Source organism: Spermophilus citellus (genome assembly GCF_964194105.1).
Source record: "Spermophilus citellus genome assembly, chromosome: 8".
Taxonomy (NCBI): Eukaryota; Metazoa; Chordata; class Mammalia; order Rodentia; family Sciuridae; genus Spermophilus; species Spermophilus citellus.
Genome location: NC_138189.1, coordinates 57,878,406 through 57,939,353, shown reverse-complemented (window position 1 = coordinate 57,939,353; position 60,948 = coordinate 57,878,406). Strand labels below are relative to the sequence as shown.

The window sequence follows — 60,948 nt, the reverse complement described above, 5'->3', positions numbered from 1 at the left end:
GCCCTGGAAGCACCAAAGAGTGTTACAGAATTTCTCAAGTCACCAAGCTAACCTAGCCTTCAGTGTTGTAGGTCCTTCCGAGGTGGCTTTAATCTCCTACAGCAACCAGTCCTCAGTGATTGATTTATTTATCTATTTATTGGTTGTAGTTGGACAAAATACCTTAATTTTATTTATTTTTATGTGGTGCTGAAGATCGGCCTCACATGTGCTAGGCAAGCGCTCTATCTCTGAGCCACAACCCCAGCCCCCTCAGTGATTTTTTTTTAACAGAATATTTCAGACAATGATATATAAAACTAAAGAAATATCTGTAAATATTTACAAATAATCAGACTAGAAAAACAGAAATATCTGAGGATACTTTATTTGTTAGAGATATCTCACATAAAACTTTTCATCATTTTATAAATTTATAAGTTTTGTCAGTTGTAATTTTTAAAAAAAAAATCACACCAAACAATGACGACTCACGTTGTCTTCTTATCCTCCCTCTGAAACAACACAAAAATATATATTAAGTACTAATTAAATGAACAGGCGTAGAAGGCAATGGGCTCTATTACCTTATGTCAGGGAAACAGCACATGAGGAAGCCTTCAGATGGCATTCTCTGAAGGCTTCGAAGTAAACTAATTATTTTTTTTTAATTAGCTGAATCACTAATTTAACATTTTAGGCGTAAATTTGTCCCAGTGTATTTTTTTAAGTAAGCTTCTAAAATTAAATTACATTTATTTTTAAGGCACTTCCTAGCATCTCTCTCACTATGGGTAGATATTTGGGTAGAATCAACATTATATTTAGCCTCATTGTTACCTCATTGGATTCATTGTTACCTGAAGGAATTTAAACTCCCAAAGCAGCACGAGTTTTTGAAATCAGTTTTGGACCCTGTAAATTAATAACAAATAAAAACAATCAGAAAAAGGAATGGATGACCATGCCAGTCCTACAGGTCACTCTGTAGAATCTAGAGTGAATTCACAGGTTTGTATATTAGTCAATTGAGAAATTAAGGAATTAAAGAAATACAACTCTAAGGTCAACAAGCTGGGACAGTAGAAGCCAGAGAGGGAAAAAAATGTGAAGTCAACTACAAACCCAGCTAAAATTACTAAGCAATTGGTTTAAGACAATTCTTAGTGACTGCTGTTGATATAAAAAGGCATGCTCCTTAATGAGTTCAAAACTTTTTTTAAATTTCTCTCGATATCCTGTTTGCACAATTAATTTGTTAGATCTTTTAAATCCATTTAACAATATTGATAAATTTTAGGCCAAAAACCATTTAAATTATCATCAATTAGAGAGTCACTTACTAGTTTTTTCTACTAGGAAATAAATCAAAGTTGCCAATTTGTCATATAAAATTATAATTCTTCCTAATATTTTAGTGGGGAAAATGTGATTATTTTAAAAAACCCATGAAATTCTTCAGTCTATTTCTATATGAAATTTAAATTATTGTTTTCCCTTTTTCACTACAGAAAACTCCACACCAAGGTTTGCATGTGAAAATGAGCTGTGCTCACCTCTTGTGCAAAGCAGACTTCCTGCTCCTGGCCCTGGCAGCATGTCTCCAAAAGGCCAGAGAAATCTGCAATGACAGCCTCAAGCTGTTCCTCTGTTATTTGTGGCTTTTGCTTCACAAGGTTAATGAGAAACCTATGGTTTTAAACAACACAAAATAAGAGAGAAGTCTGTTATTCGCTAGTATTTTTCTACAGCTTCCTCCTAGAGAATTTTCAAAGCTCTAGTAACCCTCAGCCCAAACCACCAGTCCATCAAACCTTCTTCAGTCTTAGCGCACACACCTGTCTAAAGCGCTCTCATCAGAAAGACTGAGGCTGGTCCCATGCCAGCTTACCACTGGTCTGGACTTTTGTAGAATATAGATCAAACACTACTTTATGATTCTGTCATACTTTAATGTAGTGAAGTATAGTCTTTTTCTTACTTGCCTAGATTATTCTTTGCTGTTCTCTCCTCTAAAGTGTGTCTTATCCATACTCAAAGGCCCAGATTTCCAGACCCTGCCACCCACCATGATGACACCTTTACTTATAGCACTGGTAGAGCCAATTACCCCTGTACTACTCATTTAGCAATGCTTTCCCACTGGAATTAGTGTTGCCTGGGGCAACAGGGAGAGCAGGCCAGAGGAGGCAGCATTATTCTTCCTTGAAACATGCCTCAGACTGTGATAAAGAAAAAGAGGAAGAACAGGTTTTCCAAAGAAGGAAGACCATTTACAAAGCAAGTGAGTTTTAACATGCATGGGTGTTTGGAGAACATAAGCTCCACTGACTTGCATTACCATCACCATTGCAGAACGACTCCCACAATGAATTGCAATGTGTACTTCATTTCTGAACTCCCATGCCACAAGGTTGAATCAAATATGATTATTCTCTATAAAGCATACTGTAAAAACAGACTCAATTATGTGCCTCCTGTGCTTGTAATAGAAGTAACCACACTCGCCACAAAGATATACTTTAATCTCCCTAAATAGATTGTTCATTTTTCCTTAACCCCAAAATGCATTTAAATCAATAATTAAAAAGAGACAATTTTTGAAAACAGGAAATTGTGTGCTCTAGTGAATTTTTACAGAACTACTTTCCAATGAGTCTGTGAGAACAGAACTATTTTGAAAGACACCATAGGTGTTTGAGGGATAATATGTTTCACTAATCGGACCAGGAGTTGTAGATGTGCAAGAAAGAAGTCTCAACTGCTACTTGTTATTGCTGGTCTCCTCCATACTAGCAAAAGACAATTTCTTACTCTTGCTTCATGGTTTGCAGTGCTACCCCCTGGGGTTGGCACAGATCCTTATGGAAGATGAATTTATCAGCAGAGAATGGTGGAGGAACATAGGTCTCATCTATCACCAAGCTGCTGAAGCATGGCCTCCTGTTGGCATATGAAGAATTGCAGCAATGGCCAACACCAGGGTTCACAGGATTCACTTCATGCCTGATACACAAGTGTCCAATAATAAGGTCAGCCTGGTTAGAAGAAGGAGAAAGAAGAAAGCAAGGAGATGGGATATTAGTCACAAAGTTGGTTCAGGTTTTCAGAAAACTTTTGTGATCATTTTTAATGTCCAGCAAATTATAATTAATATTGAAGGAAAAAATTGCTATGTGTGTAGAATCATGTGTTGCCATTTTATAAATCCAGTGCTCACCAATTTGTTGGGGATGAATCTTTGGTTTTAGTGACAGATGTTACCTTATTGATATTGAAGACAGTCTTTGAGCTATTTGGTATCAGCTATTTGAAACACCTCTAAAGGGGGAAAACGTCTCATCCCTGATCCTTGAAACATACATGTTTGTTTCCTGTGTATGTCTAGTTGAGCCTTACTTTCGAGATACAGAGGATCACTTTCTGAAGATAAGAATGGTGCAAACTGAGCTCTCTGCCAACTATATCCACACATACATACAGCTAACACAAAAGAAACAGGGCCAATATCCATGTGCCATGAAAGTTTTTCTAATGTGGAACCTTGCTGCTTTCCACACTTCATAGACATCTTAAATGCCTAGGAAAAACTTTCAATAAATGTTAAACATGCTTTGTGTATACACTATCTTTCAGGTTAATGCGATAGGAGTTACTCAGATTACATAGTTTCAGAGAGCTATCCTATGAAGATGGTACAATTTCATTCTAAAATGTCAGATGAAAAAGCGGAATCTTAGTGACATGAGTATAGCTTCCAGAATGACACAACTAGGAAGTGGTAAAATGGGCTGGGGTGTAGGAAAGAAGCCCCAGAACCTCCACTCCTGGATTGTTACACCACCTGGCATCCCTGCAGCTTCTCAGGGAAGAATTTGGTCACTGAGTAAGGTAACAGTCACAGGAAACTCTCCTTTTGCTCCTAATCTTTGGGGACATGAAAACCAATTAATAAATAACTCCTCATGGTCAAAAAGAAGAACAAGGAAAACCTGATATATAATTTAATTCACTATTGTGACATTAAGGAAAAATAATTTTTAAAAATTCAGTCTGTAATCATATATGACATGAGTGACTAGAAAGTAAAGATTATTGCTGTTAATAACTGGAAAGTCATTTTTACCAGTCAGAATATGGGACTTTTTTACACTATTCTAAACCTTATATCCTGTCAAAGGGAACAAATTTCCCCTGGTATCATTATAATGATAAGATTGTTCTACAAAAAGGCAAAAATCTAAGTATGGCTCAAGTCACATGGCAAATTTTAGTCTATTGAGGGTACAGCTTTTTCTTTCTTTTGTAAATTAAAGTAAGCATTTGATGAGCAAAAAAGAGGAAATACGAGGTTAGTATTCCATCTTTCCTGCACAGAAAGCTTGCTCAGACATTGTGCCATCGCCTGGTTGCATTTCCACCATCCCTTCTAGAAGGACTGGAGTCCTGGCCACAGGCCTCCCATTTGGAGCTGGGTTCTCAGGTCGCCAATTGCACCTCACTGAAGGAGCTTGCTAAAACTGTCTCCATGCTGGGTTCTCCCATTTCCCCTACATGGGAATTAGAAGGCCACTTCAAGTCAGGCAGAAGAAACCAGATTAAAAACTTAAAGAAAACACTCACCGCTCCCTCACCACAGGCCAGTTGCTTATCCTCGCTGAGTTGGCAACACGTGGCTGCCGTGTTGGCCATTTTCTTGGTGAGGGCCATCAGCTCAGCGGAGGTCAGTTGAGGCACTTTCTTCACATAAGAAACGAGAAACCTGAAAGAAGCATTTTTCACCAAGTCCTGGTGAGTCCATCATGAGTTTTTGGATTCCTTGCTCCTCTCAATGACCTACTTCTGACATCAGAAGATTCAGTACTTGGACTGACTTATGGGCCAAGGACCTGAACAGACACTTCTCAGAGGAGGACATACAATCAATTAACAAGTACATGAAAAAATGCTCACCATCTCTAGCAGTCAGAGAAATGCAAATCAAAACCACCCTAAGATACCATCTCACTCCAGTAAGATTGGCAGCCACTATGAAGTCAAACAACAACAAGTGCTGGCGAGGATGTGGAGAAAAGGGTACACTTGTACATTGCTGGTGGGACTGCAAATTGGTGAGGCCAATTTGGAAAGCAGTATGGAGATTCCTGGGAAAGCTGGGAATGGAACCACCATTTGACCCAGCTATTGCCCTTCTCGGACTATTCCCTGAAGACCTTAAAAGAGCGTACTACAGGGATACTGCCACATTAATGTTCATAGCAGCACAATTCACAACAGCTAGACTGTGGAACCAACCCAGATGCCCTTCAATAGATGTATGGATTAAAAAAAAATGTGGCATTTATACACCATGGAGTATTACGCAGCACTAAGAAATGACAAAATCATGGAATTTGCAGGGAAATGGATGGCACTAGAGCAGATTATGCTAAGTGAAGCTAGCCAATCCCTAAAAAACAAATACCAAATGTCTTCTTTGATATAATGAGAGCAACTAAGAACAGAGCAGGGAGGAAGAGCAGGAAGAAAAGATTAACATTAAACAGAGACATGAGGTGAGAGGGAAAGGGAGAGAAAAGGGAAATTGCATGGAAATGGAGGGAGACCCTCATTGTTATACAAAATTACATATAAGAGGTTGTGAGGAAAATAAACAAGGAGAGAAATGAATTACAGTATATGGGGTAGAGAGAGAAGATGGGAGGGGAGAGGAGGGGGGATACTAGAGGATAGGAAAGGTAGCAGAATACAACAGTTACTAATGTAACTGTTACTAACAACAGTTACTAATAGGGCATTATGTAAAAATGTGGATGTGTAACCGATGTGATTCTGCAATCTGTATTTGGGGTAAAAATGGGAGTTCATAACCCACTTGAATCTAATGTATGAAATATGATATGTCAAGAGCTTTGTAATGTTTTGAACAACCAATAAAAAAAAATCTTGAAAAAAAAAAAAGAAGAAGATGCAGCTACTCTCAACATCACTCTCTCTGTACTATCCTCATCCAAACATGTCGCCATTAAAAGGTAAAATCTGGGCAGAAGGCTGACTTTTATTCCTAACCTCAGCATCCCACTGATTGTAACTGATTTTTGTGTGTGTGTGTGTGTGTGTGTGTGTGTGTGTGATTTTAACTGTGACAAACCATGGAAGAATGAATGTCTTTAAATATTTGCAAGGTTTGAGGAAGATAAAGCCAGTTTCACAGATCAGACTTCACAGAGTCCTAAAAGGGGAAATGGGGTCGGCTACGCTCTCTCGAGGGAAATGAGGTAAACAGATTATACTGACTTCCATTAGAAATAGGAACTGAAATGAGAGTAGTCTTTCATCATTAAGTAATTTTAAATCACTGAAAATACTATTTACAAAAACGTACGCATTTTGTAAGTAATATTGTCCTAATTTCTGGAAGAGGCCACAGCTTCGCTTTGCCAGTGCTTGGCTCTCCTGGGTGTATTTCTGTAATTCTTCTTCCTGAAAATACAAACATTATTGGATACATTTTTCTCTCTTCCTGGACTCTCTATATAACTGTATATAAAATTGATCAATATTTTATGCTATTATGAAACCAGTCTTAGAGGTTTTTTTAAATATTAAAGGTAATAAAGTATAAATTTTAAGAATTAAAGGAAATGGACTTGGAGAGATTTAGTTTAAAACTTTGTGAATCACAAAATTGATAGCAGAACTCCATCTCTGCATAAAAGTTAACAGTTCTTTCTGTACAAAATTTCTGTCTTTCTGGATCTATCCAGAAATGAATATTATCTTTATTCTGTGTACAAAGAATGTTTGGTTAACAATTTTATTCTTAAGTAAGGCACTATTTGCTGACTATTAGTTAATAACAACTTAATGTCTATATTAATCATTCATTGATATAACTAGCTAACTACTAGTCAATAACTAGAATATTTCAAAGAGTTTTTTCAGTGCTGGGATTTGAACCCAGGACCTGACTCAGGTACTCTACCACTAAACTTCATCCACAGCTTTTTTAAAATTTTATTTTCAGACAGGGTCTTGCTCAATTTCCCAGCCTGGCCTGTAATTTTCAATCCTCCTGCCTTAACCTCCCAAGTAGCTGGGATTACAGGTGTGCACCACCACATCCAGCAGATTTTTAATGGATACTCTCAATCCATTTATTTCAGGTTTTCTATGAAATTATCAATCAACTTACCCCTTTATCCTGGCATTCAAGAGGGTTTTCAGACTGAACACACTTCTCCAGTAGCTCCTGGTATCCTTTAACAACTCTTAGAATTACTGGAACAGCAAGCTCAGGATGTCTTCTTGAATATTCATGAACAAAACTAAAATATGTGGGGATAATATCATAAATCCTTGGAACTAAGACAAAATGAAATCATTGCTTTCCTAACCAATCCTGTGTAATAGTGTCGACGGAAGTTAAAAATCAGATAAATAAAGCTGGACATCAAATATGATCTGAACACAGTGAATGACAATACTATGAATATAAACCATGTCCCTCAAGTTGTCCAGTAAAATGGTATTTTATTTTCTTTTGCAGCTCATGTTGGCTTTTCGATTGTGGATTTTTACCTTCATTCGTTGTGCCTACTTTATGCTAACATTTCTTTAGGCAGTAAGGAGACAACACTGTGTAAGATAAAATGCCGGCCCTCTCCTGTGTTAGAGAGAGGCAGAATCAAGCAAACAGGGGGGAGGTCATCTATCTCAGGTAGTGATACATCGATAAAGGGAAAGAAAGATGGAAGAGAGGAAAGGAGGTAACTCCCATAAGTGGAGAGGACACTAATTTAGCAAGGGATCAAGAAAAGCATCTCTGGGCAGTAATATCAGACAGAGACCTGGGTGAGGGAAGCAATACAAGTGCCCGGCTGGGAGGACCATTTCTGCTAAGACCCTTTTCACCAGAAGAAATGCTTCTGTTAAGCAAACAATTAGCTTTAGAGGTGTGTGGATATGTAAACTTAAAGATAACTCTTGAGTTTACTGACTATACTCCCAGATTATAGGAATTGGTCATATTAAGTTCTTCCACCAATAAAATGTCAAGATGTGTCTCCCAATTCTGGTCTTAGTTCCAATTTTCATAATTTTATTTAGCAGGTCAAACAATGTGTAAATGTCTAATTTTAATGTAACAAAACTACAATATTTTCAGGGAATATTAGAAAGAAAATTGGGCCATTATTTTTATTATTGCATCAGAATCAGACTTTTAAATTTGGAAGAACCTTGAAGATCATTAACTATAATGTCCTAAGAGTTGCACAAATGCAATTCTTTAGTGTTTATAGACACATACAATAAGGGAAAATATATTTACCTGACTGCTTACTTCCCTAAAGGCAAATGTAATAAGAACACGGTCTGTGAATTCTATTACAACAAACTACCCTACTGCAGATGTATCTAAATGTGCCTTGATTTTCTAAAAATATACAACACATATTCAACAAATAACAAATAAACCTTCTATCTATGGAGTTGTATTTTTGGGAAAAGTTCTTTAAATATCCATGACAATAAAGAACATTTTTAACCATAAGTCATTCTCATTACAAAATATCTATACCTTATTCGACATTTCAATGGTGACCATTATATGAATAAACTATTATAATGACAATGATTCTTACTCCAAAGACATTGCTATTAAATAAAATGCACTTTGTACGTAAGCCAGTTAATAACAGATGGTGAAAGCCTCACCTTTGTAAGATAGATGCCTTTCCCTTTTCTCTAGTTATCTGCCTACATCTCTTTCAACTCAGAATATTCTAGCCAAACATCCTCACATATGAGTTTAAAAACCATCACTCTCCACTTCAACCACACAAAGCTGCCAGCCACATAATGATCTCAACTTGTTGAACACACATTTGCAGAGAGAGTGTGTTACCTTGCTAAGAAGATGTTTCTTTCAGCTGAAGAAAACTGGTTGAAATCTCTATCTCCTAAAAACCTGTTGAGGGTTGGAGACAGACCTTCAGGTTTGTCGTCATTTTCTGCGTGGATTATACAATGACCTAGTTCAAGTGTGGGCAATTTGCAGCATTCTGCTATTTTGCTTGACAGAGCATCTTGTTGAGAACAAATGTATGACATAATTTTTTCCTGTAGTTGGAAACACAAAACATAAGTCTTAAAGTTTTGTTCTGTAAGTAGGGACTCAGAGCCAGTTCTAGGGTGAAAAGGAGGAAGGAAGGAGAAGACAGGGAGGGAGACAGAGGGAGAAGGAAATTATGGAGAACAAATTTTCCACTCCATCTTTACTAAGAATGAATAAGTAATTATTTTTTAAAAAACCAGGATTGAGGAAAGAGGAAAGAATAGAGCAGAGGAAGGGAAGGAAGAAGAGAGGAAGGAAGAAGAAAGAAGACACTTTCCTTGTCTCCCATCCTAAAAAGTGCTTTTGTCACTCCTATCCAGGTACGCATTTGTTCAATTATTTTCCCCATAGTTGTCAGATAAACCCTATCATTTCAGTACGAAGGCCTCAAAAAAAGAGGGAAATCAAATAGCAACAAATAGTATTCAAGTTCACCTCTACACAACATTTGCTGCTGTTGTCAAGAAAAGCAAAACTTTCCATTCTGTATCAGAACAATCTGCAGTGACCCACTATTCCCACCAGAGGGCAGTGCACCCAAGTGGTCAAAAAGGTCAAGCTTTCAGATACACTCCCTGTCATGGGACTGAAAATTCCAGGCATTCTCAGCCGGGTCAATTAGAATCCATTCTTCAGCTTGTAAAATCTAACTTACGTATCATATGGAAATTAACTTTAAAGGAAAAGAGTCGTTATGAATTCCAATTTTTAAATAGGTTTTAAAAGTAACTATGAAAAGCAACAAAATTAGAGCTGTGGATGTAGCTCAGTGGTAGAACATTCAGCTGGTGCATGTGAGGCCCTGGATTTGATTCCTAGCACGAGGGAGGGGTGGGGGGGGAAACTAGTTAAGAAAATGAACAAAATTCCCACTTAAAAACTGAGAAAGCTGACCTCAAAAAAAAATAAAATGAAATAGTTCTTGTTGATGTTCCTAGTCTGTGTGTAAACTCCTCTAGATGAGAAATTCAGTGAGGTGGCAAAGTTTCCAGTTCATCCCCCTCAGCAACTCACTCCAGGACTCTGCTATGCTCAAGGGCTGTCACTCTGAGGCCTCTCCTGCACCTTGGCTACTTGCAGATTCTAAAACTAGCTGCCATGGGAATGGGCTGAAATGAGCATTAACTCTGCATGGTCAGCCCTCTAGAATCCAGGTTCCAGCCTGGTTTTCAGGTCATTTGAGCATCTGAGATAGTGATTTTAAGCTTCCTCTGAGAGGAGAGTGTGTCACAGGGGACCAGAGAGGAAGAACATTGGGAATAGGCAGGACTTTTGTACAATGTCTGAGGGGTCTAGAGTTGGTCCAAATAGCCACATTGCTTTGATCACCACTGACTATAGCATGCAAAAGGAATCTGTTGCTAGGGCTTTGGGTTTTGTTTAATTCTCCTAGAGCTCTTTATTCACACCTCTCTTAGGCCATGAATAGCTTTTGGCCTTTCAGAAAAATGTATTGTGTTCTTTTAGTTGTATTCAATCATTCAACAAATTGTAATAGAATGCTTTTCACATGCCAGGCATTGTCCTATAGAGAGTAAACAAAAAACAGTCCCTGACTTCAAGGAGGTCACTGTCTTATCTCTCCTATCAGACTAGAAATTCCTGGAGGTCAATTTATGCCTTCCTAACAAGTGTCCCTCACTGTGGCTAGCCCATAGAAAGTATGTAATATGTGTTGATCAAATGAAGAAATAAATGGAAGGAAAAAACAATACATTAAAAGTAAAGAGCTTGGGGTTGGGGCTATGGATCTGAGGTAGAGCACTCACTTAGCATGTGTGAGTCACTGTGTTCTATCCTTAGTACCACATAAAAATAAATAAATTAAATAAAGGTAATGTATCCATCTACAACTAAAAATATTTTTAAAAATAAATAAAAAGTAAAGAGCTTGCCCCTAAAAACCCTGTATGGAGGTCTCCTGGGAGATCATATCTTCTTTAGATGTAAGAAATGAATGGGTCCTTGTCTTACAAAAGGGGACATCCATCCCTGAAGTAAAAGCCAGGATCAGAAAAGATGGCTTAAGTTTTATTAGCAAGAAGTGGGTAACATCACGTGGTCGCCTAATTAGCCATATCCTGTGACCAACTGAAGCCAGACAGCCTCCTCTCTTTAAGAACCAGACCAAAAAAAAAAAAAAAAAAAAAAAAAAAGAAAGAAAGAAAAGGGAGCAGAAATACATATTTTTAGGGAACAAGGCTCCTCACCCCATCCTGCAGACACTCCAACACATTTCCTCTGCAACACTCCTCATGTATGTGGGCCACGTCCAAAACCAGCTTCTGAATTTCAGTAAAATTTGCTCTGGGAAACTTTTGACTCAGCTTAGCAACAGTTCTAGGAGAAGAAGAAAGGATTTAAAAATCAATTTGGGTTAGCTATCAAAATGATGTAGTATTCAGAGAGTATCAGCAATGTTAAAACTCAGAGGAAGAACAGAAACATGCTGTTTCAAAAGAAAAGGAAGCACTTCTCACGTCTTGTCAAGTCCTGCTCAGTCTTTCAAGGCAGTAGCTCTGTACATGGCAACCTGGCCCCCAAAATTATTTGGAAATTGAGATTTTTTTTTTTTTTTTTTTTTTTTTTTTGGAGATTGGTGTACCAGGGATTGAACTCAGGGCACTCAACCACTGAGCTACATCCCCAGCCCTATTTTGTACTTTCTTTAGAGACAAGATCTCACTGAGTTGCTTAGCACCTCACCATTGCTGAGGCTGGCTTTGAACTCACGATCCACCAGCCTCAGCCTCTTAAGCCACTAGGGTTACAGGCATGCGTCACCACACCTGGTATAAATTTTATGTTTTTACCCAATAGCAAGCATCTGGTATCATTTTAGGGAGTAGATAGAAATATTAAAAAGGCTAAACAATTAAGAAATGGAAAATTCTATAACAATGATAATCATTTTTCACTTTGGGTTTAAAAAAAAAACACTTCTGAGAATCCAGGGAGGTGTGCATATGTGCAAATCAAACAAATGGAAGAAGAAAGTGGAGCAGACTGAACATTACAGATATGTCATCATGCCAAGACGTAGCTTGGCTGGAATGGAAGTAAAAAATAAAAATTCCAGGTTCTTCTACTTGTTTCATTAAATTTTAAGAGATGAGTGTGTGAAGCCACTGCTTCTACTGATGAAGATGGATTTTCTTTATAAATTTGGAGCATTAAACTTTAATTACTTAGAGATAAATTATCGAGTCAATACAGTCATATCTTAATTTCTACTTTATTACTAAGATAAATTTAAATAAAGTAGTTCATAAATCTGTTTTTAAATTTCAAATAGAATTGGAAGGTAGTTAAAGGATAAATCTGACCTCTGCCAAGAAGAGATTTTAGTCAGTTTAGAACTAATGGGGTGAATATAAATTTGCATCTAGTTCTCCACTGTGTATAATATTCTCTAATATGTTATTTAATAAACAAACTCTGAATGAACATACCTATTACTCTTTACAGCAACAATTGATTTAAGAGACCTTATAGTATATTAGGAAGCATAATTAATGTAAAGAATATCTTGGTAAGCCACAAGCTTTAGATTATTCTCAGTGAAGGCTGTTGCAGAGGAGCTAGGAAGACATAATCTAATGAGGAGATACAATTTGATTGCAGGCAGTAACTTAAAGAGTATCTAGGAGAGACAATAATATAAACCTCCAGTTTTTTCTCCGAGGGTTATCTCAGCAAAGCTGAGAGAACCCAGTACTAAGATCCTAGGATTCTGATCACAGTAGCCCTCATCAAATGAGACTTCACTCTTTATAACAGCAACACTCAGAAAAATGAACCTTAATTGCAAGCTAATAATTCTAACAAATCTCACCTGCATCCCTAGATAGAGCTTAAACTTACATGGCTTGGAAAATGAGGGGTTCGAAAGTTCTCTTTACTGCACACACATGTTGATTTAACAAGCTGCTTTCTTTTAATTCTTTTGTAATCGATGCTGCCTAAGGCGGAAAAGTATAAATAAGGTTGTAAGAAAGTTTGTATTTTCTTTTGTAAGTTCTAAGAATTAGGAAAACAGCACATATAGGTAAAACACAAGACTCTACAAATTTTTTTTGCCATGAACTATAAACGCTATACAATTTTGTGAAACATTACTCCATCATTCTTTGAGATTATTCATTCTTTCTTTTAGATTAGTTGAGATGTTTATATACCAGATTGATTTATTAAAAATATCTCAAACAAAAAGATTATAATTGGGGGGATCATGAGTGAATACAGCTATAAGACTTATTTACATATAGCTTTAAGACAGATTGAAGCTTGATAATTTCTGCTCAGTTACAAAAAGTAAATTTGCATCATAACCTGACATCGAGAATAGTAATAATTCTTAGGAAATTTTTATAGAACTTTGGGTCTCGAGTAGCTAATTGTGGATATCATTCTAGCTTTGCAAACCTGGGAAAGCTATTTGCTTTTTAAACCTAAGTTTCCCTGTTCAATTAATAACAATAATACACCTTAAATTTATTCTAAGGACTAAAAGTAATGAATATAAAGTATCCCAGTTCTCTTTGATTTTTTCTCTCTTCTCCTACTCTTCCCTTTCTCCATTTTCTTCCACATATTTCACTTCTCTCTTTTACATTATCATCTCTTTCTCTGGCTTTCCTTCTAGATCCCACCAAACTTAATAATAATTGTTGGCTGAGTGAATGAATGAAAACAGAAAAATCCCATTTTTTTTCTCACAAAGAATATCAGAGTGCTGGAAGTGCTCTATTCTGAAAAATAAATAAGCTTTTCACTGAAAGCCTGTTTTCATTTTGAATGTTGGTTCCAATGAATCATAGCCAGACTACACATTGGCTCAGATGTCCATACAAATCAGATACCTTGGTCTGGAAGCAGTCAGCAGCATTTTCAGCTTTGCAACAAAGTGGAATCATTTTGTCATAGCCAGCAGCTAGAGAGAGAATGGTGGGCGCATACAGGAAGGGGTGCCTTCTTGATATCTCATAGATGCATCTATGAAAGGAGTAGAAGGTAAAAGTTTCAAAGAGGCATAAAAATAAGACTACTTCTGCTTGGAACTGGACTCTGAAATTTGTTTAAAGATTCAGGTAAATGGATAAAGTTGGAGAAGATAATGCTAAGTGAAGTTAGCCAATCCCCAAAAAAACAAATGTCAAATGTTTTCTCTGATATAAGGAGGCTGATTCATAGTGGGTAGGGAGAGGGAGCATGGGAGGAATAGAGGAACTCTAAATAGGGCAGAGGGGTGGGAGGGGAAGGAAGGGGGCAGGAGGTTAGTTAGCAAGGATGGTGGTGTGATGAGCATCGTTACCCAAAGTACATGTATGAAGACATGAATTGGTGTGAACATACTTCATATACAACCAGAGATATGAAAAATTGTGCTCTATATGTGTAATATGGACTGTAATGCATTCTGCTGTCATATATTTTTAAAAAATAAATAAATAAAAGATTTTTTAAAAGATTCAGGTAACAACAAACAACAGGAAAAACTTCAGAGGGCTTTATCTTTGCTCTGTTCTGAAAGGGAAACCAGTCATATTTTTTTCTAGATGCTGTCAGTAGAGAAACTTGGGTGGGAGTGGGGGATATATCTGATAGATAATACAAGATTCTATTATGAAAACCAATAGGCAGAAATGCTGACTATGATTCTTATTAAAGTGTCTTTTTCACTATGTCTACTCAGCCAGGTTTGAGGACTCATGGCCAGGCTGCTGCTGAGCAAAGCTGAAAATTGGACCCTTTTTTTTTTTTTCCTTGTCAGTGCAAAATGGAATCATCCACCTTGGCATCCTCCACAGCACAGGTAAGGGCAAGTTCTGCCTCTGGTTCAAGGAGTAATCAGGAAAATGGATATGACAAAGAAGTAGCTATGAACTTCCTAGACTTCCACCTGGGTTCAAATATCAGCCCTTTGCTTTCACCTCCTAAGCTTTAATTTCTTCATCGACAAACCAGGAAAAGGAAGAAGAATGAAGAGGAAGAGGAGAAAGCAGCATCAAAGGGTGTTTGTGAGCCATAAACCATCTTTTATGCCAAGCACATTTTGTCCTCAGCATGCTATGTGCTCAATAAACCTTAGCCCTGTTTATGTATCTTAACTATGCCTGGATCTCTGATTTTTTTTTTAATTTTCAGGCAATTTGATGAGCATAATATGCCAATATTTGGCACTGAAAGAAGTCATTTTGTGCAGTATTAATATATTCCTGAGCTAGGTAAATTTGAGATTAAAGGGAAAAAGGCAGATATATCTCCAGAGACTAATGCAACATCTTCTGCGTCCGTTTTGTGGTCCATACTGCATGTAGCATGCTGTGCTTTAAAAGTTGCACTTAAAATTGTTCTATCATTACCTGGTGTAGGCCTCAGCAGATACAACCCAAAGCATTATTCCTACTTCTCTGCACTTCGGAGTACACCAGTAAATTGCAGAAATACTAAATTGTTTGGTACTGCTCCTTTTGGGGGTTTTCCTTACTTGTTCATGAATGTCTCCCTGTCTTCTTCATATGCTTTACAACTTGTGGCAGGCTCTGGAACTTGGAAGGGTGGAAGGGCTGGAGCAGCCTTCTTGTGAGCAAGTAAGCAACTATGTCTTTCCTCTCCACTTCGGCTGCAACAGTCTGAAAGTCCATACTTTTCAAAAATTTCCTTCTCATGGCAAATTTCTTCCAGAAAGGCAGACATCTGTAAGAAAGCTTTTCTTTTAATAAAAGGCAACTATTTTACTTAAAAGTTCTCTAAAGCACATGAAATTTTTTTCTAATAACTAAAGCCATAACTATAGATTAAGAAAATTCCAGACACAAATTCCAACACTTTTAGTTTGGATCTGACAAGATAGCTTTCTTCATTGCCTTTGGGATTAGTAATTTCTGTCCTTGAGTTATACACATGACTATTAGAAAGAGTTATTTTATTTTAAAGGGAAAAGAACCATGAAATATTTTGTCTTTCCCCACTTAATTTTAAATTCTGTGTTATTTTCTCTTTTATGTTATCAATAATTTGGCCCCAGGATATATATATAAGCTTTCCACGTTTGTATATAAAACGTGTTTCGGAGACAATCATTTCTCACAGTCTTTTTATGACAAGACGTTGATCTAAAATCGGATTTTATTTCCAGTTAAAAATGAAAATGACTTCAAAACAAAATAAAAATTGAAGCATTTTTCATTGGTCAAAACTACAGATTTAGCTGAAAAGTTTAAAGCACTTATTTGGTGCTTTAATTTTACCCAATGTGGATGATGACACCAATATCTCAAAAGAAAGCTTCTAAGAAATACATGTGGTTAGTTCATCTCAGAAAACCTTTTATTTTGCTTTTAACTTGTTAATATTTAGATAATCCTGAAAATTTTAATTAAGACTTTTAATTTCTGATCCATATTAAATAAAAGAAACCTTTAACTTCACTATAATAAATTATCAAATGGTAACATTACCTTGAATCTCTAATTGGATATAAAGTTGAATAGGAAGTATATTTTACATAATTTATACATAAATTTATGTATACATAAATTTAAAAAGATTATCAGGACAAGTCGAAAACATAGATGGAAAAACCAAGATTTTATTAATGCCAAAGTTTCAGAGTTGGAAAACACTTTATTTCTTAAAAGGGCACCTACAGTGGTCCCAACAGATTGCCTTTAGGTCACTTCAACCCTACGATGCAGAGGATTTGGGGGGCCTTTTGTTGCACAATAGGATATCTCAAATCAATATTCATTTCTATATTGAGATAAAATAAAATGTAACTACTATTTATTGAGCATCTATACTGGGACAATTTTATACTAAAAATAAATACTCATTCCTTACTTAAGTTTAATTTAACAGGGTCCTATGTTTTGATGCTATTATTTGTTTGCTAATGTTGGCAACCTGTTTATATGTGCTGAGCACCTCACATTTACCAGAGTGTTGGGTATAGTTTAATGAAGTTACTAAAGATGCTAGTTCTGAACCCATGTGTCTGATTTGAATTCTGATTTTATGGTTCCGTTAAGAATTTGGCTTAACCTTTCCTGTGCTTCAGCTTCCTCAACTGGAAAATGAGACCAATCTCCTAGGATTATTATAAAGATTTGATAAATTAGTATTTGTAAGCAAAGCTGATATTCTGCCCACAGACTCTTAGCCAGAGTCTCTTGACTCACACACTGTACACACTGTACAACCATTCTGATTCATGAGTGTTATCTGTTACATCATATTTTGATTATCAGTGTGTTTGTAGCACTCCCTAGAATAATGACAAACACATAGTATATTTAATACAAATTAACAGCTATTACTATTATTGTATCAACCTCCATGATAACTCTGAATTAGACCTAATCTTGTCCCTTGTGTTATAGATAAGAAAACTAAAGCCCCCCAAAGGAGTTAGTTAAGTAATATGCCTACAGTCACAAAGAGAATCTCTATAATCTGAACTCCTAGTCACCATGCTTTTATTGTTTGCAATAGCTACTAATTTTTTCATCTGTGCCCTTTGGCAAATCACAATTTATCTAATCCTTCTTTCACACAACACTCTTTAAAAATTTAAATGCATGCCTTCCCTGTATCTTCTCTTCTGTATTCCAAATTTTGGTCCAATATCATGGTGATTTTTTTTATTATACACTCACCTGGTTTTCTAAACATTCTGCAGGATGCTCACCATCAGTGGGTTTCTTAATTACAGCCAATACATCATTGGTCATTTTCCTTATCTCTGTGTAAGTGGCTCCATGAACAAACTGGGCAAAAAATATGGTAGCTCTGAAACAAAAATGCATGTGAATGCTTAAGGAGCAGATTCATATCAAACACTTTTCTCAAGTATATTTGTTTGATTTTCTGTTTATTGTCTAACTTGTTTAGAGGGTGATATTTGCTTTAAAAAAGAATCTAGTCATCCGGAAGGAAGTGTCAGTCCTGTTTCTTTTTCCTTTTTTATATTTCTCCAGAAATATACATATGGCTTTTAAAAGTCAAAAATACTGGATTTCCCAAAAAAGTTGTTCCTACTTTTATAGTCACCCACTCACTGTAATGCACTCATAATTGAGGGTATCTATATTTAAAGTTTTCTGCTTTTAATTTAAGCAAAAACTTAGTCATTAGACCTCTACTTGTGTCTACTCGCCTCAAAACCTGATCCAAGACAATGGTGCTTCTGGACTGATTCAAAGCAATGTGTGTATTTTCTGTAATCAAGCAGTGCCAGCAACACATGCCTTTAAATACCTTATTAGAAATTTTAAAAATGTGGAAAGAAGAAGAGCATCCAAGGAACAATATGCTTTCCACAAATAACAAAAAGATGGAGTATACTACCTCCTACAATTTGCTACTAACATTTCAATAGAATGCAGAAAAGGGAACATTATATCTATTGGTATCTATGAGAAAAGTTCCTGAATTCATACATAGTTGTCATTGATCAGAAACTAATCTTCAGTTTCTAGAATCTGATTTGGTTGGCTCCATGGAATTCTAAGTCATCTAGAGGTTAATAGCTAAAACATTGGCCAAAGTTCTACCTTTTCAGTATCAATTTGATACTATAGATAACATTTCTTGAAATTGTTTAATTTGCTTTTTTAATTTAAAAATTCATAGGGCTATCTAATTTCATTTCATTACCTATCTAAAATTATCTGTGCTTTGCAGATCTAAAGGGCATTTTTACAAGAAAAACTTACAGGTCAACTAAATTCATCTCTGCAGAACATTGGGAAGAATCCAGTGTGGAAGCTGGAAAACAAAAGAAAGTCATGAAAAGTGGTGTTTTCAACTGCATCCAGGAAAGCAATCCTGTTACATAAATGTTTGGATTTAAATTGCAACTATTAATTTTAGAACTAAGAAATCATTAGACATCTCCTATCTAAACATCTTAATTTTATACTTGAGAAAACTAGGAAACTAAGGAGAGAAATTAACAAAAAAAAGTTTATAGTAGACCTAACACTAAAATCCGGACCTCATGTTTTCCTATCATTTGGTTTCCCCCTAAATTTTAATACTCTAATTGGCTTGATTTTTTTTTAACTTGGAATTGAACTCAGGGGTTCCCACCACTGAGCTACATCCCCATTTCTTCTTTTCTTTTTTTTAATTTTGAGACAGGGTCTTGCTAAGTTGCCAGGACTATCTTCCAACTGGTCAAAGCTTGTCTTGAACTTGTGATCCCCTTGACTCATTCTCCTGAAGTGCTGGGATTGCAGGTGTGTGCCACTGTATCTGGCCCTAATTGGCTTGAGAAGCAAATGGTTAAAAACATATTTCAGTCATCATTTTGAACACATGCCACAGTTTGTTCATTTGTATACTAGTCACAGTATTACCTTTTCAGAAAGTCAAATAATGATCCATTTTTCTAAATTAAGAATAACAATGTTACTTACTTTTAACAGTCTGAGGAAATGTTAGAGATGAAAGTGCCAGGATTATGGCCTGGTATACATACATATAGATTTTTTTTCAAAGTAAATATATACACAGATTAAAAATAATGTGCAAAAATTAATGCAACATGGCACGTATGAGGCATTCATTGGTCATATTAAGCACAGCTCTATGATTTTGTAAATCTCTTATAAAGTAATAAGCTTATCTTTCATTTGAATGTACTCACCAGCTAAATCTTTTTTCTCTGTGTGAATCAATAAATACATCAAGGCAAATGAATAAACACAAATTTAAGAATTTTGATCAAAGGCAAAAAAGAAAGACACCAAGTATCTCACCTATTCCATATGCATTATTATGCAGTGTTCTGGATTCGGTAAAAGTTAGTAGGAAGGCTAGAAAAATTGATACCACCCACTTCATGGTTGCTGGATGTCCCATTGTTGGCAGTGGCAGAGCAGGATATTCAAAATCATCCTGAAACTCTTTTTTATATCCTCCATGGGCAATGCCTGTTAACTAGTAACCTTTTGTTAGTATATCCATTACTTTATTTCCTTAGGTTGGAAATGGGACATTTTGCCAATAATTAACAGCACAGGGATTATTTGTATTTTATGTTCAAGGACACAGACCTCTTCAGAGTGGAAAAACATTTTGCAGATTCATTCTGTTGTGGAAATATAACAAATATACTTCTCAAATGACAAAGTATTCAAACAGATGATTTTTCCCTAAATTGCAGAATAAGTAATCCCTTTCAAATTAAAAATGTTAATGTCATAAAGAAAAAAACCCTAATCTTGGTATGCAACTCAACTAAATATATTATTTCTTTAAAAATATTAGTTAAAAACTTGTAAACCAGACACTGAACACATTGTTGGACCAATTCACACTCTCCATTAAAAAGTACATTTCTTGATTATTATATATTTATTGGTTAGCTCAAAAACACTTTTCACTTGACATACATGTTGATAAAATTCACAGCACAAACTAATAAGCCAGGTGATATACTGATTTTATTTGCTGCAAAATAATTTTGCATGGGTGTCACTGGGAAATGGCCCAGCCACCCTGTTCATGTAGCAATGCCAGATGATTATGTTAATACTAATTAATAGACACATACAAACCCTTGATTTCAAACTTTCCCTGTGTATGTTGGCTCTAAATTTTGGCTACACATTAGAGTTATTGAGGGAACTTAAATTCCCAATGCCTAAACTGTAACCTAAATCAATTAAATCACTACATAAAAGTAAATGAATAAAGTAAAGATATTGTTTCCATCTACAATAAAAAATATAAAATAAATAAATAAATTGTGCATTTAAAAATATACATGATACTACAAGTAATTAGGGAACACATTTAAACAAAATTTTTTGTTGAGGCACTTCTAGACAATACAGTTATCACAGTGTGAATAAAGTCTTCAGTGCTGGTCAAGTAGGACTCCCATTCATTTGTTACTTTTTACTCACTTTATTCTATGTAACCCCCAGCCCCTGACATTCTGTTTCCTCGGGAATATGCTCACAGGAACAGGCCTGCATCATGTACCCTCCAGTAACCTGTTATCACTGACCTTGTTCAAATGCTGACCCACTTGATTCCAGAACAGAGTAAATGCGGTATAATCCTCCTGATCCTCCTGTCCCTGAGAAGGAGTTTACTCAAGAACATGATAACAACAGCATTAGTTATGAAGAAATAACAGAAAGACATTAGTCATGGAACACTACTTAGGAAGAACTGAAATGTAGTTTTATGAAGCAAACTATATGCAGCTTAGCTGAGCACAGGCAAATATCTCAAAACTTTTCCCAGAGCCTGGTTCATAGTCAGGACTCAACACCATTTTCTGAATGAATGATGAATATATATTCAAAGACAAGAGTTTAAGGCAGAGGAAGAGGCTCCATTTGTCAAACCCCAGGTTCTATGAGCTCTGAGATCTTTCTAATTTTACAAACCATATTTCTGGTTTCATTCTAATATATGCATAACTTGCAAGCCTGGATAATCCAGCTTCTTCATCTTAACAAAAGGTTAGAAGGAACTTACAGAAATTGCCTGGCAAATAGTATGCCTTTACTAAATCAGAAAAAATAAATAAGTACATAACGACAAATAGTAAGTACACATCAAGCCAGAGATGTATTGTGTCAGCCACCAACACACTGGGATGTTAATGACAGTAAACCAGGAGTAACAACCTCACTGTCAGCCCAGTCCTATTTGGACCTTTTCTCTGATACAGTGCTGGTTCTGTATCATCCCTCAATCTCCTTCCATATTTTCCCTTACCAAGCAGATATCTGCTGTTCCATGCCTTGTGAGCAGAAAGGCAGCACAGATTCATGTGGATCTGGGGACTAGGTTTGAATGTTTGCCCAGCCACTTATGAACTGCATGACTTTGAATGAACTCTTTTAATTTTTCTGAGCTTTATTTTCATCATCTATAATGATCATCATTTTATAGTGGATGAAAATAATAGTAAACAATGATCATTTTATAGATGATGAAAGTAACAGTCCCCCCTTCTTGATTAAATAAAGACTAACTAAATTAATAAGTGTAAATGGCTCAGAACAGGGCCTGGCGCAGAGTAGAACTCAATTGATGAGCATTTTATTTTTTTTTTTTTAAGAAACATGTTAAGCCTGCACACCAGACACTATTTTTTGATGGGAATAGTCAGCAGCAAGAAACAGTCCAACCATTCTTGCTGAGCCTACCAGTCGCCTCAGCCATCACCACATGGTCTGAAGGATGTTGTGATGAGTAGAGTAAAAAGAAGACATCTGATATCTTTGGAGAGGTCAGTAAGGCTTCCTAGAGGATGCAACATTTTAGGAAAGACTTGAAAAAGTTGGAGGTAGGCTGAATAAAGAGGGAAAAAGAGAGTTCCAGGGATGTAAAAGGCAGTGGAAAGGCCCACTGGTGAGAAAGAGCAAGGAGTACTGAAGGAATGGGAAGAAATGCAGTTTCAAAGAGCAAAGCTTAAAAATAAGGGAACTTATTAAATAGAGGGTTTACAGACAAGGTTGGCAAGAGCCACATCTCAAAGACCTTTTAAATTGAGTTTACAGATCATCCTAGGGCAATAGGGGACTATAAAAGGAAGCACATAAAAGTCACATTTTTATTTTGAAACTGTCTCTATTGTTAGAAAAGAGGAAAAGGCTGAGATAAGTAGACCAATTAGGAAGCTGTTCCAATAACGTGACCCAGTAAGTGGCATGGATGAGATTGGTGATAACGGGAAATGAGAGGGGTAGCTAAAGTTAAGTATTATGAATGAGATAAAATCAAAGTGACTACATAGCAGAGTACGTGTCTAATTTTGTGTATACTGAATTTAAGAAAGAGTTTAAGATAGAATGACCAGTTTACCCAAACAGTCTTGGTGGATGCCTGTTAACTTAATATAATAATTAACCAGTCTTCCTTTTCACTAAAGAAACACACCTAGTTTTCATGATGTTTTTAGAAGATCTAAGTGGAGAAGATGATGATCTTTTGGATAGTGTGGTCTGTCCCTGGAACAAGACTGAGAAGATGGAGGTTTCAGAGTCATGACTTCCAGAGGGTTGTTGTAGCCTTGTGGGTAGATGAGAGAGATTGTAGTGAAGAGGGGAACCTTGAGAAACCAGCATTCCAAGAGATAAAGAGGAGCTTTGAACCAGAGTTTGTATACGAACTGCAAACAATCCTCAGTCCATATGTGTCATTGCCCAAAGTTTTGTCTAAAGTACAGAGTTCACATCAAATACCTTCCATTGCTCTAATTCTGATTCTGTTTGCTTTTTCATAAATCCCCGAAACTGCTCAGTAGCAACATGGCATGGTAAACTGGACTTTGATATCAGAAAGATTCTAATCTTGACTGTGTCTGTTATTAGCCAGATGACATTAGAAAAATGATTTACCTGTTTGATTCTTTATTTCATCAAATAAATCATAAAATAATGTTTCCCCTCCATTTTACTTCCATGTATAGATAAAATGATGTATTTTATTTGCTGACACCTACAGGCATTTTATTAAAAATAACACTACTAGCATTGGTATTAATGTTAAATATTAGCTATAATTCTTTCTCAGAACAGTTTAGCTGAATATCTGGTTTGCTAGAAAATGCCTTCTCTTCTTTCATGCTTATCAGGGGTCCATTTCATTTCCATGTGTACTGGTGTGACTGGTTTGTTGTTTGAAAGTGTATTTTCTTTTTAATTTCTACTCCCCTTTCCCTTCAGTGCTTATAAAAACTGAATCCACCCTTTAAGGCCTGTAGCTAACTCTCCACAAGCATATTTCTGATTACTCCTGAACTAGAGAAGGTCCCTCTCACCTTTCACAAGTTTCAGCATTATTTAGGTTGCCTTCTCATGGAAATTCTTACTTAACCTTTATTCATTGTCATTTGTGAGCTAGTCATTTTTCCTGAATATTCTTATATTGCTTAGCACATCTTACACAGGCCTAATCTTTATAAATATAAATTGAATGGTGCTGAAAAAAATTATTGTCAAAATTTATGCACTAATTGTTCTTATTCTTTGACCAAATGAATGATATCATATTCATCTTGCTATAAAACATTACTGAAATGTTTGTATTCATATTTTCTATAATATTCAGGGTTCAGATCAGCACAGATCTGAGAAGGGAATGGTACCTAGGGTCTTGAGTTAAAGTCATTGAACTTGGTTGCCAGTTGCAGAGCTTAAAATTAACTCTGTGGGTGTTGGGGTTGTGGCTCAATGGCAGAGCACTTGCCTCAGATGTGTGAGGAACTGGGTTCAATCCTCAGCACCACATAAAAATAAACAAACAAAAAAATAAAGATATTGTGTTCATGTGTAACCAAACCGAAATTTTTTTTTTTAAATTAACTCTGTGTAGAGCAGATATAACCCAAAGGTCAACAGGATGGTTGACCCCAAATCCTTTAACCCACTAGGACCTTCTTGTGCCTTAAGATTTATTTACATTTATCCTAATATAAATGTAATGTTTCATCCATTTATGGGGGGGGAAACAGAATAACCACCACTATAGCTTCATTTCCAAGAACTCTGGGATAAGAAGGAATGTCTGCATTTATCCTTGACTTCTTTAAGCACTCATTCTCCAGTGCTGTTAAATTCTCTTTACCTGTCTTTTATTTGCTATCTCTTCTCTGTCCTGAACTCCATATTGGATACCCCCTCAATCACTTTTTCAAAGATATACCAATACAAGTTTGCATCAAAGAACTAGAAATCAAGCATGAAAAGATCTTTTCAGCTGTATAAATACCATCAGTTCTTCACATAGAGCTTCCTGCCTGGTTACTTTTTCCTTAATTCTTCCCATATAGCCCTGGTGTTCACACTCCCTCTCCTCATTCTGACTTCAAGCAGAAAAAACAATCCTCCCCTCTGTTTAATTTGATCCCATCTAGATTATGCTCCAGAGGAGATTTCACCTTTCACATTTTTTGTCAAAGTATTTTGCTAACACACACAAAAAGACTGTTTTCCTTCATCAAAGTGTTTTACCTTTGATTTTTAGGGGGGTGCTTTTTTTTTTCTTGCTCTACACCAGGAACAGAGAAAAAGGGGTCAGAGTCACATTAGGCAATCAATCTGCTTGTCAAACTTAAAAGGATAAAATGTCTCGAGTTCAATAAGGTGAAACAACCCATCAATATAGGTTAAGCAGAGATACAGAAAAGTAAATGAAAGACCAATTGGAAATAAGTTTCACCAAAAGTAAGTTTTATTAACGCCATTAGTTTTTATCTGGGTTGTCTGCTCATGATAGGCTAGGCATGGGTCCTTCTAGAGCAGAACTGGTTTGCATACTCAAATCATAAACTACCTGAGGGAAGCACCATGTTTTGAAAGTGTCTTCTAAAATCCTAGAATAATAACTTGCACAGAAAAGTCCTTCCTAAGTACATGTAATGACTTTTTCATATGAAGACCCTCTCTTCTCCTATTCTATAGCTATGACACAGTACAAAAAAATGACAAAAGGAATGTCTGGTCTTATACCATCATCAGCATAACCACTGGTCCCCCCGCTTTCCTTAGTATCTTTGTCTGTAAAACCACAACAAAATAAAATGTATTTCTCTGGCATTCTGGGAAGTCCAAGATCAAGGTATGAGCAGATTCAATGTATGGTGAAGGTCTATTCTCTATAGATGGTGCCATCATAATGCCCACATGGCAGAAGGGATGGAAAGGCAAAAGGAGCTAGAACATGCCCTTCAACCTCTTTTTTAGAAGTACTTAATATATTAATAAGCGTTCTGCCTTGTGACTTAATCACATCCAAAAATGTTCTATGTATCATACTGTGTATTAGGTCCCAATGTATGAATTTTAGAGGGACACATATATTCAAATATAGCACTTAACAAAATTAAGTGATAGCTCATTGTTATAAGTGATTCAGAAAAATCCCTACATAGTCCAGAAAGTTCACACTCTGTTGTAGACTATTTGTGTACCCCCATAACTCATTTGTTAAAGTCTTAATTCCCGTTGTGATGGCACCTTTGAGAGATAATTGTGGTTAGGGCTTTGTGGTAAGATTAGTTCCTTCCTCAGAAGAGACATCAGGAAGATACCTTGATTTATGAGGCAACAGCAAAAAGAAGGCCATATATAAACTAGAAAGAAAACCCTCACCAAAAAATGACCTTTTCTAGAATCTTTACCTTAAACTTTTGAGTCTATAAAACTGAGAAAATAAATTTCCTTTATTTGTCACCTAGGCTGCAGTATCTTTTTATGGCAGTCTGAGCAGAATAAGACACACACACACACACACACACACACACACACACACACACACTCACACACAGAACCTATCAATATTCTTCTCATGGGAAATACATGACTTAAAAGCTTAATTATCTATCATTATTAAGCAAATTATACCATTTCCCAGAACATAGACATTGTATTTCTAAACAAGTCCTCTTTATTTAGAAAAATGCTCTTACTTATCAGGTACCATAGAAAACATAACATATGTGCAAATATTCTGTGGTAATTAAGAAATATGTAACATTTAACTGTGGCTTCACAATTTCTGCCATGAGAGAAATAATAAAGAGATTCATAATGCATTTGCACTCCCATCCTCAATATTTTGTGGTCATCCTTATATTGAGTCAGTTTTATTTCAAATAATTCATCATGACAAAGTTAACAAGGCCAGCTCTGTCATCTATACTGTTCCAAGTATAGAAGAGTCAATCCTTCAGGCAGTGAGAAGAAGTAGAGGAGTTAATACCTACCTAGTGTTAGTGGTATTCTACAAGTTTTTTAATATTGAAATTTTAAATATTAAGGGATTGTTTTTCCCATAGGGCAGAGTCATCTTAATTTGGTATGTGTTATCCTTAATAGCCATTGGAGTTAAATTCTGTACTCCATTCATTTTTAGCCTTTGCGTAGTGCTCTTGTGCCAACCCTCAAAACTTGGACTAATATTAATGGAAACTTGAGAGTGTATATCTACCTTGCTGGGGTCCCTTTTGATTATTGGAAGAGGCATGTGACTCCTGATACTCAATTGTGTAGCTCTTCAAATCACCAACCAAATTAATCCACTTGAGGTGGGTGAGGGCCTTTCTGCACTCAAACAGGATGGGCTCCTTCTCTCTCATTTCTAACACTTCAGTCATTCAACTCCTTACTTCCCAGTGATACTGGCTCCTTAATTCAAATCTTCTCTTGAGACTCCTAAGACCAGATTTTTAAGGAATCAATCTGTAGAGAATAGATATCATTTGCCTAAATAAATGAATAAAGAAATTTGGAAAAAATGTAACTGTGTAACCTGAGTGAAGAGAAAAAGTAATGGAAAGTGACCTACCACTTGCAGTCAACATTTTTTAAGTTATTTATCAGATAACTGCTCCATTGTCTAGTGTTGAAGAAATAACACCAGGTTCACAGGAATTCAATAAATTGAACAAGATGCTATTATTCCACCTATCCATCAATCATCATAAGTTGCATTCTATTAAATGATACAAATCTTTCATTAGAAGATGTTTCCTTTCCCAAGATATATCTCAAAATATTAAAGTAATTTCTTTGGTGCCAGGCAAGTATTCATCTATTTATTCATCAATTACTCACCCAAGAGAGGTAATCTGAATAACCCTAGATCAATTAGAGTGATGCAAAAGTGAAACCACCATATGGTACATTACTATGTCTGACAGTTTTGAATATTCAGTTCATGATAAATTTAATTTAGGGGTAATTTTCATTATTTCACATATTTAAATAAACTTATTATTATTATCTTAAAGCATAAATTTTCATGATCCAAAATGCATGCAATTCAATTTGCCATATTTTCTACTTTGGAAGTCCAGGAGTAAGTTATGATTCTGTGATTTAAAGTTTGTGTGATTGCACTATGATGCTGTGACTGCTGCAACATCACCAGACAATAGGAATATTTCAGCTCCATTATAATCTTATGGAACCACCATTGTATATGTATACTATCTTTAACTAAAACCTTATAATACAATGCATGACTATACTTTCTTCTTCACTATTAAATCCATCACATTCTTGGCTAATTTTTGTATTTCTTATCTCAAGAAAAATGTAGCAATATCTTAATGGTTTTGGAAATCTGTTTGTATTGACATAAATAAATCTTCTTTTCCCTACAGTTCTCTATTATCATTTATTTAATTTAATGCTGGTTACATCATTATTTATGACCATTTTCATTGGTTATGCTACCATGAATTCTGACTTTCAATCACTCGATGAGAACTACAAGTGCAAGTCTCTAATCATAGTAAATTTATCTTTAAGATTTTTTTAGCAAGAACAAAGAACAACACATCTTCTAACCAGGTTTTCCTCTAAACTCTTAAACCTAAGAATCACTATCACAGAATCATGGAATGTGATCCCTTTCAGCGATCATTCCACTCCTACCTTATATAGCTGCCAAAAAGAGGATAGATGAAGACCTATAGTAAAGTGAGAAAACTCACCACTTTACTGTAAGAGATATTTCTGGGGCTTAAGACCAATCTGGGGAAGTACAGTGTAACAATGTAAAGCCAAGAGAGGATATAAACTAGAAGGTCCCACTGACATGGCTGATCAATGGTCTCCAAAGCCCTTGGAAGAGATGGTCAAGTCCACCCTAAAAACTTCAAGACACTTAATGTGGAGCTTGTGGAGAGATTGAAGTGACCATCCTGGATGCCATTGGTAGATTGCATTGGGCAAAAGACACATACCACCTACCTGTACTGTCCATAGAGGCTGCTCTGCTAAAATACAGGAAAGGAGTGCTGAATAGGTCAGTCAGCTTAAGTCCAAGAGTCAGTCAAAGCTAGAAACCTAAATTCATCTTTTGTTCAATGTCAAATCACCTGCCCTAACTTCAGAAGAGGGTAAAGCATAAATGGAGCTGATATAAGTAATTTTTAAAAGCAATGTTTTGACTGAAAACTCTAAAGCTAAAGACAAAAGGAACTGTACATAAATACTAAATACTGTGCTTTATGTATTAAATTTGATTTGGGTGGAGGCGTGGATCAATAATTCTGAAACTCCTTCTCAATTACCCTAGACTTGAACAGATAAGTAAATAGAGGGTAGAGAGAGATTAGCTCTTGTTATCAAAGAAGGGTGTTACAAATGGACAAGGATAAGGGCAGGAATAAATTTGTAGTTCTGAATTAGGGTCAGAGACATCAGTAATGACTTCATACTTGTAGATAGATAGATAGATAGATAGATAGATAGATAGAGAGATGCAATTATTCATAAGTGTATATTTATATAAGGATTAGTATACATATCTAAATTTCTTAGCTCTAGAAGCAGTGATACATCATTAGCAGTGAATACAACCAGTACTCATATCTTTGTAATACCATTCTTTAATAAAAAGAACCAGGCTTCCTTTGGAGAAATGGCTATTTCAGGCACCTGAGAAGGGAAACTATAAAATGAATTCTCAGCATATTATAATGCTAGGAAGGAAAAGGTACTCAAAAAACAAAGTATGGGGGCATGTTAGAGGGATACAGGAGTCAAACTGAAAATAGTCTCAATAGCAAAATCTGGAATAATTTGAGCAATAAGAAATGTAGCATTGGATCATAGCCCAAAGTATAAGACAAATATAGATGAGTTTACATTGATATAAACAATTGAATAAATAAATAATAAAACTTTCTTACAGAAAAATTCTAAATAATTTATGGAGAATTCCAGAAGCCTAATCCCCTTCCCTCCCTCATTTGAGTATGGACTGAATTTACTTACACTCTTCCCCAAACTAGAATATGTAATGGAGGAAACTAATATTACAATGGAGAACCATGGTGAAGTGATCAATCTGACATCTCTAGTGACAGAGCACACTGATATATCATGTGCCTCCTGATATAAGAATAGCTTTTCACACACAGGTCCACATAATCAGTGGACCTATACCATATTGGTGGTCCAGTATCCTACGTCATACAGCAGAATAAATACTGGGACAGACAGACAAGGGATTGATACATCTTCCAGGCCACCTTTTTGGAACCAGAGCCAGGCCCCAGACTCCTTGTGCTCAGACTGTCTGATTTTCTCTAGGAATCTGGCTGACCCTATGGGAAGCAGGAAAAACTGGGGCTCAAGGAATGTGCATTTGGAACATATTTTCCCAAAAAGTTTTAAGTCCCCCTTGGATGCCTGTGACTGGAAGTGCTGGCAATGCCATCCAGAGAAGCTACCTAGACTTGTCTCATCTGGGTACAGCTCAGGGGCAGCATCTTGCTCAGAATTTTCAGGTCTGCTGCTCAGGTCTTCAGTTAGAGACCCCAGTCTTCATTCTCCCCTCTAGGCTCTTTCCTGCTTTGGGGATGGTTGCAACAAATGTGTTAAGTGTTTGATTCATTTGACCTGAGGCCAAAGCAGGGGTTGCACAGGGATGGAGGCATGGGATGTGGGAGTACAGAACAAAACAAGAAGAAAAGGGAACTTTTTTTTTTTTAATTTGTGCAAGCATCAGTCTTCAAATGAAACTATAAAGCACTATTTATTAAGAACAAGTTGTGAAATAGTAAGCAAGTCAATATAAAATGTTCAAACTAATAAGACTATAAATGACTAAGTATTTAAACTCCTAGGTAAAAGTACGAGATGAGTAATTACTTCCGGGAAAAAGGAAAAGAGGCCCAGATTGGGTATAGCATCTCAACTTCTTTACAAGAAACTTATAAAGACACTTATACTTCATTAGTGCAATATAGTTTAATCACTCCTGGGTATAAGTACCTCCAGATCACCCAACCTCTTCTTCCAATAATGCTTCTCTAAAACTTATTATGGGTTTCGTGTATTGGCATTCTAAATTGTCTTAAATTTTTCCAAGAAAGTCATGCTTTTTAAATTTAATTAGCCACCTTTAAAGTCATCTCCATCTCTTTTGTCCCTCCCTAGTAGTCAGAGAGTCCCAGTAGTAAAAAAGGAAGGGGCAGGCTGTAAATGCCCTACCCTTGCCACAGGTGTTATTCTTTCATAATGTTAAAATGCTATTTTGAATGTTTATAATCCATAACTCAGATGAGAATTAACATTTCTTTTCATGAAGTAGCCTCTAAGGAACTAGAAGTCCTCTGCTGAAGTGGGGTGAGAGACAGAAAATTGAAACTTTCACAGATCCACAAAATTTTCAGGATGGAAACACACTTTTGGAAAATAACAGTCCTGACCACAATATTAGATTCTTTTTATTTTTTATTAATTATAACATAGAGCAAAGAGGACAAATGTTTGAAGAAAGTTATGTTTCTTAGAATGTTGATTTTTACACCAACAGATAAGACAAACAGATGAATAAAGTCTTAGCTTCTTTCTCTTCTTCTCTGGGCAGGCTGGAAAACAAAAGGAGAAAATAAAAGAGTTATTTATAAGACATCATACATTTTTCCAATCTGTTACAACTAATGCTAAATTGCTTCAGTTGTCTTTCGGCGATTTCCACCAGCAGAAACAATTTAAACCTTCCAAGGCTTGGCTGGGTTCCCTTTCTGTTGGACCAGGGCACAGGACACACCAACATGTAGTGAGGCCCCCTCTTCATCACTGGTTCCACCCGACTCAAGAGGCCTCTATCACCACTCCTCAGGGCTATCTAGCACCTACTCTTACCTAAGTCATACCTAAACAAAAAAGCTCAGATTTGGAACCCTAGGAAGAAATTTTTCCACTTAGGACTGAAACACATCACATTTGAGAATGACCAAATTTTGGAGATACAAAACGGCTATTCTTGGCTTGAATGCACAAGTAAGAATTATTATATGGTTAAACAACCTGGTTTTACCAATATTTTTTTTCAGTGCTATTCTATTTTTTATATTCTGCTGCAAAATATTAACCAAAAACATAGTCAAGCATGTTTATGCTCAAATATGTATGTTTTAAAGTGGGCCTTTTGTCATAAGAAGAGAAATTCTATTGTACTTTAGCACATTAACATGTTGAAAATTTAGCAGCACATTATTCATTCTATAGTACAGGTTCATATAGGATAGATCCCTTATTGAATTGTATTTAGGTTGAACTGTGTGAATCCACTGATATTCATTGATGTTTTTAATCTGCAAAAATGTTCTTTCATATAGTTCTAATACCTAGAGTCTCTGCTCGTGAGGCATCACTGAGAGGACTCTGCACACAGGTCACATATATCAGAAGAGGAAATTGGTAAACTCTTAAGCTCTTGCTGGAATTTTGAAGTATGACTCTACCTCTTACTATCTTGGTTGCCCCTTAAGTAGATAAATTATGTAACCTACCCTTTTATCTATGTGTCCATTTATTCATCTACAAAATAATAATAACAAGAGTACCCAACTCAGACATTATTTTGATAATTATATAAGTTAATATATATAAAGAGCTAAGAGTAGTGTTTGGTGCTTGTCCATATGGCTCTTGACAAGTGTTCAGTCATCTTTTTTTTTTTTAATAATAGTAATTATAATTACTTTTTTAAAAATCTAAAGTATAATTACCTGAGATGCTTGTGATGTTTTTATGTTAAGGCAGCTTTACTTGCAGCAATCAATTTTGGGTCCTGAATACAAAGAAATGACAGATGTTGAGAAAATATTAGCATTACCATAGAATACAAAAATAGCAGGTTATACAAAAAATAAGTGATTGTACATGCAATTGTCATTTACTACCAGGATCACTACAAGGAAGTTCAGCAACAACCATCCTGAGATGGTTGAGAGAGAGAGAGAGAGAGAGAGAGAGAGTCAGGCCATAGAAGTAACTATTAAATGATTTTGATATTTAAATGTTATAAAATTCAATTAAAGGAGAAACCAGCACTTTTCAGAAAAATGTTTAAATAAATTAATGCTTTGCTTTACTGGCCAAAACATTTTAGGCCTTATAAATATGTCTATCTATTTATACCGATTACAAATTTGGAACAGAAGAGACATTACAAAAATTTAATAGTATTCCACAGTGCAGCAGGAGATAAAACCAAGAACTACTAAACTCGTTTTGTAAGACAATTGTTCATAGAATAAGATCTCTGTTCCACGCATCTTTCAAAACCTAAATCCCTAACCTCTGACCTGACCAAATGCACAAAAATGAAAGTTGGAAATATTAAAATGAAAGCAGCTCCAGCACCTCCTCAGAGAAGCAGGCCTCCTTGTCATCAGCCTTGCAGCACTTTTCTAGAAAAGCTCCAAAATCCCCCATCACGGTTTTCAGTTGATCCATTGTTGCTGTGGGCTTGTGTTTCACCAGCTCAGCAAGTGCTCTGCATTTGAACAGAAAATGAAAGAAACAGCAAGAAAAAGTTTAATGACACAAAGAAAAATTAAGACAATAAGAATATCAGTGCCATCATTTAAGATTATGAATCTTGTGGGACACCATGGTACACACCTGTAATCCCAGCAGTTCAGGAGGCTGAAGCAGAAGGACCTCAGTCCAAAGCCAGCCTCAGCAACTTAGTGAGGCCCTAAGCAATTCAGCAAGACCCTGTCTCTTAATAAAATATAAAAGAGAATTGGGGATATGGATCAATGGTTAAGCACCCCTGGTTCAATCTTCAGTACCAAAAAAAGATTATAGATCTTGGAGCCAGGCAGCTCTGGGTTTGAGGTCAGGCAAACCATTCTAAACTCATGTGAGGATAATAAAATCCACTTTGCTAGGGCTGGTGGGAGGATCAAATAAGATAATCAGTGCAAATCACTCAATGTTTTACATAGTTTCAGTAGATCTCCAGAAAGCATATGTCATAGCATTTAGACGTTAAAATTGTAGAAGTTATGTCACATTGAATTTTACAGATATTAAAGGGTTTTAAATAATCCCTAAATTTTTAATGACCTTGAATTTCAGTAAAATCTTCTTCTATAAAAATCTTTAAAGTTGGTCTGTGAAATTTGTCCTATTAAAGGTTAATTATGGGGAGTTTACAAGAGTTAAGACTGTCCAAACAAGTGTAAGGCAGTGGTTCTCCTTCATTGACATCTGAAAAGACAATAGATACAGAGAGTGTGTTGTGTGGGAATAATAGGTTTTGTATTATTATTTTTAACTCCTAACCATGATTACAGGCCACCAGAGATGACAGCAACTTTCTCTTGCTAAAGTGCATGCTATTCTCACCCTGTGCATTGGGGAGTGAAGCTTCAAAACTCACATTTTCTAGATGTTTTTATTCAATTGTCATTCTCAAAAGTCACATTACAGGGTTTTGTCTCACGTGTGGAGTCACTCTAGAACAAACTTTGAGTACCCTTCATGCCTAGAAATAAATCCCCCTGTGATTTATACAACTACTTTGCTCTGGACACAAATTCATCAGTTAAATGTTCATCCTTTTCTACTGGACCTAGCCAATGATCTTATTCTACTATGGTTTTCATCCAAAATATCACTATGATGCAGGTAAGAGTCTAATATAGTTTTTGCCCTCTAAGGGGAAAAAGCCATTCATTTTTTTCTTGACAATTTTATCAACTTAATAAGGCCAATACTTAATTAAGTACTTTCCTCTAAGGAATATAATCATTACATGAGACAGTTTGCTCCTTTTAATTAACAGTTCTCATTATCAAGACTACAAACATGTGATAATAAAATACTGCTCACATTTGTTTCTTGATTTGTTGCTCAGTCTCCAGAAGTGTGCATATATCTGCATGGAAGGTGAATGTTTCAGCATTAAATTCTTTGGGAGCATATGTGTCATCAACTTGTAGAGCCGAAAGGCATATCCATTTGTTAAGGAAGGACTCAGAGCAGCATTTGGTGACTCTCACTCACTGGATTCTTCTCATGCATCACACACACAATGAATTCAGGACTGCAGACAGCTGAAGAACAGGAAGGAAAGCAGAAATTCAAAAGAGGTAAAATTGAAGGTTTTCCATGAACACTCATTTTCCCACGCACCCAAAGGACTGACATATCAAACTACTAACAATGAATCCAAAGGAAGCAAATGACTATTTTTGGAACTTAATATTAGGGACTCTTTAAAGTTGTCTCTTTTTTTTTTTAAAGAGAGAGAGAGAATTTTTTTTAATATTTATTTTTTAGTTATCGGTGGACACAACATCTTTGTTTGTATGTGGTGCTGAGAATCGAACCCGGGCCGCACGCATGCCAGGCGAGCGCGCTACCGCTTGAGCCACATCCCCAGCCCCTAAAGTTATCTCTTTTATAAGTAAGTCTACATATGAAGAGTAATATGAGAAAATAATTCATCAAAATAATTGGAGATGATATGTCCTGGTATCTGTGTTAGATAGGGACGAAGGAGTCTTATACTGGCATATGAAACTGAGACCCCAAAGAAAGTAAAAATTTAGAAAATACCAGAAGACTGAAAACTCGGGGATCCTTTAAAAAACTAATAAGTTTAAGTTTTGAGATCTTATCTAAATTCTAACTTTGGTAGTCAGGATAATATAGGTGGACCAAGTTCTGACTGCCACCACCACACACATATACAAAAATACTTACATACAGATGCATCCCTGTTAGTAAAGTTCACATATTAGTCCACTCCTGCCTCTGAAAGGTAGCTTTGTCAATTTCATAAGATGATAAGTCAGTATTAAAATTATTATATATTAAAAGACTCACATAGTCTTCAATACAGGGCATTCTGTGTTTTTCAGAAAGCTTACAGCATTTGTCGGACACTCTTCCTAAGTCTCTTGAAGCCTCCACAAGAGTTGGAGTTGACACCTGGAGTGTTTTCTAAGTGTAACGAATTAAAAATCTGTTGGGGAAAAAAAAGTCCATGTGTATTTAGACAAACAAGTAACTGTCTTTTTCTAATACAGTATATCAGCAGAGAAAATTCAAATAAAACTAAAATCAACTAATGTGTTCTTATTTGTCAATCATAGAATTATGTTTGTATAAGTCAAGTGCAGTTATGCAGGACAGTTGCTCAGGAGGCTGAGACAAGAAAATTACAATTTTGAGGCCAGCTTCAGCAATTTAGTGAGAGCTTAAACAACTTAGCAAAACTCTGTCTCAAAAAAAAAATTTTTTTTTTTGAAGAATAGGGTTGTAGCTCAGTGGTAAAGCTCCCCAGCATTCAATCCCCAATACCTGCTACCAAAAATTATCTTCATCTTCAGGATGACGGCTTAGTGTCAGAAAAAGACTTTATCCTGACCATTTATTAAACATGGCTTAGAATACCACCTGCACCATATAATCTCAGGAAGGTTAGCTACTTTATTATAATCCAGTGGCATTAGTATACTTATTATTGCATCTTCGTTTCATTAAATTCTTTTAAGAGTATAACATAAATCAGGACTATGATAAATTTGAAAGATGTAGGTGAAAAATGGGAGCAAATATACCTGCCTCAATAGGAATGGTGCAAGGATTAAATTGAAAGTGATAATATAGGCAATGAACAAGTCATATTATCCAGCATGTAAGAATCACTTATAAAGAATCAAAATCACCATGTAAAGTCAATGTAAGACTGTAATCTACTTAATGGAAGAATCCATGTATTATTCATTATTGTTAGCCCTGAGCTATAGTTAAAAGAGTGCTAACGGTGTATATAAACTGCACAATAAATTCCTACTGAACCATGTGTCCCTTCTTCTTTCTTGACTTTTCCTCCACACATAAGGGCCTATTAAATGGGGATATTACTTCAGCATGCACTTTTGTCTCTATCTCTTCTAGGGAGGGAAATTCCACAGGAAAACAAGGTCATGACCATCAAAGTCTAATGTATCTTCTGAACATCCACTCTTCCCACCAATGGACCAATAGGAATGCAATTTCCCATATTATCTAAGTCCATATTTTTGTCATGTTTTTGTGTTCAGCTTTTATATTACTTCTTGAACTACTGCTATTCAAGGCCTACTACTTCCTGCTCTGTAAAATGCTGCTAGGGTTCATTTACTCACAAACTATCCCTTAATCTTCAAGGAACACCCCCAGTAGATGAGCCAATATTTGTCACTAACCCTCCCAGCCTACATACTCCCAGTCTCAAGAGACCATTTTTAAAAACTGTACACAAATAGAGGTCTCTGCATCCCATTGACTATATTTTCTCTACTCTCCAGACTTTCTTCATAAAGAGAGGTTAGAAATATATGTGTTTGGGGCTGGGGATGTGGCTCAAGCGGTAGCATGCTCGCCTGGCATGCGTGCGGCTTGGGTTCGATCCTCAGCACCACAAAAAAAAAAAAAAAAACAAAGATGTTGTGTCCACCAAAAAAACTAAAAAATAAATATTAAAAAATTCTCTCTCTCTCTCTCTCTCTCTCTCTCTCTCTCTCTCTCTCTCTTTAAAAAAAAGAAATATATGTGTATCTTTGCTATTAAAAGTCATATGCTAGGCAGCCTATATATGAAGTATTAAATAATAGCAAATTGGTCAAGGAAAAAAGTCAGCAAAAATAAACAAAACTACTTACGCATTTTGGAACTTATATTCCCCAAGCTGCTCATAGAGATCACAGCTTTGCTTGACTATATTCTGAGGCTCAGTCACAAGAAGCTCAAATTCCACAAACTGGAACATAAAAGACTCCATTTATATTTCCTTCTGAGGACCAGATGCTGGTCACTTTTTACCCCTTCCTTCTTTCTGCCCAAAGCCACGAGTAGATGTTCAGTGCCACATCTGTCACATCACATCAAATTGTTTCTCTTATTTGACAAGACTGTATAGTGCACGTAGTTAAGAATCTTCAGCCTCAGAGATCAGTGGCTGGCTTTGGAGCCAGGCCACCTGACTCATTTTCCAGTGGTGCAGCTTTACTTACCAGTTCTGAGATTCAGAATCCTCATCTTCACAATAGAGGTAAAAGTAGTGCTCACCACCCAGAATTACGCTGGGAATCAACTAAGCTAATGAATTTAAAATAGCACCTAGTACATAGTAAAAGGCCAATAAATGTTGGTCCTGAGTATTATTGCTATTATTATTATTAGACCATCTCCCCAGTTGGATCCTCAGCTCTCTGAGGAATGTTGCCCTCAGCATCAGTTGCAGGACGGTGCCTGGCATACAGCAGCTTCTTGGTAGAGGAAAGAAAGTCTTTCTCTGATTCTATAACAGTTTTTAAACCTTTAACATATACTAGTAGACACCCCTAAAATCTTCCAGAACAGGTATATTCTAACTTATCATCTTGTAAAACAGTTCCTAAACCTTCTCAAAAAGATTTTTAAATATTCTAAAGAAATAAGTTTCATAACCTCCCTTAAGATATTACCTCCAGTACTTGATATAATCTTGGGTCAGGTTAACCTTTTTCATATCTAAGTTACATCTCTTTTAATTGACATTTAAATTTACCTGATCTTATTTGGTTCTCAGGAACATGGAAAACAAAGAAATGATGGCCAAGATTTTGTGAAATTAGAGATTACTGTCTTTATATCTTTCTTTTCTAGACCAACTGTTCTAAAATTTATTAACCATTCTATTTAAGGCTATTTTTCTAAAATGTTTAAGAGCACAGAACGGAATCCATCTCAAGAAAAGATCTAAAAATTGTACTGTGTATCATTTTAGTCTTGCATTGTTTTTCTTTCTCATTATTAGAATCAGCAAAGAGCTGTATTCTTCTTTTCCTGCAGGACACCTACCACTTTGCCATAGCATGCAGGAGGATCAGCTTCAGCACAGCACTTCTTGAGTTTGGCTTCATAAACCTTGGCAATTCTCAGCAGCAAGAGGGAACCATACTCAGGGTGCCTTCTTGAATATTCATACAAAAACCTAAATAAGAGAAACATAGATTTAGTTGAACCAATGAGAAAGAATATGTACTTAACTCACTCCAAGTGTAATTCATCTCCCCAGGGTCTGAATTTGACAAATCCCCATGCAGTGAAGCTTAGTGGCAAAAGACTTGGGTTCCTTCTTGAGCTCAATTTCTGGTTCTGCCACTTATTTTACTCTATTACATTAGGCAACTTATTAATACTAAAGTGCCTTAGTTTCCTCCTCTATAGATTGGGAATGATAATAACATTCATCTCATGTGTTAGATTATGAGTAGAAATCATGACACAATGTGTGCAAAACATATACTGCCTGACACATCTTAAATATATCATAAATCATACCTGTAATTTTTATGTATTTTATAGTTTGATTTGTATTATATCTCAAAATATTGTCCTAGACAGAGATATATTCTTGAAATTTTCTTTTTCCTCTTTATATCATTGAAATCTTATATGATACATCATTTTAGTAAATATAATTTAGTGCAAAAGTAGCTAGTGTAATCCAACAATAAAATTGTAAAACTTATCATTCTTACTGATCATATATAATCATTTGTTATTTAACTGTCTTGTCATACTACTGAACTTTTAGCCTTTTCATCCAAGTATGAAACTCCTAGTGTTATATTCTATACTTCTTTTTATATATCTTTGCTGTCAACACACAGGTGGATAGATAGAGATAGATGAGTAGATAGATGATTGATAGGCAATATAAGTTCATATATATTTTAGATATTTAAGAAGTACCCTTTTAATGAATGATTGAACAAATAAATGTTATATACATAATTTGTATACATAAAAAATATTTCTAGAAATATTTCTAGCAATGTTCCTAAGGAGTAAGGAACATTGAACTTTTACCATGAATATTTACTGAATGACAGTGTATGAAATTATTTAATTTTTTTAACCTTTAAAGACTGGGAAACAATGGGTCAAAGAAGCATCCTGGGCAACATGGAAACTGTAGTAACTCAAAAGGAAAGCCTACCATATCTTCAAAAATCATGATCTTCCTAAATCAAGAGCTACGAAAGGCTAATTCCTCATCTAACTTACGTGCCCAAGAAGATATCTTTTTGCCTCAGCATAGTTTTTGTAAACATCCTTATCCTCAGCAAAATCAGCTGTTACTGAGGGAAAGTCAGCAGGCTTGTCATCCTCTTCCAGTTCAGCAATGCAGTGGGATCTTTCCAACTCCTGCTTAGCACAACATTCTCCCACTTTCTTGGAGACTGTATCTTGATTATCGAAATTGTACTTGAAAAGGGTTACCTGTGAGGAGGTCAACATTGTTCAACATAAATTGGCATTGCTACACTTTCTCTCCAGACTTTGATGTGGCAGAACACAATCACTGTATTGGTTCATTCACAACCAATGTGTCTTCTATGAACACATATCCTCTGTCAGTATTTCTGAGGCTCTAAGCTACTAAAACACACCTACTTGATCAAAATAAACTAGTTAGGAACCAGTTATCATTTGTTTGTTTATTATAATTAATTAATCTCAGTTATTTATTAATTTTATATTTCTACTGTTGAGGCATTTGTTTTTTAAATTAAAACTCCATGCTACTTTTTCAAATATTTCCCTCAAAGTAAATGCAAGCATTTTGAAACCAAATAACTAAGTAAAGCAAGAAAGATTTTTAACAAATGAGTCAAGATGACAATCATGAGTTTTGCTTATATGTGTAGAATATCTGTCTTAAATTTCTTAAAATCTGAAAGCTCATGATTCTGATATATGGTCATTATTTTTAATCTTTGAAGAAAGAGAGACAATACTACAAATTTGGGGAAAGAGATCATGTTTGGGAAAACACTTAATGAAAGGAGACAACATAGAGGGGAAAAATGCATCCTTTCCAAAGGTCTCTTGAGAAAAATGGCCCTTCTCCAACCCAGTCTTCCCCAACCACAAATATGTTAGCAACCAGCTGTTCTCCTTCACTTTCAGCCTAGATTCTCAGAATATGACTGAAAAAGGTTACAAATAGGTGAAAGAGTTTTTCAGGTCATTTAGTAATTAGGATAGTAGGGTTTACAAGAAAGTACCATAGAGAAAGGAAAGCTTGGAGAAGAGCAAATGAAAGCCCAGAAGACCACGTAAACTACAGCCAGTTGTCTCCAATGATGCTAAGTACATCTATTCTACACACTTAAGAATGTAAGCTAAAAAAGGAAAATTAATGGCTCTTTACCCTGTCATGTGCACATTCAATCTGATCACCCTTGCAGGATTCCATGTGGATTTTGTTAAGATCTGCTGCCATTTTGGTTATGTCAGTAAAGTCAGCTTTGGGAAAACTCTGGCTTAGACGAGCTACTTCCCTGAAAAGGAAATCCCCCCATCAATATATTATTATCAGGCAATGTGAAAGCCCTATGAAATGCTATTTATAACAAAAAAAAATTCAAAACAGACTAACCTATAGAAAAAATTTTAAATTCATTTGTTATTTTAATGTTAGAGCTGAACCAAATGGTGATCTTTTTTTTTCCTTGTTTACTTCAAATTACATTTTTAAGAGTGTGTGGTGGGGGCTGGTGTTGTGGCTAAGTGGTAGAGCACTTGCCTAGGACAAGTGAGGCCCTGGGTTCGGTTCTCAGCACCACATATAAATAAATAAAATAAAGGTCTATTGACAATTCAAAAAATATTATAAGAAAAAAAATTTTTAAAACAATGTGTGGTGAGTGGAAAGCTAATGATGTATAAAATCAACAATCAAAGAGGAATGCTGAAAGGGGCAACAGTATGAGGGGCATGAGGTACAGAGCCCAGCTCTGACTTCCAGATCTGATTTCATATCTTCTTAGCAGTAATACCTAGGCAAGTTACTTAACTTCTCTGAGCTTTAGCCTTCTCAGTGTCACAACATTATGTTAAATTGAAGAACTAATTTGAAGATTAAATTAGATAATACATGTGAAAATATTTTACAACTGAGAAATATCACACAAACTCCAGTTACTCTTTTTTCCTTCATTAAAACCATTTTTCCTGACTACTAAAATTCTTCAAGAAAACTAATTTCATAACATCTACATAATGATGGAGTTTTTATTAAACATACTTTTACCAAGAAATTGATCCAGCACAGCCTCAATGCTCTATGACAAGATATAAAAGGCTAATGTCATCATTCTTTTCCAAAATCATTTCAGGGCTGTCTAAATACAGAAATAGAGACTTCTTTCCCGGAACCAATCATTGCCCGTGTAATGTGCATTGGTTCACTTTAGGGGCATTTTGTTTATCATTTTGTTTGGTTTTTATGGTTTGGACGGTAACAATGATAAGCAAAGATATTTCAACTGACAGTTATTAAAAAGCATGCATAATGTCTATTATTTTAATTTTATCTCCTGTTCTATTGATTCATTATTTTCTGACAAGTGAGGGGTTAGAAGGGCAGGTAATATTGTTCTTAATACTGAAGGATGTTCCCAGAATCAACTAAATAGTATAAAAACAGAGGCCCAAGCAAAAATACAAGATTAAGACCAGAGTTGGAGCTAGGCAAAAACTACAAGTAGTAACTTAGGCTTACTTGGTGACTGAATTTAATTATAGGACATAACAAGAGAAGTAGATGCTTCAGAATAAAATTAAATAAAAGACACTGAGTAAAGCTCTATTAAAAAAATTGACTATTAGAGTGTGATTCCTAGTCTTAATAAAAAAGTAGAATTTATATGTCTTTCTTTTTAGGACAAAAAATATGATGTATTCCAAATTCTTTAACAACATAGAAAAGTAAGACAGAAAATAATGGGAAGTTATTAGTTATATTATGATTTTAACTTCTAAGAATTTTCTACCTTTTATACAACAACAAACTATATTTATAAGCACTGGGAGAAATGACACATAAATATATACTTTTGTCAATGGAATCATTATCACTTTTACATTTTTATAAATTCACACCAAATTATGTTAAAAAATATTTACCATGCTTTGAAAGCTGTTTCTCCGGATTTCTCAATAATGCTACACTTGAATTTATATTTTGGCGGAAAAAAGCAGTATTATCTTCCTCATACACTCAATCTACAGAAAGAAAGCAGTTTGAAAAAAAATGCAGAAAAGAAAATTTCTGTACAAAACACAACTTCATAAACTCAGATGAGACTATGCCACATTCAATCTAAATTCCCACATACTCCCTTTGGGAAATAATTATTTTGCTATGTAAAAGGAAAAATTAGCCTCGTCATAATGGAAGCCTCTGAGTAGTTAAAACCAGCATAGACACATTGCCAGAGAACAGGCTTCTGAAAGAGAAAGTGAACCTTAATATCCCTCAAACATAAAATTTAGCCGACTTCTTAGTTTTGTGCATAATCCATGTAAGTCCCTCCTCTGACAACATCAATCAACTCCTCAGAAAACAGAATGAGGCACACAATAAATACATATGGAAGGAATAAATGATCTCTTGCTTCTAGTTGCAGTAATATACTCTACTTTGAATTCCCTCTTCAACAAAAAATCTCATGAAAAAGAAAACAAAACTATGGGCCCTTGCTGTACAATTTGACAAACACTTCACTATAGAGATCCTCACCATAGAGAGGAGCAGGGCATTTAACTATGTTGATTCCCTCCATCAGATCAGCACTGGTAAAGCTCAGAAGGAGGAAGGAAGAATAGGAAAGGCCTTCAAAGAGAATAAAATTTCTTTGGGGGACATAAGAGTAAGGAAGGCTCTTTTGAACATGGAGGGGATTTTCTTTAGGAGATTAAGGTTTAGCCAGCCACAAGATGTTCAGAATCTGAGGTTGTATTATGAACTGGTTCTTTTATTCTTCTTTTTAGAAAATATCTTTGGGGTCAGGCATTCTCCTTTATCAGCAGCTGGGCAACATTCTGTCAGATAGTTTTTAAACTTTTCAGCAAAGTAAATGAGTTCTGGGCCACTGAAGTAAGGATGTCTTCTGGAAATTTCATATAAAAACCTAACATTTAAAAAAGGATAATAGTAAGTCACTTTTCCATACCACACAATATTACAGAAACAATTACAATCAACATTCTCCCCAGAGCTTCCAAAACCCCAAAACATAATTTACCATTGAAGCTCAATTTGTGTCTGATAGCCTTGTCTTTGTCATTCTTTAAGTCAGTGAAAAGAAAGGATGAATTTGTGATATGCATGTATGTGAATCATATATAAATGGTTAAATTGGGGTGATATAATATTGCTGGCTAAAATGAAATCAATCCTAAGAATAACTATATATTTCTTCAGAATCTTTTAAAATATGCATATTTCAAATTTTAATATGGATCATATCCTGTTTCAAGATCAATTATCTTTGATCATATTTTTGGTTATGTTGAATTTCATGGTGTGAAATATTTTTTCTTTAAAACTCAACATGAGATCAAAACTTCCAAGTCTTAATGTTGGAAATGGTTTGTGGTATGATACTTATTGTAATGAGTATTGACTTATTCCTTAATTTTTAATTTTGAAACATAGATAACTTACTGTCCCCAAATCTTCTGGCTACTCTCTTCAAAGGTAACGCATCAGTATATTTTTAAATCAAGTGGAGGGAGGTTGAGCTTCTTGTCTTTATACTTTACAAGACAATGGTATCTCTTAATGTCTTGTTTATCACAGCAGTCAGCCATCTCACCATAGGTATCACGAAGAATGACAATTGTGCATGTTTTCTCTCCAAAAATAGTATCCTAAATGAAAGAGAGCAACCTACACATTAATTGGCAGGACTCTATTTTCTTTATTGCCAAAGAACACTATAAAAATTTAACATACAGATAAAGCTTGGTGATAAAATCATCTATATTGCAAATATGTGTGGTATATCATGTATGTGAATATGTGTAATTTTAATGTATGAGTTGAAACATGAATTTAAATATAAATAATCTTAAATACAAAATTTTAAACCCATCACCATTTGACCCACTATCCCACTCCTTGTTCTATACCCAAAGGACTTATAATCAGCATACTATAGTAATGTAGCCACATTAATGTTTATAGCAGTTCAATTCACTATAAACTGTGGAAGCAACCTAGAAGCCTTTCAATAGATGAATGGATAAAGAAACTTTGGTATAAATACATAATGGATATATATTTATCAATGGATACATATATATCCATTGATAAATAAACTTTGGTATATATACACAATGGAATATTTCTCAGCATTGGAATAAAATTATGGCATTTGCTGGTAAATGTATGGAGTTGGACAATATCATGCTAAGCAAAGTAAGCCAATCCCAAAAAACCAAAGGCCTAATGTTCTCTCTGATAAGTGGATGCTGATCCATAACAGGTGAGGAGGGGCATGGGAAAAATGGAGGAACTTTGAATGGGCAAAGGGGAGAGTGGAGAGGGGAGGAGGTATGAGGACAGGAAATATGGTGGAATGTGATGGACATTATTACCTGGGTACATGTATGACCACACATATAGTGCGATGCTACATCGAGTACAATCAGAGAAATGAAGAGGTGTGCTACAATTGTGTACAATGAATCAAAATGCATTCTGCTGTCATGTATATCTAATTAAAATAAATTAATACATTTATAAAAAATTTAACCATCAAAAAAGGATATTATACAAAAATTCACTTCCCCCATTTAATTCCCTTGATTTGACTATCTATGTGTAATTGTCATAAAAATCAACTGCCACAGTATTACTTATGATGAATAAAACTGAAGGACAAAAAGAGAGTTGATGACTTTAAGGAATGTTACCTTTCTCTGCTTGTTACCTGTCACTAGGGAAACTAGCCTGAAGTGCAACAAGTGAATTCATCTGAAGAAGGAAGTACTCAGATACTTTCTCATTTAATATACTTCTTTCTGAGAGACCCAGCTTTTTAGAAGACATCATTTAAAAATTAAGGAGTAACATAAATCTACTGCACATTGTTATTGCATTAAAATATAGAATTTTTCATTATAAAAATATTTGTCTCAAAGTACATCACCCATTAAATAAATCTTTTTACTCCTCATTCATTTTTATTATATAAGTCATTGTAACCCTGGGGAAAGTACACTAGTCTAGACAGAATTTATTATTTTTTAATGTAATTTTAAAAATTAATATGTAGAACTAGAATATTGGGGGAAGTTAAAATACGTATTCTGCAGTAAAGAGTGATACATCCAGAGAGAAACAAGAGCAGTAAAACAAAGTAAATAAATGACAAAAACTAGCCTATCTCACAGAGAGGTATATATAGATTGAGTGGTGAGAGAAACATAGACCTCATATTTTGAAGATGTATTTGGAAAAGCAAACGTTCAAGTTCTTCAGAGAGATTGAGTACCTTGCTTTTTTATTGTATTTTAAAATATCAATGACCCTAGGGGCTGGAAGTATAGCTCAGTTGACAGGGTGCTTGTCTCACAAGCACAAAGCCTTGGGTTCAATCCCCCCGAATCAAAAAAAAAAAAGAAAGAAAGAAAAGAAAAAACAATCAATGACCCTAAAATAATGAAAAAATATTACTGTTATTTCACCCAGGTAATAAAGTTAGCATATAAATCAGTTGGTGCTTTCTGAATATAAAAATCATGTTATTACCTCAAAGAGATATTAACACTCCTATATTCAGTCAGGCATTATTTACAATAGTCAAGGTATAGGAATAACTGAAGTGTCCATCAACAAATGAATGGATAAAGAAAATGTGATTGCATGGATAAATAAAATGTAGTATCTATATACAAGGGAATACTATTCGTCCTTTAAAAGAAGGAAATTCTGAAATTGGAATTAATGTAGATAATCTTTGAGGATGTTGTACTAAGTGCAATAAACCAATCACAGAAAGACAAACACTGGATGATTCTGTTAATATGAGGATCTAAAATAGCCAAATTCACAGAATCAAAGAATAGAAAGATGACTGCCAGGGGCTAGGAAAAGGAGGAAATGGGCTTTACTAGTCAAATGGCATAAAATTTCACTTAAGCAAGATGAATAAACTGTAATTGTTACCGCTGTTGACCAGTGTCGAGTCCTTGCTTCCCCAATGTTGAAGAATAACACCAGAGAAGCATTCCGAGGCAAGGTCAGAGTAGAAATTAGAAGTTTATTAAAGGACAGCAGAAAAGACTTCTCCCAGAGGAAGAAGGGGACCCAAGAGATGGAATCCGTTGTCTCTCCATTTTATAGTTTTCGGTGATGTAGGTGGGAAGGCCCTAGGGGTGGGACACAGGTGGACCAAAGAAGTAATCTGGGCAGGAAGGATTTAACATTTCTTTGGGATGGGCTATCTTCAAATCTGCTGGGGCTGTTCATTAACATTTCTTTGGGATGGGCTATCTTCAAATCTACTGGGGGCTGGTTCCTGGACTTCATTAACATTTCAAGAGTTGCTCAACTTTTCCGGGAATTCATCCTCATGGCCTCCATTTTAGACCTGATTTACCTAACTACACTGACTACCTAACTTTAAATCTGGCTTCATAATGATCTACTGCATAATATTGTACCTCTAGTCACTAATAATGTATTTCACACATAAAATCTTAAGAAGATAGAACTCATGTCAAGTGTTCTAACCACAATAAAACAAAGTTAATACATACACAAAAATATATTATCACTATTAGCCTCTATGAAAAGAAACCAAACTTCTAATTTTGAAAAGAGATGCTTACAAATGCAAATTGCCATTTAAATACACAGCGACTGTCATGTGTGGTCTCAATGAGGAAATGTTCTGAAAACTGTGGGTGTACCCACAACATCTTGGTCCCCAAAGTAACAGTGAATGACATGAGTCCATATGAAACTTTTAAGTGTAGCTTACAAATTCTGTTACTTAATAATAATGTTTTAAAAGAATCTTTCCTTTGAAATACTCATAATAACTTAAAGGGGAAAAAAAAGTCCTCAAAATCAGAATTTACAAGTGGTTTGTTACAATCTGCCCCTGAATCATCAGCAAAACATGCTTTTGCCAAGTCAGTCACTTCAGTTGTGAATTTTGCAAGATCATCATATGCAGTCTTCTGGAGATACTGAGAAAAGGTAAGCAGTACCCTGAAACAAAACACACACAAAAAAAATAAAATAAAATAAAAACAGAAATATGTAGCACAATAAAAATTTGATATAAAACAAGTTGTTATGCTAGAGAGCAAATCACATCTGTGTCTATAGTCTATGTTTTCTATATCTTTCTTATAATTATACAGAAAGCCTATTCATATGAGGTATTATGTAGGGTCTAAGCAGGCACATATTCCTAGACAGGAAGGATAGTATTTCCACCATGTCCAAATATGTATGAGTGCATGTCAGTAGATGCACATACATAAGAAAAACAAACAACTGTGTACTAATTAGATCTGATTGTCAAGAGTAGGCTTTGCAGAAGTCCTTTGAGTTATTTAAAACAAAAATGCATACCTCATTAAACTAGGCTGTAGGAAGGTAATGATCTTTAAAAAATAGACTATCAATTTTTACTAGATTTCAAAAATATTAAAATGTTCCCAAGAAACCACAGAACAATTTGCTATGTAAAGGGGAGTTAGTAAGTGAGCTGCCAGCAGAACCATATGTTAGTTCCTTCCATCATTCTACCAGAGTTTCTGAGTAGTATGATAATTCCAGATTTTAACTATCCAATACAGTAGCCATTAGCCATATGTGACTCTATATATTTAAATTATTTTAACTTAATGAAAATTATATTTAACTTTAAATTAATTTGAATTTACACACTTAAATGCAATTTAACTAAACTTTAATACAATTTGACATTTTATTCCTCCATTGCATTTGACATACTTAAAGTACTCAATAGCCACATATGGACCAGTGGCAACCATATTAGACTGATACAGAATATTTTCATTAGTGCATAAAGTTCTATGGGGCAACACTGCTCTGGAATATAGACCCTGATGACAGGAGAATATAAGACCTTTAGAGTAATAATCAATGCAAATCAGAAACATTAAATTTGACCCTTCTGTATTTTAACTTACAGGCCTTTGAAATGTTGCTCTCCCAGTCCTTTAAATCGAGTAATAATCTCACTTTTGTCTAGGGGAAAGGAGAGAAAAAAACACAAGATATATTTAAGTATTGAAGAAAACAATTAATTAGATTCTACTATTTCTTTTCATTTAACTTAGGTTATTTATTTGCTTCAAAATATTGGATTCTGATTACTGCAGAAAATCTTAGGATGGTGAACTAATTCTGCATTTAAAGAAGAATTATTCAATCACTAAGAATATTATTTTAAATATCATTAAATATTCATAAATTTGTTTTCTAATGGGAATAAGATCTAATGGTCTTGTACTGCCTATGAACAGCAACTGGGAAGACAATTTAAAAGTAAATACAAATGGAAACTTATTTATCATATTAATAACACAGGATTTTTTTTTACTTTAAATAAAGCAAGGTGCATTACGTAGGTCTTAGAGATAGATGTGAATCCTATCTTCTTCTCTGTTCTATGAAGTGTAAGTCACTCTGCCTGGCATTCCTTCATGAGAGAAAAGAAATTACATTCACTAAGTGGTTCTCACAGTGTTGTTTCTACTTAAGATAATTGAACTATATTAATTAAAAAACCACATAAGGATTTACCAAAAAAAAAAAAAATCATCACATTGTAGAAAAAAATGCTAAAGTAAAACTTAATTATTTAAATATGCGGGGCTTACTGAAATTTTATTAGGAAAAGAAAAGTTGTACAATAGAAAAAAATGAATTCTTACCTGCTTCTCAATGAAACACACCCCTGGAATAAGCAGAGCTGAAGAGAAAGAGAAGGGAAATAAAGGTTACCCACTTCATTGTGCCAAAGGCTTGTGGGATTGATAGAAAAAGTAGGATGAATGCAGGGAAATTAGCCCTAATATACTTCTTTAACCAATAATTGTAGAATATTAACTAGATTCATCTTTGTATTTCATTGGCTCCCAGCTGATTACAAAATCATAAGATTCTTGCCAAAAAAATTGTTTGACTAGATCCCTTGCATATGTTAGCCATCTGGAACTGTTTTCTCCACAAGACATTGTCAATTCATTAAAATTAACATTCATTAACAAATTTTTACATAACAGCTTAAATAATTTGTACCTATTATTCATTACCAGGCTCTTTATCTGCTATTTCCTATTTCAAAATTTGGGGTTTTGATGTTTGCAAAAATGCAGCCAACCCAGTGATTTTGCTTGGAAATGAGTTAAGATCCAAATTGCATCTACTATTAATTCCAAGTATGCTTTTTTATCTAAAGGCAATGAAACATTTACACAAAGAGACATTTCATAGGGCTACTATTTCTTTTGAAACTGTCTGAAAAAAAAAAGTCTGATTTTTGCCTCAAACCCAAGTTAGGAGAAAAAGCATAGCAACAATAATGACTAAAATAGATATTAACAAGTTCCATGTTTCCATCACAGATATGGCCTTAGTAATAAGTCAGTTATTTAACTTAATAACTGAGACAATCAAAATGCTCCATGACACATACAGGTACAGAAACTAGTAAATACTCAAGAGAAGTTTTATAATAAAAGGAATATATTTTATTTTTATTATTATTTTTTTAATTTTTAATATTTATTTTTTAGTTCTCGGCAGACACAACATCTTTGTTTGTATGTGGTGCTGAGGATCGAACCCAGGCCGCACGCATGCCAGGCGAGCGCGCTACCGCTTGAGCCACATCCCCAGCCCCAGGAATATGTTTTCTACAACCTTATTTTAAATAATTATGCACAGAAGAGGCTAGAATAAATTAGAAAGACAGGAGTTCTTATTATTTTTATTCTTTTTGTTTATTATTTTGTTTTTGTTTTCAGTGACTCAGAGTCCTGAAAGGGAATATCAGCCTTGTCTTTCAGGCCACAAATGAACAAAAGTTAAAGAAGATTTGCTCATGGAATTATTTCCATTAGAGAAAACTACTTTACAAAAAAAGCCAGAAATATTGGAAAAGAAAAAAGGAAACAGTTCTAATTTTCTAAATAGAGAAGATAATTCTTCTTTTTTAAATTTGAATTTTTCTTTTAACCTCTTACAAAGACTGGTGATATTTATTTGAAGTCAGTGGCCAAAATTAGCCTTTTCCTGATGTGAGCCCAGATGTATAAGCAAACATGCAATCTCATCACTGAATATATTCATATTACTAATTCACAAATTTGGGCCTTTGTCACTCACACATATACTTTACACATTTTTTTTCATTTAACAAACAAAAAGAATAATATCTATCTACTTAGTATTGTAATAAGATATTATTCAATACATTGACAAATATCAAAAGTCTTTAAAAAAAGATTTATTATGATAGAGTAGGAACTTTAAATTGATTTTCCTGTATTTAATGAAGATCTAATAACTTGAAAATATAAAATGATAATACCTTTCCTTAACACTACCAATATGATGTTTGCATATGTATCTTATTAATAATTAATAAATAATTGAGAAATTAAAATACTTAATTCTTAACACTATATGCATACTTAACATTCATCTTAGTTAATAAGAAACATCTGAATATTTGCCTTTTGTAGATAATCAAAGTAAGAATTCCTGTTTTTTTCCTCTGAAAACCCTGGCAAGAATTCTACATGTACATTCTGTTCTGAGAGTAATAAAGCCACATCATTGTTGGTTATTTCTAAATACCTTATTCTTCGCATTTTTAAACTCTATATTTAGTAAATCATCAAAGAACTTTGGCATGAAGGTAATGCAAATACTTAATGTAAGAGTTTAGAGAGTATAGTTTCTACCTTAATAGAAAAAATAGCTTCAATGATTTTTTAATGTTTTCTCATGTCTATAGGAGAGGTCTAAAAATAGAGAGTAGTTAAGAAAACTACTTTATTTGGAAAGTATAATTGTGTAATAATAACTTAGAAGAGAAAAAAAATGCCCCAATTGAAAAGCAAATATAACTAGAAATTAAACCTGAGCCTTTCTTCCTTTTGTCCTTTGTTTTTCATTCATTTTGACAAAATGGAAAAGGCACTGATTGGAAGAACATGATGTATCTCATTTGACTAGTATCACTTCCTTACCACCTAAATCATAACCTTAAACTTATACCTTCCATCCACCCTGGGATTCCTCAAGCTTCTCACAGTCATTCAAACCAGGCTTGCTCCCCAAGTAGTCATGAAATATGGCAACAATGTCTAATAATATCCTTGATATTTTAAGGGACTTTCCAAAAACAACTTATAGTCATTCCAAAAAACAGGAAATTTGTATTTATTAAGAGAGAAGACAGGAGAAAGGAGGATCTTTTGCTAGCATTCATTCAAGATACAATGGACATATGCAAACCCCACCTATCATGAATGGCCTGAGTATTTTCTAAAATTACAGAAGAGTAGAAAAGTAAAAGATCTAAGAATCTAACTAATGGAAATATAATAAAAATTTATTTTCATATTCACTTATGGAGATATATGTCCTAATTAAAAATAAGCCAATTTCCCAAAATATATAAACTTATACAGGCTTTTCCAATGCAAATAAAAATTGTAATCCAAACATAATTTTTGCCCACATCACTCCCATAAGCCATCAATGCCTCCAAAATATCCACTTGAATTAGTGAGAAATATAGAATTTGCTGAAGGTATCATTAGAGATGAGAAAAGTTTACATCATAAAAAACAAGATAGAGGGGCGAGCCCATGGCGTAGTCAATATTTACCTCTTCTTTAACTGATCCACAGAGAGAGGAAACATTATGAAAGATGTCTAAGTAGTAATTAGCTCAACTTATACATCCAGAAATGATTGTGTTAGACTTGCAATAGTCCCAATCAAGTTGATGGAAAATGAGTGGGGAAAAATGTGTTCATAATAATGGTGTTCAAGTCTAGGAAATTAATTCTCATCTACAACCTATTTCTTTTTAATCTCTGCCCAGAAAAAAATCATACCTGGGACTGCACAGAAAGTTGAAAGAACTATCCAAATTGCAGTTTCAACTGTTGAGATTGGAGGGTCCTCAGGTGGGACTCAGGATTTGCCTTACACTGGTGAACATACCCAGCTATGGTGATGCCATCGACAGCAGAAATTATTTTAAGATGATTATCTCCTACATTGATGAGAGTGTAAAGGGTACCTGCATGACAAGAGGGGCTTGAGTCAATAGCACATCACTCATAACCTAGACTACTGAGGCTTTTGTCTTATTTCACCATTTGGAAAGTTAAGCCCTTAGAAGTGACATTTATGAAGACAGTGCACAATAAGCTGTGCCAGTCATTGCAACAGCCCCCACTCTCACTCTAAAGGAACTGGAGCAGTTGAAAAAACAACAGGTTGCTGGATGAACTGAAGAACAAAGCACCAAGATCCATTACTCACCTGGTGTAGAGTCCAATGAACATAAAGATTTTAAGGAGAAGACTAGACTTAAAGTCGGTTTCCTGCCCTCTGTGGTTGGATCCAATCAGTTGATAGAAACCAAGGGCAAGAAAATCAGAGGCCACCTCCACCCATGGGTACTGTGGAGGTGGAGAACTCAGAACACATCTTTCTGGAGCTGAGAACAATTTGCATCACCCACATCCTGGATCTCCAGTGAGTGAGCCAGGGCCTTCACCACAAAACCTCCATTCTGTGAGGCTCAAAAGAGGAGGCAGCAAAGTGGAGAACTACAGCCTGAATAAAAACCACATATTGCTGGAAAGGAAGCTGAGCTCTGCTACCACAAAAAGGTGATTGCCAGAATGCAGGCACTCTAGATGCAGGGCAGGGATGGCCAGGTGGGGACCTGGGATACCACACACTAACGAAGAAGAAAACACCCTAAATGAGTGCTGCTAGAGCTCTCAGTTTTCATGAGATTGTTGGACATGTGCCCATCCACATTTTCCTATGTCTGAAATTTATTTTTTTTCTTTTTAGCATTAGATATGGTGGGTTGGTTTTTGTTTTAGTTTTGTTTTGCTTGTTTTATTTTTTTCCTGCTATATATACTTTAAACATTTGTGTTTCACCACGGTTACAATTTATATTTTCTTCATTTTCAATTTCTTCTTCCTTAACTAATCACCAATGTTAAAACTGATTTCTAAGAATCAGTGAGAACATATAGTACATTTTGAATTTCTTTGATTTAGCTGGCCTAACTAATAATTACATTGACAGTCATTTATGATTAATATCTAGAACACTCAGACTTACAATGTTCCTGTGTGGTAGAGACATATATCTAGCAATATAAAAAGGTGTGCTGACTTGGCTAAAAACTCTTTACTTGTCAAATCACACCATGTGGAGGTGATTAACTTCCTTGATCTTATGTTTGTATACAACATTTAAAACCAGTTTTGCTGTTATGACAATACCATTTTTCATATACACATATGCGCATTTGTTAGCAAAATACCATTATCTAATGAGATAAGTGTCTACATTTAAATAGTTTTTAAAAAACATATTTTTAGGGATAAATTTTAAGAAGTCTTTGTGTTCTCATACTAGGTAATTTTTAAAACCGCTCTGAAGAAGCATACACTACAAGCCAATTTACTTGATGGTCTCCAGGAATGCTGTTATTACTATCCTATGGAGAAAACCAAAGCAGCTGTGAGCTTCAGTTTTCATACTGCAATTAAATCTGTACACTATTTTTACTCAACTAAATTAGGATATAATTTTTAGGAAAATTGGTGGTGGACCTGTTCAGAAATCACCCTTTTTGTATTTCATTCTGTACTTTAATGCATTTTCTGTGTCTGCAGGTGTACAAGATCCATTGCTGAGGTGAGGTCCTTTGGTAGGCACGACCTTGAACCTAACCTTGTCACTGGACAGAGTTCCTGCTCCCAAAGCCTGCCCTCCCCCAGGTAGCCCAAATGCCTACCAGTTTGCCCTGTCTTGGATTTTCTATAACTATTCCCTTTTGGAATAATTTTTCTGTTAGAAGGAAAATGACAGCAGTAACATTTTTTTAATTTTTTTTAGTTGTAGATAGACACACTATCTCTGTTTATTAGTCTATTTCTTTATGTGGTGCTGAAGATCAAACACAGTACCTCATACATGTGAGGCAAGCTCTCTACCACGAGCTACAGCCGAGACGCAGCAATGGTCATCTTTAAACGACAGTACAGACTGTCTTCTCTATTTTCAGCCATTGTCATTTTCTTCATTTGTGTAGTACCATTTTCTCCATGTGTGGAAGAAAATGAAAGACATTTTGAATCCGTAGCCTAAGCTGATCAACAGCTGCCCACAGTCAAAGCTGCACCTGGTCTATTTTCTGTGCATTATGGCCTTGTCCTTCCCCTTTCCTGCTCTTTCTTCCTGTGTCTCCCTGTGACACACTTCAGGAGCTGCTTTTTTTTTTTTTTTTCAATTTATCTATGCTTAACATTAGGAACCTTGAGCACAGAGAGGGCCTGCAGTAAGGAGACAACCCATTTAAAATAACCAGGTGAATACTATCATTTTGATACAGCAAGAGATGAGATGGAAAAAATGCTTCATTCAAGAATGAGAAAGCAATTTGTTGTTGTTGTTATTTTTAAAATTTATTTATTTATTCTAATTTGTTATACATGACAGCAGAATGCATTTTAATTCATAGTACACATATAGAGCACAATTGATTGCACCAATTTGTAGTCCCATCAGCAATGTATGAGTATGCCTTTTCCCCCACATCCTCACCAACACTTTTTGTTACTTGTATTCTTAATAGCTGCCATTCTGACTGGAGTGAGATGAAATCTTAGAGTAGTTTTGATTTGCATTTCTCTAATTGCTAGAGATGTTGAACATTTTTTCATATATTTGTTGATTGATTGTATATCATCTTCTGAGAAGTGTCTGTTCATTTCTTTGGCCCATTTATTGATTGGGTTATTTTTTGGGGGGGTGTTAAAAGTTTTTTTGAGTTCTGTATATATCTATCTGAGGTGCGTGTGTTAAAAATTTTCTCCCATTCTTTACCTCACTGATTGTTTCTTTTGCTGAGAAGAAGCCTTTTAGTTTGAATCCATCCCATTTATTGATTCTTGATTTTATTTCTTGGACTATAGGAGTCATATGAAGGAAGTCAGGGACTAATCCGACATGATGAAGATTTGGGCCTACTTTTTCTTCTGTCAGGCGCAGGGTTTCTGGTCTAATTCCTAGGTCCTTGATTCACTTTGAGTTGAGCTGATGTTATTGTTATTGTTTTGACCAGAAAAAAATAAAATAAAGTCAGTGTTGATCAAGAAATATTAGTTACAAAGGTGTACTTCAGAAAATAATCTTCTATTCTAACTTTGCCCCTTCACTGTTGCATAATTGTGAATGGCCAAAGACTGTATGTTTAATCTCATTGTGTGAAGTTCTTATCAAGAAAAATGTTACATGAATTCAGAGTACATCCATACAGAGTCAATTATTTGAGTTATTTTGACATTTATTAACTTTGCTAGGAAAATAAAACTGTAAAAAAGAAAAATAAATATTCAAGTGATCAATGAAGCTCTATGTATATTTGAGTAAAAATGCTGATTGAAAGAACTGCCACCTAATAATAATTGTGATGGGTGAGAGAGTTTACACTGCACTTCTTAATCCCCTGTTGTTTGCTACCCAGATCTAAATACATACTTTTGCTTATGGTTGCTCATTTGCTGAAAGACAATTTGTACCTATACAATTGTATTTTGAAAACACTTATTTTACACAACAATTTTATATTAATTTAAACTAATCTTTTCAATAAAGCATTATTGCCTAGGTATTTACACAAAGACACACACCTACACACACATACACAATCACCGTCTTTGGCTTGTCCCTTCTCTTAAGTTCCTTTCCCCCAAAACTCCCTTGGTGAAAGGGTCCCTTTTTCTGCCCTTTTCTCATTTTAGATTGAGTCTCTGGAATTTTTGTCTATTTTCACTCAGATTTCCTAACCATTTACTTCAATTTGTTTTTGATTATTTACTCTATAGTTTCATTTAGTTCAGTATAATTTCTAGCTTCAGGCTTGGACAGGTAGATCTATGTATATCTCTGTGCCACATGAATCAAGTAGGATCAAATTATCCTTAAGGATCCTTCTACCTTGAATATTTCATGATTCCATGCTTCCCATGTGATGATCTTATCAAATGAGGAAAAAGTCCTAATTGGTAAGAAAGAATATAACAAGTTAGAGCATTGGGATTCAAGTTGGAGAGCTTGTTCATTCCTAAGTTAAAACAGTTGCTTTGCAGGCATTACTTTCTATACAGCTCAGCTTAACATTAAGAAATGAAAAATGCAAACTTTCTAAGCTATATTAATAAATTGAGGCTTTCCCATACTTCGATAAATGTTTTTTTCCAACCTAGAGGCCCTACAGTGAATTAATTGATTAAAAAATGTGGCATATATACACAATGGAATTTTACTCAGTAATAAAAGAGAACAAAATCATGGCATTTGCAGGTAAATGGATGGTGTTGGAAAAGATAATGCTAAGTGAAGTTAGCGAATCCCAAAATAACAAATGTCAAATGTTTTCTCTGATATAAGGAGGCTGACTCATAGTGGGGTAGGGAGGGGGAGCATGAGAGGAATAGATGAATTCTAGTTAGGGCAGAGGGGTGGGAGGGAAAGGGAGGGGGCAGGGGATTAGCAAGGATGGTGGAATGTGATGGACATCATTATCCAAAGTACATATATGAAGACATGAATTGGTGTCAATATATTTTATATACAACCAGAGAGATGAAAAAATTGTGCTGTATATGTGTAATAAGAATTGTAATGCATTCCGCTGTCATTTTTAAAAAAATCAATAAAAAATAAGGTAAAATAAAATAATGCCTATAATCTATGCTTATCCATTTTTCAAAAATTAGCAACAAATAGAATATATAAACATAGAAACAGAAATTAATATTAGTGACTCCACTCATAATGATAGCTAAGATGCAAATAAAGCAGAAATGAATGCAATACTAAGAGTATATTCACATTTCTTGTTTTTTCCAAATACAATTCAAGAGACTTACTAACTAAAAGAAGTTTAAAGTTACAAAACTAAATTTTCATAACTTGTACAAAGGTTGTATAGCTATAATATTCCTTTCCTTAAGTTTCAGTGAATCAGATTCAGAATATTTTAATTAAAGGGTAAAAAAATTTTTCTCCTCAGTATCTTCTAAAGTTTTAAAATTTGTTAGGTGTTTTGTGGTCTTCTAGTGCTACTCTTTAGTTAAAACATTCTCAACCTGGGAATGTACTAAAAAAAAAAAAAAACTTGAAACATTTAAAAAATAAATCAAATAAATAATTGGCCTATGTGCTCTTTTTTTAATAAGGAGAAAAATTCATCGCTACCTTAATTATAGTAAAACTACTTAAGTTAAATGTTTTAAAGTGATTTTAAATATATTATAGGACATATATGTATTAAATTGTTCAAATTAGTTTTTAATTATATAGACATTGAACAGGAAATAATTCTCTTATTAGAATAATATATGTGAGTTAGAAGGTTTTTTTGCAAAACTAGTTCACTTAGCAATAATATAAGATAATAAAGAACTAATTTCAGTAACATAGGATGTTCATAATGGTGCTGTCCTTTCAAAATGCTTCTGATTTATATTTGTAACATGGCAAGTATATTTAGCATTAATAACTTAAATAAGTAGTTTAAATACATATAATGACTATTTCAATGCAATTTTAATTTTTTATTTACACTACTTATTTATTTATGCAAAAAATTATATAAATTAGCCTTTCTGCATTTAATGGCTTAAATAAGCAAATGATTGGATTGATTGGTCCAAACTTCTTTTTGCAGCTATTCAGAATACTGGAGAGAAAAAAATCAGGAACGATGGTATCTAAAAGCAAACAGTGCTCTGGCATCACAGCAAACACTTTGTTTGGATTCTTGTACTAAAGATAATTTAACACAACTTGACTCATGCAGCATGAAGATATATACAGATCTACATGTTCAAGTCTGCAGCTAGAAACTGACTGAACTGAATTCAACTACAGAGTAAATAATTGAGAAATGTGAAGTAAACTTTTAGGTAACTATTTATTTAAATACAACAGTGTTCTTGTTAACAGGGCACAAGGCACTAAATAATGTCTCAAACTTTCAGTTGTGTCTCTTATTCTTATTCAGGCTCCAAATTTATTGAATGTCCCCTATATGCCAAGCAAGCATTTACTAAACTCTGAGGATGCAAAAGATTAATGAAGCACAGTCCCTGAATTCAAGGAGCCCACAGTTCAACAAACATTGGAAGATAATTATAGTGCAACATTATAAGTTACTATGCATATAGAATCCAAGTTAGGACTTGGAGAAAGGCAATCTTGTACATAAATGAGATTTGTGGGCTCTAACCTTTTTAGCTACCTATGCAATTAAACAGACTGCTGAATTTCAAATTTGTCACTGAGTTTATTTTAACTTGTGAAAGAACTTCGCCTGCAGAAATGGAATAAGTTGGCAGAGTATTGAGGGAGGTAAGGAGAGTCAAAGATGGGCAATTTCTATATGATTTATGAAAGATTAAAGCAAACAGGCTCCAATTTAGAGAGTGATGAAATTTCCTGCAGAAATATTAAGAAAGAAAGAGAAGCAGTCTGGCAAAAAAAAAAAAAAAAAAAGGTATAATTTGCAATTATTTGGTTTTCCAGGCAAAGCTAAGTATGAGGATATGGTCATTTTAATATTATAAGCCCCACCACAACCACAAGATAATATCCTTGTAGAAAACCACAGAAATTCCATGGAGTATTATATATCTAAGTTGACAGACAAAGTCTATAGATCACTTGAATATTTAAGGAAGAAACAGTGTTCCTGATTCAATCAGTACTTTTTTTACCAATAGCATGCACCTGAGAATTTGAAAGGGCCTTCATGGAGATGTGATTTTGAGCTGAGAATATTTTAAATGCACATGCATAATGAGAAAAAAAATAGCCATCTAGGCAGAAGAAATAGCATGTGCAAATGTCTGAGGCAAAAAAAAAAAAAAAAAAGCATGAAAGAAACTAAGAAAGTCTAACCACCAAGTTGGAGGGAAGTATAGTGTCAGAAGGGGAAGAAGAGTAGAAGATGGCTTTGTATGTCATCTTAGCTACAGTAAGTATTTTGGTTTTTATTCAAAAGCAATAAGATGTTGAATAGATTTAATAGCTCAATGATAGAATCTGATTTATGCTTCAGAAAGGTTATTTTGGTTGCCTTGTGAGAAAGAGATTGAAAAGGGCAGGAGTATATATAAGACTAGTCAGGCAATTAATGCAACAATCCTAGACACAGGATGAGATCCTGAATTTCATCAATGGTGGAGGAATAGAGAGAAGTAAAAATATTAGAGAGATTTAAGAGTAGTACTGGATTTTCACCTAAGAAGAGAGTCCCTTTTCTAAAAGTTAATGCTTAGAAGACCTCCTGTGGCCTTCTCTAGCTATATTCTGCCCCATGGAGCAAAGAGTTTATAAAACCAAGCATATGTGACCACAGAAGTCTGCCTTCCTTCTCTTTGATTTGACACCATGACTCTAGAATTCCCTATCCAAATAGCCTTGAGTCTCTTCTAGAGCCTGAGGAGGGCTTCTGACATGCATAAATCCCACCATGGGTAAACAATGTCACTGATGTATTTAGAATCAGGCCTGAGGAGTGGCCAGGAGGCAGCTATTCATGGGGGCAAAGGTGGAGCTGGATAATGAGAAGTGAGATTTCTATATAATGCATGAAGGAACCAAGGATGGGCAGAGCAGACATGTGGGCCAGGGTTGGGGCCTGAATTCTCCCCATCACAAAACTCCAAGTATGATGGTTTAAACTATTTTTTGCCTGATAATGTGATAATTTTTGTATAATTCAATGGTCTAGGAAGTGTTAATCTTCCTATAGAAAATTCATTGGTAGGATTTGGATATGTTGAGTTTTAGGCATTTTTGAGTCATTTAAAAAGAGATGTCAGGGCTGGGATTGTGGCTCAGAGATAGAGCGCTCGCCTAACATGTGCGAGGCCCTGGGTTCAATCCTCAGC

General features: G+C 35.0%; 2 protein-coding genes across 2 annotated transcripts; both read right to left on the bottom strand.

Moving 5' to 3' along the window:
* Positions 1–849: 849 nt before the first annotated feature.
* AFP (alpha fetoprotein) lies at positions 850–19,966 on the bottom strand (the record flags this gene model as incomplete). The annotated part of the gene is made up of 14 exons (XM_081304257.1): positions 850–894; positions 1,536–1,668; positions 2,794–3,017; positions 4,603–4,741; positions 6,365–6,462; positions 7,175–7,307; positions 8,888–9,102; positions 11,308–11,437; positions 12,962–13,059; positions 13,960–14,092; positions 15,588–15,796; positions 17,758–17,890; positions 18,817–18,868; positions 19,864–19,966. 14 exons carry the CDS (start codon positions 19,964–19,966, stop codon positions 850–852), a joined length of 1,845 nt encoding a protein of 614 aa, XP_081160383.1.
* An 11,391-nt stretch (positions 19,967–31,357) lies between these two features.
* Positions 31,358–49,723, bottom strand: ALB (albumin; the record flags this gene model as incomplete). Its single annotated transcript, XM_081304358.1, is given in 17 exon segments — positions 31,358–31,460; positions 32,607–32,668; positions 33,244–33,376; positions 34,723–34,887; positions 34,889–34,920; positions 34,923–34,946; positions 35,722–35,838; positions 35,842–35,860; positions 37,545–37,642; positions 38,725–38,857; positions 39,937–39,956; positions 39,958–40,152; positions 41,087–41,216; positions 42,844–42,902; positions 42,904–42,942; positions 47,812–47,944; positions 49,662–49,723. Coding segments are annotated over 16 exon segments (1,401 nt in total). The 3' UTR covers positions 31,358–31,460; positions 32,607–32,626.
* Between the last annotated feature and the right edge of the window lie 11,225 nt (positions 49,724–60,948).